Consider the following 72,089-nt stretch of genomic DNA (forward strand, 5'->3'; position numbering starts at 1 on the left):
TGATTATATATAATTTGACTTTCCAGCTATTGAGAATAAGGCCTGTCAACAACCGCAGTGTGTTATTTGTGCAAATCAAATCCTAAAACCTTCATTCTCATCTTGTGATTTAGAAAAAAAACCTGAAAATTAGACACATCGAAAAACAATACCAGTTGATTTTTTAAGTTCAAAAGAGAAATTTTAAGCTAGTTATGGAAGCAATTGTTGATTCTAGAACTTGTAGTTAGACTCCAATTTACTTTAATATAGTTTTAGTCCCAAAGTAAAAATATGACACAAAGAAATGTTAAAATGTATTTGGCCATGAATCATTCTTTTACATCTAGAATTAAGTTAATATAAATCAAATAGGCATCCTGTTTTTTTAAGAAGAAATAAAGAAAAAAGGAAATAGAAAAAAAATCAAATAGTATATATCACTTGATAAATAAAAAATTGTTGACATTTTTCCTCTATTAAAATAATTACTAGACTTTTAAAAATGAAATATTAGTGCAATATTATCTTTTCATAATGGGATATTTTGGGAATACAAAAAAGTATAGATAATAATATAATGAATGTATATGCTCTCATCACTTGGCTTAAGATTTTATAACACAGACCTAAAATACGTATATTTTTAACTTAAAATCTCTCTTTCATACATAACATGTAAAAAGGGTAAAACATATAAATTTAATTCCTAAGAGAGTTTGCAAAGATTTATCATAAAAAGCATTGACTCTAGGCGTGGTGGCTCACGCCTCTAATCCCAGCACTTTGGGAGGCAGAGGCTGGTGGATTGGCTGAGCTCAGGAGTTTGAAAAAACATTGACAAATCTGAACACTTTGAATGATACTGCCTTACAGGGTTCACAGAAGACTTAAACTTTTTAAGTTTAAGTCTTTTTGACTGCTTTTTAACTGTGTGTGGAGGGACACACGAAATGTTTTTCCAGACCATCTTATTCATTTCACTTAAGGAGCTCAAGAGAAAGCAAAGAGAGTAACTGAGGCTTGATTATTGTTATTTATTCTTAAGTGCAGAACAAACCACAAGAAAATACCTCCAGCATTCCTACACTCTGAGTCAGTTTACGTGGTAGATACAGAAAGGCCAGAGCTGGGTAAAAGTTAATAGGAAGTCTTTATTATACTGAGAGTCTTACTGGATGCTAGACCCCATGTGGGACACATTATATATCTCAGTTTATTTAATTGTTGCAACCATCACTAAAGTAGGTATTTTGGTGGTTGCCATTTTACACATGCAGAAACCAGGAGCTAAACAGGTTATGGGACTTGCTCAAGGCCAGTACTGTTGAAGCCAGCACCCAAACTTACGACTCTGATTCTAAAATTCATAAGGGATATCTTTGCTGTATCAGTGTTGATGAGGACTTCAAGGTTCAGAATGAATAGCAGCTAGATGGTAAGATATCACAAATGAAAGCACAATATATTTACCTCATCAAGATACATAGGGTTCACCTTTTCTACTCTCTGGAAGCAGAGTCAAAGTCAGACAGGAACTCCTGGGACTTTCAGAAGCCCCCTGTATCATTCTTTCCCTGGTAACTCTGGGGATACTGGGCCTCAACAGCTTCTGATCCCCACTCCTGGAGACAGGAAGAGAGACACAATTGCCAAGGCAACTAGTGGACCAAGAAACACATATTGAAAACATGCCAGGTCCTGATTGCTGGGTTACCAGGGATCCTGCATTAATTAATGGCCAAAACCCCAGAATGTGTTTCTGCAATAACTGGCCTACACGTTAATAATCTTCATTGTGAGTCCAGGTGCACTTTCAACTGCATTCCCACTTATTGTCTTTATTGTGCCCCAATGTGGAACTCTTCCAATCTTGTTTAACATTCACTCCAACCCTACGCAAAATTCAAGGTATATAGCTGTGTCATTTTGGGAATAGGAAAGAGGGAGGAGGAAGAGGAAAAGAAGAGTAAGAGAAGGAGAAGAATAAAGGAGCAGGAGGAAGAAAGGAAGCAAAAGGACATCATTTCATTGGGTTTCATTTCACTGATCTGTTAAAGGAGGGTATTAGACCAGGTATGTTATTCTTAATGTTTCTGGATGTTAGAACCTATGAGAATCTGAGAAAAGCTATGAACTATCTTTAATACACATAGCATATTTTGCACAGAGTTCCAAAAAGTTCTCGGACTTCAGGTTAAAGATCTTTAGACTAGATCTCTATGGTTTCTTCCAAATCTGTGGGAACAAACCCACCATAAGTTGAAATCGAGCCTCTTTTATTGCTATCAAATTTCTGATTCAAAGGGGGTGGTGGAAAAATAATAATATTGATAGTTTGGTTGTTTGCTTAGCAACCTGCAGGTGAGAAACCAAATGAATGTCAAGTACTATTAAGGATACAATCATTATTCCAAATATTTTAATATGCCACAGGTAAGCCTCAAGTCAAACAGTAACACTCCACAGAGCAGAAGTCTGACAACATGTTAAGCAGCTGCTGCAGTTCTTGGCCTGACTCCTCCTCCTCCCTACCCCAGGCCCCACCCTGGACAGCAAACTTTCAAATAAATTGCCAGGAGGTCCTTTGTTCTAAAGAAAAAGGCTGAATGGTGAGATGAAATGGACATTGAATTTTTATTTTTCTTTTTTCCTATTCTAATCTTTTATAGTCTGAATGATAATCACAGAGGAAGTTCCCTTGGCAATGTTGCATTTCCATGGTGATGGGAGAGGTCAAGGTTAGCAAACCAGGGTTCTGGGAACCTTCTGCTGCAGGCTGGATGTGAGGGAAGGGCTAGCAGTCAAAGTGTCAACAGGGGACCCACTTTCACAGTCTCTTCTTTAGAGTGGACCACAGAGCCTAACTTGTCCATTTCTGAATGGACAAACCAGTGATGTCTTGAATGTAATAATAGCTCCATCGCTTCCCCCTATGCAGAAACTTGCTGTGCCCTTCCTCTCAAAGGCCAGGAACGGATGCCTCTTACTAACAACAATCCGTGGATTGTTGAAATATGTATGTGCTCTTTGTATCGGCACCAGAAGCTCAGAGATGCCAAGTTTTAGAAACCAAATCTACTTTAGAAAAGCAATTTGATCTTTGAGAACAAGGGATCCGAAATAAGCTCTGACCGTGTCAGCGCAAGCAAAAAGATGAATTAATTAAAAGTGGAATAGGAAGCATACAGTTTAAATTAAATATCGAATGACCTAAATAATTCCCCTTAAAACCCAATTCAGTTATTTTGCCTGAAACTGCATGTCCTGATTTTACTCTTTTGGATTCTCTTCTTATGCTTTTATGTGGGTATATAATGTTATGAAACTTGTACAGTTTGTTCAGACCAGAACTACAGAGGAAGACATGATGGAACCAAGGTAAGCCCTAATAGACCAACGATATTTAAAGTAATTGATTGAAGATCTGTGATTTCTTTGAGAGGAGGAAAAGGTAGGAGAGACACAGAGGTTCTTAGGATCCTAGAGATGGAATGAAATAGAATTTTGTGTATTACAGAGCTGTGGTGAAGCCGATTCAGAAATGGGGCAGCTCTTCCCATTTTAAGTCATATTACTGGATGCTTCCAGTTCTGCTACCAAGAAGACTTAAGGATTCCTTACACACATTGTCTGCCTAGACCATCTATGTGCTAAAGTCTCTCAAATCTCAGTCCAGAGCTCCAGGTCCATATGTCCAATGTTTGAATGCCCATCAGACATCCTAAACTTAGTAAAAACAAAACTGAACTCCTTCTCTTCATCCCTTCATCTGCTCCTCCTCTCTACCCCAATGCTCTATCTCAGTAAACAGTTATTAAATACCAGATCAGCCACAAATACAGGACTCATTCTTGCCTTCTTTTTAACCTTCATTCTAAACAACAAAGTCTTGTCTATTGTCTCTTGTTAATACTGCTCAAATCCATTCCCTCTTTTCTGTCTCCATTTCCATTGGCCTTACTCAGGCTTCCATCATCACTCCTGAGGATTATAACACCCTCCTGTACTGAGCTTCCTGCCTGCAACTTACACACATCCACCCATTCATTCTCCAATCTACGTTCAGAGGGATCTTTCTGAGATGCAAATATCATCATGGTCATTCCTTTGCTTAAAAGCAGCCAATGCTTTGCCCCTGCTCTAAGGATAAATCCCAAATTCTGTTATGAGTATTACCAGACTTGGTAGATCTAGTCCCTGCCTGCCTCTCCAGCTTCATCTGTGCATACTCTGCCTTTCCACCTGCTCCTTCCCCATCCTCCACATACACACAGTATATATATGAATTCCTGGGATGAGATGCTTGGTTTCCTGAACTCACAGGCTTTCTCTTTACTCTGAGTTTTCGCATAGAGCTCTGCTCATACTCTCACCCACCCTCCTTCTCTGTGGTTACTCATTTTGCTGGTCTAGGTTCTGCTTATGTTTATGACATCTAAAAATGTCAGCTTATTTGTAATTTCTTTTCTTTGTTTTTATTTATTTATTATTTTTTGGAGACAGGGTCTCACTCTGTTTCCCAGGCTGGCTCACTGCAACCTCCGCCTCCTGGGTCCAAGGGACTCTCCCACCTCAGCCTCCTGAGTAGCTGGGATTACAGGCACACACCACCATGCCCTGCTAATTTTTTGGTAGAGATGGAGTTTCACCATGTTGGCCAGGCTGATCTTGAACTCCCAACCTCAAGTGATCCACCCAGCCTCCCAAAGTACTGGGATTACAGGAGTGAACCACCACATCCAGCCTTCTTTGTAATTTCTTCAAGGATGTGTTTCCTGACCTCCAAATTTAGCCTGTATGGTCACGTTACACCCTATACTTCCTGTATCAAAGCATTTCACACTAAAAATATTGTTATATTATAATTGCTTATCTATCAAAATAATGTTATATTATAATTGCTTATCTATCTTTTTGTACTTTTATTTTAGATGTAAGCCCCATGCGGGCTGAGACTGTGTTTACATTGTTCACCAGTATACCCACAGTGCCCTGCACAATGCTCAAAAATGTTTATAGAATGTTCTTGAAAAATCCCGGTCAATAATTAAGCATTTGGCTGGGCATAGTGGCTCAGGCCTGTAATCCCAGCACTTTGAGAAGTCGAGGTGGGAGGATCACTTGAGCTCAGGAGTTTGAGACCAGCCTGGGCAACACAACGAGGCTTCATTTCAACAAAATATTTAAAAATTAGCCAGTTGTGTTGGTGCAGACCTGCAGTCCCAGATACTCAGGAGGCTGAAGTAGAAGGATCACTTGAGCCCAGGAGGTTGAGGCTGCAATGAGCTATGATCACACCACTACACTTTAGCCTGGGTGACAGAGTGAGACCCTGCCTCTGATGATGATGATAATAATAATAATAATAATAATAATAATAAAGTATCTGTAGAAGACTAAAATATAGATTATGTAACCTCTGAGCTCTTCATGCTTTTTTATGAGATGTAAATTTTCACGAAGAACTAACAAAGTCTTGGATACTTTACAATACGTTTTGACTGTGGTTAATGTTTTTCTTCCTCTCTTACATTCTACAACTGTAACTTGCATTCACCTTCCATAGATTCCCACAAGAATCATATTGGAAGAATATTTTGGCAATCTGCTTTTTCTAAGAAAATTCCTGTGGATAATGATTTGGCTCACATAGGAACTAAGAAACTAGCCCTTCCAAAAAAATGGGTGGAGTGCATTTTCCCAACATTTTTAACATTTTTTTCAAGACAGGGAATAATATGGATGGAAGAGAAGATCGAAGATTATCTCATTTGGAAATAACATATAGAGAAAGAGAAGTTTGCCAACTGTCTGAATATTTTCACCATGATGTCTTGGGCCAGTTGGTAATCTCTGTAATTTCTAACAAATGTAAAATGTTTTTGTGTAATTACAGTGTTTAAGAGGGTCTTTTGCAGTTGTCTGACCCTTTCTGAGAATTCCAATCAGAACATCCATCTGCTGCCAGTTAGTTTTCTAAAATCCAGCACTGATTATAACACCTTGGCTCACAAAACCCTTTGTTGGCTACTACAGTGGCTACAGAAAGAAAACCCAACATCATTTGCTTGGCTTGCATGACCCTATATTACAGGACCCCACCTCCCTTTGGGAGTTCATCTTTCCCAGGTCCCTCCATATATTTTACATTCTAGTCACACTGTATAACTTACCATTCTCTAAACACATCTTGTCCTTTCAAGCATCTATATTTTTCCCTATCTCTGCCATGTACCTGAATTTCCTTCTTCCTTAACCATCTTTGCCTAATGCAACATTACTTATTCTTCAACACTCAGTATTCCAGTATCTTTAGTGCTGGAAAAGCTAATGGGGACTCTAAGCTAGTGCAGCCCTCTAAGTGTTAGTCCAAGGCAGTTGAACTTTATCTCAAAGCAACAGATTCTGAGTAGACAGATGGTACATGAAAAGCAGTGTTCAGTGAACAAGTTAAAATAAACTAAGAGTCCCAAGGACCAGGAAATGTTGATATTCATATACTAGCCAATTATAAGGAAAAGTCATCAGCTCCAGGTTTCCTGGAGGATACCAGATATTCCCATTTTTTCCTCCTATCTGATATTTACACTCTTAACATGGTGTTCTGCTTGCCACACTGCTGGCCAGTTGTAAACTTCTGTTGGACACAGCAATCCAGACAAACAGATAGAAGTGCTTCTTACATCATCAGGCCCTTCTTGTGTCAGCTTTGATTTCTCAGGTTGCCACATTCATGACATCTGCCAAGATTTCCTAATCAGCCATCTGCAAACCAGCTTCATGCTGAAAATGAAAATCCAAATGAAAGCAGGCTTACTCAACACCTCAGTGATTTAAGAAAATCAGGCAATCTTTCTAGTCCATCTGTGTTATCTTTACTTGTAGTTTTTGTAAATGGAAGAATAGGAGGGTTGAAAGATAAAAATAAAATCACTTGGAAAAATTAGCTTAAACTTGAAAATCACTTGTTCTTGCAGTCATTGCATTATTCTGTGATAAATAAAAGCCAGTAATTTCCAATTGACAACATAATCGAAAACTATTTAATACAATAACAAGGATGTTAAATGAGTGCATATGCATTAGATACAAAAAGATCTGATGTTCTATAAAAGAAAAATGAAAACTTTTCAATTAAGAGAACTGCTTTCAAGAGATCCAAATTGTTTTAGAGTTCAAGTAAACATCTCTGGAAAGAAAATCAGCTTAAATGGATGTATTTTACTCATGCCATGTGATTTGTAATTACTTCAGAATTTCCAGTTGCTCTTCCCGGCTTGTCTTCTCTTTTCACATATCAAAGTTATCTGTCATAACTCAACAGAGAAGGGAAACGATGCCTTGCCTTCTCATGCAAGAGCTAGGAACTTTTTCTTGTCTCTTTGCTTCAATTACCCACCTAGGGAAAAGTTATCTTACTTCTTTGTAGGCATCATTGGGCTGTTAAATACAACACTTTTTAAAAAGTTAAGAAAAAAATGCAACGCTTAAATTTAGTTTAACGGTTTACAGTTTCTGACTTCCCCACTCCCCCTCCCAGCCAAATAGTGGGTTGTTTAATAGAATCTCGTTGGAGTTTCTGTAAACAGGTTTGCACTTGTGGCTCTTGCATGGGAAGGCTTTCTGGGATTGTGATATTTAAAAATGGTTTACAAATGGTGGGGCACGGTGGAGCATAGCTGTAATCCCAGCACTTTGGGAGGCTGAGGAAGGCAGGTCACAAGGTTGAGAGATCGAGGCCATCCTGGACAACTTATGGTGAAACCCTGTCTCTACTAAAAATACAAAAATTAGCTGGGCATGGTGGCGCATGCCCGTAGTCCCAGCTACTCAGGAGGCTGAGGTAGGAAAATTGCTTGAACCCAGGAGGTGGAGGTTGCAGTGAGCAGAGATCGTGCCACTGCATTCCAGCCTGGCAACAGAGTGAGACTCCATCTCAAAAAAAGAAAAAAAAATGGTTTATAAATTAAACAGTATGTCACCACCCTTCCCTAGCCTCTCAAAGATTAGCAGATGTGCCTGCACATATATTTTTTCTTTGTGGGGTGGGGGGTGGGCGGAGTTTTTGTTTTTAAATATTAGAATTTAATATGAATTTTGTTATTGCAAACCACCTCAACTCCTTGTGGGAAATAGTAGGGTTATACATTATCAATAAGTCATATGTGCACATTGGGATGTTGGAAAATAGTAGCATCTCACTCAATGACCTCCAAGGAAGTTTCCAAATGGAGTCTGTAGCTCTCTCCCAGGAGGCTTATTTGAGAGCCGGAGTGGTTGCAGGTGGATGCCACATGATTTCCTGCTTCTTGGTTTCTGGCCCTGATAGGGCTTTGCTGGAGACCTCCATTGGTTAAAAACTAACTTCCTGTAAGCATTTAAAGGAGCTTTCAATACATTAACATCCACCAATTGAAGTGAGAAGGTGAGAGAGAAGGAGATCGGAACAGAAAGAAGGCTTCCCTTTGAGAACTTGGTTTGACAGTTGGCAGGGAGTTCTCTGCTACAGAGGGTCACAACCCTAAGCTCTGCTTTGTGTTAGGGAGTCATGGCCAAGGTTTGTTAAAACAAAGCCACACACCACATCCTAGTGCCAAACGGGCAGGAGCTCTGGCCTGTTGCAAATGAAATCATTAGGAATTCCTTTGGAGTAAGAGTTACAGCCCTAGAGCTCTCTGTTGCTAAGCAAATGCAGATGTCTAATTGTGCACGTTGTTGTCTCCCTGAGACACAGCTTGGAGCATGTCACTTCCCTTTTCAAAATCCTTTAAGGCTACCACCCTCCTTGAACAAAGTCCAACATCTTCAATATCCCTTTCAAAGCTCTCCCCATTCTTCTCTATGCACTTTTTCTATCTCAAGCCACAATATTCCAAGTGTGCCAGGTATCCTATTAGCTGCAGGCCTTTGCGCAAGCAGTGACCTCTGCCTGGAATGCACTTCCCACCCCCAGATGTCCTCCAGTTCAAGATCCACTTTTCCCTCAAGGTCTAGCTCAGTGCCAGGCTTTCCCTCTCAGAATTAGTCTTCTCTTCTCACTCTGTTTCCACTCTATTCTAGCTTGCCTAATATCATCATTTTCAGGGACAATTAAAAGTTCAGATGCTTACATCAAAGACACCTGGGTTCTTCTCCCAGCTCTGCAGCTTGCTAAGTGTGATGCTGAGCAAGATGCTAATCTTCCCTAAACCTCCACTTTCTCCTCTGATAAACAGGAATTATTCTAAAATATGGTAGTTGTGAGGATTACATCAGAAAATATCAGAAGGAAAGCATTTCCAATCACTCCTGGCACCACAGACAAGTTTGCTATTATTATTTGTTTCTCTTGATAGGTTGTGCTGATTTGGGGCCATAGCTTATTTGACAGGTATTCCCAAAAGCACTGTGATTCCCACCTGGTATGTGCTAAGTGACTTTTTCTTGAATTAAGATATTTGTTGAGTAGATTCACAGTATGAAGCCAGGAAAATCACACCAAACAATGCAAATGAGTGAGCTCTCTGTGCCAGACTCCTTCAACAGTTGATTTGGTTCGAGCCCACTGTCAAGGCCTCCAGGCAGATTTCCTGAGGGAGCCACACTCTGCTTCTAATCCTGCTGCCTGGAGAGTAGACAAACACCAGCATGCCTCCTGGAATTATCCACACCTTCCCTATCACAACTAAGAAAAATGATAGAATTAACAAATCCCAAATAGCCCCCCTAAAGATAACTGTACTATTTTTTTCTCTAAAACTAAGTAAGAAAAAAACTGCAAAGAGATGATCTAGAGCAGTGGGTCTCAAACTTTTGGTCTCACGATCCCTTTATATTTTAAAAAATTATTGAGGACCTCAAAGAGCTGTACTTATGTGGGTTCTATCTAGCTATAGTTCATCGTATTAGAAACTGAAACAATATTTTAAAATATTTATTTTAAGGAGAGCAATAAACATATGTTAACATACATATTTTATGAACAATAACTACATTTTTGAAAACAAACCAAACAGTGAGAAGATTAGCATGTGTGTGTGTGTATGTGTGTGTGTGCAAATCTCTTTAATGTCTGGTTTTATAGAAGACAGGTGGATTTGTATTTCTGGTTTTGCATCGAATTGGTTGTGATCTGTTGTTTTGGTTAATGTATACGAAGAAAATTGACTTTATACAAATAAGTCATTAGAAAAAGAAGGACTCAACAAGGACAGCTTTTAGAGGTTAGTTGCCATGTAGAATCTGAAATATATTAATGAAACTTTGCACTGTTATATTTAAATCCATTGGCCAATCTTGCATTTGTGATGGATCTTTTACCATGAATGATGTTTTTACATTATGCATTGATCTCTTGGAAAATATTGGTTCATTGAGTTATACAGACCCTTAAAATAATACATTGTATTATTCAATATATAAAGCACCATTTTTCAGTATTACCAACAACCTCCTCAGAAAAGTCTCTAAATATTGGGAAGCTCTCAAGCTCAAAGCGGAAAATACAAGTTTCTAATTTTTTTCTTGAAAGCTCAATATTTTGCCATTGGCAATGGTTATCAATTGTTTTCCCTGAAATGACTGGCTCACGTGGTTCATTTTGAGCAAACAGCAAACACCAAACACCCAAGTCTGAAAAATCATGGTTTGTCTATCAGTAATTTTTCCCAATAAAACTTATGTTTCATGAACAGAAGCCAGTTCAGCTCACTATGAAAGAACCAATCACACAGTGATTTACCTTGCAAGATCTAGTATATGCCAGTGTGCATACAATACTTTATGTATACATCCCATTTCACCATGCAGAATAGTAAAAAGATACATAATCGAGAGTTGAGATTTAATAAAATGAATAATTTTTACTGCTTCATCAAGGTCCTTTTAAGCCAAACTGGCATTTTCTTTTTACTTCAAGTACATGGCAGTGAAGAACATGTCTCTAGCACATAGCTGACAGTGTTCAGCAGAGATGACAGGCCGAAACTAAGGAAGGAAGTCAAAATTGAAAAGATATTCTAAAAGAATATAGATCAAGAGAAATTTCTTCCTCCTACACTGGGCCTAGCACAGGTCTTTTTGTCCCTTTTCTTTGAGTTTTGTCCTAAGAGAACATGTCCTGTCCTTTTAGGACAGGATAAGGACAAGAGTGATACTTTCAGCTGTGACTTACAGAGTACAGCTGCAGGGCCTATGCCATCTGATATTTCTCTTCAAATTTGGTCACTTTAGAAAGGGACAAAAGCTGGGAACCAGGAGGCAAACTTAATCCTGAAACAAGATCATTAAAACTTTTAAATAGATTCCAGAAGGCTGGGTCTGTCAGCTCTGATGCTTCTTTCCAATCAAAATATTGAAAACAACTTTATTACAATGTTTGATTTACCGATCCAATTAATAAAATCTCTTCTTGCCTCCTTATGAATTTGTTATTTGCAACATGTGTTTTATGAAGTAACACTGGACTTCTTCAAGCCACTGATAAATCCAATGATCTTGTAAAAGGACTGAGCACAGCATGAAATCAAAGGTCACTCTCTGTTCAAAAAGAGCAACGATCCCCAGATAATGGCTTTTTCGAGCAAATTTTTTTTAGCCTTTGCCTTTGGAACTCACCATTGAAGTCATGGGACTCTGGTTCATGGTCTCACCATTGCACTGGAAAAGTCGATGAACCATATTATCTAAAGTATTGCAGAAAGGTAACTTGCTCCTAGTGGGTTAGGATTGGGCAGACTCCAAAGTTGTGCTCTTGAAACGTTGAAAAGACTCTTGGAGAAATCATATACAAATGAAATGATGAATGGGAAATCTAAATGAATCTGTCCTAACCCAAATTTCATCCTGAACATACAGAATGTATCTATTCTAGAGAAGCTTAGGTCATCAGATGTAATCATGTTATTCCAAGTTAAAAAGAGATGAGTAAATGACTAGTAGGCAGAGTACATTTTCTTCTCTTCATTCAGGTCAAATAATAGTTCCAGTATCTTTACCCTTGAGCAACAAAAGAAGTCCTGAGTCTATCCTTTTATACTGGAAATATCGTTGAATAAGGAGACAGAGGGCATGAGTTATTTTCTTGGCTTTTAACATTACTAGGTGTGACCTAGGCCAAGTTGCTCTGTCCTTCAGAGTGAAATGATCATCAGATTGTTCAGTTCCCCTAATTAACACATATAGCCCTCCAGTCTCATTCTCATACCTCAGAGAATCAGAGTTCACCCAAGTAAAATGGATTGTCCTTAAGATCTAGGTAAAAAAACAAACAAACAAAAAATGCCTTTAACAGGCGGCACACCTACCCTGCTTCCAATTTCCAAGCCTGTGGAAATCCAGAGTCTTTGTGAATTCTTGAGGGACTCAGGTTCTCCTGGTACCCTTACCTTCCAGGCACTTTGTTCTCTCACATGCTAGTACTGCCCCTCACCTTACCAGCTGATGGGAATTTCATCCCCACCTTTGCTTTACACACACACACACACACACACACACACACACACACCCCACACATATTTGTAATTTTCATAAAGTTTAGTGAAGATAATGAAAGTGCCAGGGCCAGGTCAGGGCCCAGAGATTGCAGACATTTTTTGGGCTCCTCTCTTAAAGAGACCTGGGTTAGAATTCTGGTCTATCATTTAGTTGCTTGATCTTAGGCAATTTGCTTAATCTCAAAGAGTACTCATGTCTAACTCAAAAGACATTACCTCTATTGTAGGATTGCTGTGAGAATAAATGAAATAATGCAACTCAAGTTTCTAAAAAATTTCCAGCCTTCCAAGGTCACCCTCTAAAAATAGATATAAATAAAAATAATATTGGAAGGTTCACATCTGAGAATATGAAGTACATTAAATATTCCTCCTACTAAGTACAACTAAAACCCCTGGGCATTATGCATAAAACAAACATAATAAGACTTTTAAAGATTGAGTGGGGAGCCTAGACTTCCACCCTTGCAAGGCTGTAATGAGCCACACCATTACCCTTTCCAGGATGATAATCAGAAAAGGCCGGGAAAAGAACCAAGACTTTCACCATTACTCAACAAGGAGGCCACTCAAATTGCAGTGGTGGTGAAGACCACCTGGGAGCTGGAACTCCCAACCCCCACCAGCAGTAATGAAATGATATCTCCCCTCCTCTGCTAGAGCAGTACCAGAAAATATCAGCTAAAACATGTTTAAATAACATCCAGAGTCTCATGTCATAATATGAAAATGTCTAGGTTTCAACAAAAAAATCATTCATCATGCCAAGAATCAAGAATATCTCAAACTAATGAGGAAAATGAATCAATAAATGCCAACAGATTGGCAGGGATGTCAGAATTACCTTACAAAGATATTAAAGAAGATATTATAAAATGGTTCTAAAAGCAATTATAAACGCGCTTGGAATAGAGGAAGAAAAAAAGTAGAAAGCCTCAGCAAGTACATAGAAAGTCTTATCAAAGAAATAGAATATGTAAAGAGGACCCAGGTGAAAATTTTAAAATTGAAACAAACTGCAATGGAAGCAAAAAGCTCAGTGGATGGGCTCAACACTATAATAAATGAGACATAGGAAAGAATTCATGAACTGTATGATAGAACAATAAAAATTATCTAATCTGAACAATAGGAAGAAAACAGTCTGAAAAAAGTGAATGAAGCCTCAGAGACCCATGGGACTATAACAAAAGCTCTGACACTCATGTCAGTGGAGTTCCAGAGAGGGAGGAGAAAGAGAGTGTGTCTAAAAAGGACTCCAAGAAATAACTGCAGAAATTTCTCAAATTTGGCAAGACACATAAATGTACAGATTTGAGAAGCTGAGCAAACTCCAAACAGGGTAAACCTAAATAAATCAATGCCTAGACACATCATAATTAAACTTTTGAAAACTAAAAAAGAAGTCTCAAAAACAGCCAATGAAAAAACAAAAACCTTACCTACACAGGAAAAATAATTCAAATGTCAGTGGATTTCTCATTAGAAACCATGGAGACCAGAAGTAAATGGCACCATATTTTTCAAGTGGTGAAGGAAAAAAAAAGCAATTGTGAAACCTCTACTGAGTCTCACACTTTACAAAAAACATTACTCAAAATGGATCCCAAACTTAAATTCAAAATGTAAAACTATAAAGCTTTTAGAAAAGGCAGGATAAAATCTTGAAGGTTTAAGGCTAGGCAAAGATTTCCTAGATTTGACTCCAAAAGCATGACCCATAAAGGAAAAATACATAAGTTAGAGTTCATCAAAAGTAAAATATTTGCTCCGCAAAAGAACCTGTTAAGAGTATGTAAAGACAATATAGAATGGGAGAAAACATTTGCAAACCGCATATCTAACAAAGGACTTGTATCTAGGATATATAAATAATTCTCAAAACTAAACAATGAAAAAATCCAGTTGGATAATGGGCAAACGATATTTCAGTGAAGAATATTTGCCAATGAAAATGGCAAATAAGCACGTGAAAAGATTTTCAACGTCATTAGCCATCAGGAAAATGCAAATTAAAACCACAATCACTGCACACAACCACACAATCTCTGCACACCAGAAGAATGGCTGAAATATATATATACATATATGGCCATTCTTCAGCCATATATATATATATATATATATATATATATATATATATATATATATATTTCAGCCATTCTTCTGTGTGTGTGTGTGTGTGTGTGTGTATATATATATATATATATATATATATATATATATATATATATACACACACAACACCAAATCTGGAGGAAATACAAATAAACTAGATTACTCATAGGTTGCTACTGGGAATTTAAATGGTATAGACATTCTGGAAAACAGTCTCATGATTTCTTTAAAAACTAAACATGCAACTACTACACAACCCAGTAATTTGCACTCCTGGGAATTTATCCCAGAGATATAAAGATTTATGTGCACAAAACCTTGTGAATAAATGTTTGAAGCAGGTTTATTTGTAACACCCCAAAACTGGAAACAACCCAGATGTCCTTCAATGAGTGAACAGTTGAACAAATTGTGGTACGTCCATGCCATGGAACACTATTCCGCAACAAAAATGAATTATTGATACAACACAATGACCTGGATGAATCTCTAGAGAATTACGTTGAGTGAAAAAAGCCAATTTCAAAGACTATATATAGTATGATCCTATGTATATACCATTCTTGAAATGACAAAATTACAGTAGTGGTGAACAAATTAGTGATTACCAGGGGTTAAGGAGAGGACGGAGGCAGCAGGAGGGAAGTGAATGTGACTATAAAGGAACAGATAGCTTGATGGTTTATGTATGCTGGCAGGGAGGAGTTTTCCTGGGAGATAAAAATGCATTTGCTTTTACCTTAGGTAAATCCATGCAGTCTTTTATGATTTCTGCCTTTAGAGTTCTTAGAAAAATATATAGCACACACTGAGATTATATAGTAAAAGCCACCTTCTATTTTCTTCTATCACTTTTATGGTTTTGTTTTTCACTTTTAACTCAATCTCTTCATACACTGGGGATGGTAGATATGATGGGAGGTAGGATTCTGTTTGATTTTTTTTTTTCAAATGTAGACTTAGCTCTTCTAATACTCTTGAATAGAATGGGAGAAAATATTTGCAAACCACCTATCTAACAAAAGACTAGTATCTGGAATATATAAAGAATTCTTAAAACTAAACAGTGAAAAAAATAATTCAGTTGGATGATATGTAAAAGACATTTCAATGAAGAATATACACAAATGGCAAATAAGTACATGAAAAGATGTTCATGTGCTTTTATCACTAATTTGAGATAGCATCTGATCATTCAAAAAATTCTTACATTTACTTATACTGTGCATATTTTGTCTTTTATATCTGTCTCCTTTACATTTTTATTTATCCCTGTGTGTAAGAATCACTATCATAAGGCATTTAGGGCCAAGAAAATGTTCCCAGTGAGAATTACTAGTCACCTACCTTGCTATCCATGAACTCACTAGCTGGGTAAACTTTGACAAGTAGAGGTCTCTGAATCTCAGTTTATATACCTATAAAATAGAGCTAAAATACAATTCTACTTATTACATGTAGCATACTGAGATCCTCTTTCTTCAAAAGCTTACTAAGGCAAAATTTTGTAAGAAGTGATGATTACCTTGTTTAGCCCTTCCAAGCACCACCATGTTGTTTATAACAATCTTTACAAAAAAAAACTTTTGAATTTTGAGATAGTTTTGGATTTACAGAAGAAGTATAAAAATGGTACAGATAGTTCCAATATATCTTTCACTCAGCTTCTTCTTATGGTAATGTCCTATGTAACCATAGGACAATTATCAGAACTAAGTAACCCCAGTACAATACTAATGTCTAAACTATAGACTTTATTAAGATTTCACCATATTTTTCTACTAAGGTCCATTTACAATTCCATGATCCAATTCAGGATCCCATACTGCATTTACTTGTCATGCCTCCTTAGTGTTCTCCAATCCATGACAGTTTCTAAGTCTTTCCTTGTTTTTTATGACCTTGACACTTTTGAAGAGTACTGCTCAGTTATTTTGATAATAGCCCTTTTCTCTCAAAATAGTTATTTTTTAAATCAATAGCATATCATTGAGTTCCATTTTGTTTTTTCCAACAGCTTTATTAAAATATAATTGACAAATTGAAATTTTATATATTCATCACCTCACCTGGTTACCATTTGTGCATGTGAAAACATTTAAATCTATTCTCTCCACAAATTTCAAGTATATGACATATTTATTACTATGCTCCCCATGCTGTACATTAGGTCTCTAGAACTTATTCCTTCCTACATATGGGTGTGGCTGGTAGACACATAGAACTAAAAGCACCACTTTTTTTTTTTTTTTTTTTTTTTTTTTTTTTTTTTTTTTTTTTGAGACAGAGTCTCACTCTGTCATCCAGGCTGCAGTGCAGTGTTGCGATCTCGGCTCACTGCAACCTCCGCCCCCTGAGTTCAAGCGATTCTCCCACCTCAGCCTCCTGAGTAGTTAGGAGTACAGGCATGCACCACCACACCCAGCTAATTTTTGTAGTTTTAGTAGGGACAGGCTTTCACCGTGTTGGCCAGGCTGGTCTCAAACTCCTGGCACCAAGTGATCTGCCCATCTTGGCCTCCTAAAGTGATGGGATTACAGGTGTGAGCCACTGCACCCGACCTAAAAGCGCCACTTGATACTGATCTTTCCTACTGGCAGAGATGGGATTCCAGGGTCTTAATTATTATTTGTGCATTTTGGTTTCCACAGGCAAAATGAAAGGTAGGCTAAAAGCTTCAAGTTGTTTCCTAAAAGAAGAAGAAAAACGATGTAACTCTCTGCTCCTCTCCCCCCACACAACTGCAAAGGGTTAGCTTAGGACCATGAGTGAAACTTCCACACTTCCTTAATTTCACACATTATGCATAGTTACTATTAGCACATGTGCTTCCAATCACCCCCATCTTACAAACAGTGCAAATGTGGGTGCTAAGAGAATTGAACCTGCCAAACATATTTGACATCACAATGCCCTTGGAAAAGCTATCCGCTAAACCCGGATATATATGTACATCTCAGCAGTTCTATTTTATTAAACTCACAACATTTCCACCCAATTTAAACTCACTGTGATAGCACACGTCGTGACGGATTTGGGTGGTGGTTTCCTTTCCAGTTGGCTCTAAGAATAATGTATTAAGCCAGACCACAATCAGATGCCAAGCCCATGATTAGCTTTCTCTCTCCACTTGGGTCGCTTTTGTTTTTTGAGCAGATATGCAGTGCTGGATACAGCCATTTGTGGGTGGGCTGAGGATGGGCTCTGTTAAAAGAGATGTGATAATGGCTGTGAAAATCCATTTTAAGTGCTGCAACCCTTGTTGCTTTAAATGTTATCTGTGAATTTCCTGCTAAGGGTTGCATTTCTGTAATAGTGATTGCAAACTGGTGGCCCCTGGGCCAAATATGGCTCACAGATGTGTTTTATTTGGCCAGCTCAGTGTTATAAAAGCATCTGAATTTGTGGCCAATATTTACATATTAAGAGATGCTACACAAAAATCTAGATTTCGGTCTTCTCATGAGAAACTCGATGTGACCACATTGGGCCCACTTTTCCATGTGGCAACAATTGGCTGGGGCTGAGTTGCAGCTGGCTCTTTGAGACAGAGTATGTACCATCTGGTTAGCATAATATCTATCCAGCTCACTTCTCCCATTTAGGTAACTTGCTGCATCTCTGTGAGTGTTTAGATTTTCAACACTGGTTTATCAAGATCAAGAGATCAAAGATCAAGAGATCTTAATTATCTAAGCTTCTGGTTAGACCAAGTAAGAAAATGCATGATGAGAAAAGAAAAAGTATGATAAGTCTTAGTCTAGGTTTCTTCAAAAGTAGACCTTGAAAGAAGGATTCAAGTGCAAGTAGTTTATTTGGGAAGTGAACCCAGGAAACACTGGCAGGGAAACCCAGTAGAGCTGGAGAAGAGAAGGCAACCATAAAGAATGTAATGTGAAGCAAGTAACTGCCGTAGTCACCTGAAGCTTCATCCTCCTAGAGGATTGTAGGAGATACTGTAAAGTAGGAGCCTCAGAGTCACCCCAGCAAGGGGCAAGAAAGTAGGAAAATTCATTTGCCATTTCCATCAGGTATTGGTTGATGGCTCTCCGAAGTAGCAAATCAGCATTTCTAGTCTTCCATGGCTGTGCACAGATTGTCTCTAGAAGTCAGAGAAAGCTCTCAGGCAAACGTGCCCCAAATTGTAAATTAGTGCTATAAGCACTGAAATGTAAGACCCAGGGGGATATGTGAAGGGTACCAGCAGTACCAGCCACAACATGCTTCCAAGGAAGGGTGCAATGATGATTTTGTCCCAGAGAATAGAAAGGAAGCACTTGGTATTTGCTGACCAGCAACACAAACTTTCTCTCCCTCATGATAACTGCTCATCCTCTGGAGCAAGTCCTAAAGTCCCCCAAATAGGCCTTCACTTCCTGCTGCTCACTTCTAGTTCCTGAGTAAAAGGATGTATCATCCAAACTGTCCAAAGCAAAAGAATCGTAAGGATACTAAGAGTGTCTTTTGAAGTTGACAATGGGCCTTCGTCCCCTTATTCTTGGCTTGTATTTCTTTATTCCAAAGCAAGGACATTTCAGCACTTTCCATAGTGAGCCAATGATCAGAATCCAGATGTGAGTAGGCTGCCTTCATTTTCTGATTGCTAACAATGGTGAGTCATATGAGGATTGGATGTGACTCAAACATGAGCCCAGTGCATGTGAATGCTTCAGTCATGCCAATGTTTCCTTTGGTGAGAATCCCTCCTAATGTCCAAGCATAGCGATATGTTTATAGTAATTGTTTTTCACTAGAATAGCAGAAAATTATGTTATGTAACTATTTACATTGATTTTCAATTACTAATTGATCCAATCCTGCTGCTATGACAACTGGCGGCACTCAGTTACCCGATGAAAACTGACTATAATCTCGTAAAGAATAAGGGCAATATTGCCAGCACTTACAATCTGCATGTAGACAGTAGGTTCTTGATGAGTCCCATTACTCATTCTTTGCTGTTTGGCACATCATAAGTGCTTAAGAATTGTATATTTGCTCCACATTTCTCTTCCTCCCTTTCTCTCCTCCCTTTTTGCCTCAGTTTATCATTAGAGGTGGAATCGGGGGTTCATAAAAGAACATTCTAGATCATGATATGTAGAAACAAGTTAAATGGGGTGGGAAACTACTAATTCCTTGAACATTAGGTGTCTAAGAAGGGATTTTTTTTTTTTTTTTTTTTTAGGTCCAGTATGTTTTCCTGATCAGGGAAAGACTCTAAATGGCAACAAGCTGGGCTAGACATAATGCCACTTCAAGCCCTGGGTAGCCATAATATTCGATATTGACCCTTGGCTTATGGAATTTTTTGTCAAGTTGATTTTCTCTTTGGGGAAACCTTCTTAATGTGATTTTATTAGGGTTAAACTGTAATAGCACAGAAAATTATTAAATACATAGCAATTATATTCAGATTCAGGTACTCAAGAGAAACTGTACAAAGTCAATCCACATTGATGACATTGTTGATTATTATTTTGTACAATTGTTCAAGAAGAGTGTGCCCATTCAGAATTGAGCCAAATAAAACAGTTGACCCTTGAACAACATACGGGTTATGGGCACTGGCCCACCAGACAGCTGAAAATCCACATATAACTTTTGACTTAACTACTACTAATTTAACTACTACTTAAATACTGCTAGCCTTCTTTTGACCAAGAGCCTTGTTGACAACATAAACAGTAGGTTAACCCATATTTAGTAGGTAGCATATCATATGTACCTACTGTCTCAAGGTGTCTTGAGACACCCTTGCTGTCTCAAGGGTGGCAGAGATGGAGGAAAATCCATGTATTGGACCTGTGTGTTCAGTCCATGTAGTTCACGGGTCAACTACAGAACATTGATTCTCAAGTGGCATGGAAGATGTGAGTGTCAGTAAAGCTGTGGGCAGGGGAACTATAGTGAGAAAACATGCCAGAATCACCTGCATAACTTTTTCAAACTACAAGTCTGCTCACAGCCTGGTGCCTGATTCAGGGAGTTCTGGTCTGGTATGTCACTGAGCAACAACCTCTGGAATAAGGATGCTGTGCATGCCTAAAGAAAGCATAGGTTCTTCTCTCTGCTTATCCCAGGGTGGAGGGGCCTCCTGTTGGCAAGAAGTGCCCTGGACATAACAGGACTGCCTTCCCAATGGGGGTATCATGTATTGCTCAGGAAGGCACAGAGCCAGTAGCCTCAATGAAGGGCAAGCCCCTCTTTGTGCAGACCCCACTGGTTATGACTCTGAGGCTCACAGAAAGTTCCACTCACTGAAACCCCACCAGAAACAATCAGTCCCAATATAGTGTGAAAGAAGAGCTTCACTTAAAAACCATCATTAAAACTTTCACTCCCACTATCACTATGTTGTTAGCACCCTCAATTAAAGCAGAGATTTCCCTCCTGGAAATCACTATGAGTCTGTTACAATCACTAGGTCCCTGATACAATGAAAATATTTTCCTTGAAAGAGGCAACATTCATCCAGAATTACCATTGGACCTATATTTCATATGAGGGATATTGCTTATAACCTCTCATTGAGTACTATGCATCCGTTATAATAATTCTTGAAAACCACTATAGGATGTTGATATTCTTATTCCTTTCTGCAGATAAGGAAACCTAGGTTCCATTAAGGTTCAGAAACTTGCCTCCAAGATGTCATAGAGCTATTAGGTGTAAGACCCATCACTCCTGTACACCAGTGTGGATTATCTCAGGCAAGCCATCATTACCTACTAGGGAGGAAGGAATGGTCATAAGAGAGATGGGGACAGCTCCAGCATTCTGTATATGGGGGTCTTCGGGATGACAATCTGGTTGGGGCAACATGGAGGTGGTTTTTTTTTTTCTTTCCAGAAAATTCTCTTGGAAGCTATGGTTACATTGCAAACTCATATTTTAAAAAAACTCAGTTGGAGTGACTTGAAGAGGAGATTGATGGAACTTGTAGGGGAGTCTAAGATCACCAACCACCCCTGAGTAATGACCTTAAGCCACCATTAGGTTTATCCAATAGCATTTGTTTAAGCAGTTTCCATGTGCCAGGCTCTATGCTGGAAACACACAGTTGGCCCTTTGCTTAAGTCACTCAAGAAAACCAGGGGGAAAGAAGTAGCACTGACAAAATTATGTCATCATTTGAAAGGTGGCAATTCAGAAATATCCAAGATTCACAGTAAGAGTAAATCCTATGGCTTTCCTTTTTATGGTTCTAATCTAAATGATCATTATCATCTCTCAGGACTAGAGATTTTATTTTTCTCACAGAGTATGTGGTCTCCAGGCACACAGCTTGCATAAATCCTGAACACATTCCTCAAGGCTTTATGATGTGTGTGTGTGTGTGTGTGTGTGTGTGTGTGTGTGTGTGTGTGTGTGTGAAAGAGAACAGAGAGAGAGAATGTTACAGGGAGGATGCATGACTCCCTGCTGTGATCTGACAACATTCAGGAAATTTAGAGTTAACATTCTTACAGTCAGCAGTCGCATAGGAGACTGGGCCTCAATCTCTGCATTCCTGGGCTGTCGTCGGCTTCACGATTTCAATGTGCCTCAGTGTCTGTTTTGTATTTAACTCTGCCCCACATATAACACCACAAGACCTGTCCGTGGTTTTGCTGTTAGAGAATGGTTAATATCTAAAGAGGGTGGGTGCCCTCACCAAGCACCCCCAGGGGAGATCTCAAGCTAGAAAGATAATGATCACTTTCATGGAGAAAACCACACAGGCACAAACACCAGAAACTGATATTTAAACCCCGAACTCATAAGGGACCCCACGTTTTCCCATTAGCTGGCTTTGTCTGTTTCTCCTCATCAGCAAACATATGCTCTCCATGGAACCAGCCCAGCCCATCTGAACCAGTTACTATTTCTGTAAGAAGTAGGAGGGGGAGGAGAAAGGGAGAAGAAATTTTACATTACCATTCTCATGCGGTGCTATAAATATTTGCCACAGAAAGCCATGAGGTCTCATTTGCATGAATGATACCACAAAAGCCAACTGTGCCTCTGTGAACTAAGGCCTCTCTCACTCTGTCCTGAGTGCACTGCTTAAATATTGGGGTGGGCTCTTTGATTAGAGAGATCTTAGTTTGACTCCCAGCTCTGCAACATAACATTGTATGACCTTGAGAAACGTAATTGACTTCCATTTCCCAATTTCAACTATCCCATTCTCTCACTACCGTCTTCTACCTGCCAATTCCCTGCCACCACCAGTAGTTCAACAACACTTTGACTCCTACCAAGATCTTGTTTTATTGATCTATACAAGTGTTTCACCATCCCTTACCTCTTGCATGGCCTCCTTTTATTCATTATTCATTTAAAAACGCCACGGCCATTCAGTAATTCTTGAGTGTATTTTTAATTTCCTTGTCCCTCTCCTTTGGCATATTTGCTTGGCTAAATGAGAAACCTAGTTACATCCACCTCTTTGCCTCTTCCTCACCTGAGCCTGTAGCGTTGGACATGTTTGGAGAAAAACACATAATCTTACTGACTAGTCTCATTAAGTTTATGACTACCATCTTCAGCTGTGCCTTCTGCTGCCTGGCAACCACTCTGCCTCCCTAGCCAGTTCACTGTCTCATTTTCCTAGCTGAGGATCTCATACGTCCTCTGTTCTCTTAAACCCCCTACCCCCACTCTCCCTCTCAATTACTGGCTTTGCTTCCTGCTTTCCCGAGAAAAATGAAGAGAGAATTTCCACAAACTCCCACTTCCGCCTCTACCCATCTCCCTATATCTCATTTCTGTTAATGTGGATGAACACACTCTGCTCTCAGCTGAGCAAACCTTGCCACTTCTTTCTCTCGTGCATCATAGGATTTTTTTTTTCTGTATTCAAACTGTTCCCATACTAGCATGCTGTTATTCCGTTTTACTAAAAATCTTTCTTTTGACTCCACTTTCCTCTGTAGCTATAGCCCCCATTTCTCCCTTTCCCTTTATAGCAAAACTCTTTGAAAGAGCAATCTATACAATAGTTACTGTCTCTAGATTCTCCCAACTCTTTCTTGAACACATTCAAATCAGGGTTTTGCTCCAGTGAAAGCATTCTTATTAAGACCACCAATAACTTCCATGTTTCTAAATGTAATGCTATGCACTCGGTAGATATTCTTGAATGATGAATGAATCACTCTAAACCTCATTTTCTTCATATGTAAAATGACATAATAATATCTACTTTTGATATTTGTTGTGGTGACTGATGTACTATAGGCAAAGAATTTCAGAGTAAGTGCTAAATTATATATTAAGCAAAAGACGTTTGCTACATTTTGAGAGGAAATATTTACCTGCAAAGACTCTGCAGCTTCTTTCAATGCTGAACCTTCAGTGAAAGGTGTTGCCCACACCAGTAACCACCCCTTGCTCTTATGAAAAGATTTCCTCCCATTCCTCTAAAGATGGCAACTTTCATTTTCCTAAATTGGATATTAAACTTTGATATGTTGGAAGATGTGAATGTATGTTGTTTGCTGATGAAATTGTGGGGCTTCCTTCCAGTGAGGGGAAGGGCGAGACATCTGGGTTGAAGAGACATCAGCACACTGAGTTTGTTCATTAAGTAGGACCTCCAATATATATGCAACCATTTGAAAATAATTGAAATCTGTTGGGGAAGAGAGAAAGAGAGAGGCATGCAAGGATAGATGGCTGATAACTGAGCACTGCACCTATTTGGTTGAAGACAGTAAAAGGACGGAATGGTCCAGCCAAACTCATTGGCAAGTAGGTGAGCCAGGGGAAGGACTCTAGATTAAACATTTCTCTCCAAGACTCCCATCATACCCTGCTGGAGGGAATATGCATTCCTAAAACTTTTGGGGCCAATTTGACAACATGTTTTTAAAAAGTTTGAAACACGCATGTTCTTTGATCTAGTCATTCAATTTCTAGGAATTTATTCTAAGGAAATAATTATAGATAAGCACAGAGGTTTAGTTACAAGACAGTTTGCTACAACATGGCCCATACTATGGTTTAAAAAAAAAACTAGAAAAATATAAATGTTTACCAATAAGGAATTGGTTAAATACATCATTTATTCAGTTTAATGATATTCAATGAAGTCATTAAAAATATGCTGGAGATTATATTACATGATGTTGAAATATGTTCACAATACATTGTTAAGTGAAAAAATCAAGTTGCAAAACATTATGTAGAGAATGATTTACATTTTTATAAGTTTTTAAGAAAAAAGTTTGAGAGACTTTGTAACCAAATAGTAATAGTTGTGGGATTACAAGTGATTTTCATTTTCTTCTTTTTACTTATTTATATTTTAAAATTTTTCTACAAGTGTGCATTACTTGTGTAGTAAAAGTTAAATCCATAGAGAAAAGTTCTCTCTCTAGTCAGTATAGGACCTTTTGTTCTTTCTCCTGGCCCCTAATGATCATATGCAAATGGACCGAGACTGAAGATACACACAAGTTAATAGGCATACAGCAAGAGGGGAGTGACTTGATATTTTTAAAGAATGTCCATCCATCATTCATTTGCCAAACATTGATGTGTGAACCATGTTTGGCACTATACAAGTATCTAGCCAGCAATGAGATTAACGTGGCCTCCCATCCTCATGTAGTTTTTCATTTACTAGAGAAAACAGATAGTAAGCAAATAATTATGCAAATATGGGAATTGTTACAGAAGAAAAATTTAGTTGTAACAGAGCACATAGAAGAATTTAACCCAGTCTTCAGGGTGAAACTCTTCGGGTTTTAGATACATGGGAAGGAGCACTCCGGACTGATTTCTGCCTTTCTGATTTCTCCCATGATGTGTCTAAGGGAAACTGCCAGTGTGATCGGACTGGACAATGTCCTATTGCTGGTCTCTAGAGTTATTATAGAATCACAGTTCCCAGCCATTCCACTTGTCAGGAGCCAGGAGACCTGCCTGGTTCAAGTCCCAGCTCTGCCGCTTCTAGCTGTGTGACCTCATACAAGTCACTTCATGTCTGGTTTTACTCTCAATATTTACAGAATGAGCTGATTGGTTTAGACAACTCAACAACAACAAAAAGTCTGGGACTGTATGACTTCAGAGGGCCAGAAAGACTCACAAGAGAGGGAAGAGACCCTGGCTTGGGAACGGGTCCAAGGGTAACTAACCCGCCTTGGTTAAGGTGGGGTGGGAAAAATTAGAGAAGATTCCCAGAAGGGGACTCAGGTCTTGAAAGATGAACAGGAATTTGCCAACACGGGATCCTGAGGCTGGGGCCAAGGCCTGAGTGTTCATGCGGCAGGAGCTCAACTGAGGTACAGGAAGAGGGGCCACTGAAAGTGAGTGTGGAGAGAGGATTGTGCTCTAAGGCAAAGCAGAACCATCAACGTTTGAAGTAAAAAGAACTAATAGAAACAGATCTGCCTATGGTGTTGAGGACATTTGAGAGGGCCAGGCTGGAAGCAGGGATACCAGTGAGAAGACTGTCGGAATAGTGCCCAGTCAGAGTGAGACACAAGAGGAGGAGATGGGAGAGAACATGAAACTGGACACTGCAGGTGGAGACGGGGCTTGGCAGCCAGCTGACCAAATTCAGGGAGGCAGGCGCGTGGCCTGGTCAACTGGACAGACTTATGGCAACCAGGAGGAGGGATCGGCTTGGGGTGGGAGAAATTATGGATTCCACATTGGTCACATTCAGTTTGAGATGCTGTTCAGAAGCTGAAGTGGAGATTTCCAACAGGGAGTTAGATGTTCAAAAGCCCCAGAGGTAGGTCTGTGTGGAAGACATATTTGAAAGCCTCAGCTTAGTACCCATTCATTGAAATCATGAGCATAGGCAAGACCACCAGTGAGGAAATGGGACCAGCAATGAACTTCAGGAAACTAATATTTAAGGAATACATGGAAGAAAGGGAGCTAACAACAGCGAAGCTCGAAACAATGGCCAGAGAGAGACAGAGACAGAGAGAGAGAGAAGAGAGAGAAATAAAATAACTGAGTTGTTTTACTCTTTAATTCCTTTCTTTCTTGTTAGAGGACCAAATGCAATATCACATTTAGTTATCTGGGGAGAAGAAGGGTCCTTTTGAGTTTGTCCAGGTAGGGACAAGGGAGAGGTGGAATATGGGGAGTTTGTGGGGGCAAGGGGAGATGAGGTAACTGGGCATTATCCCTCTAGCCCAGGGTGGATTGAGGGATGGGGGAAGAAGGCTGTGCCACACCATACACTCCTAGAAAAAGAGAGATGGGACATTTCACCTGGAGAAAGATATTTGTTGTTTAGTTTATGACACAGGTGGAATCATCATTAATTCCTGGGACAGAGAACCATCTCCTTCTAGCAAGTTCTCCTTGAGGCAATTTCAGATTCAAGTCTGGAAGGGATTGATTCAAGTTATCTAGATATGCTTTGGCTCTGAATAGAGCCAGAATCAACATATTTTTAGGGATGAGCCTGAGATCCACGTTCATCAGCGAGAAGCCAGCACTGCAGGCAGGCCCTGATTCTGTAACACTCAGCCCACCCTGCATATAAGCCATGGCACCCAGGGCCACGAGAGGGAGGCTGGGTGGGATTCTCTGAACTTCTCCCTGGACAGGTGGTCACATGTCATATAGGGTTATCTCCCCTCACAAGAGTGTAGTGATGTCTAATTTCATGATCTGTGCAATTTGACCTTCAGGAAAGAAACTTAAGCAGAAGTGGGCTGTGGATTTAGAGGAGAAGGATGGTAGTGTGGGTATCAAAACCAACCCTTTGTCTGTGCTGTGCAATCCAAAGAATGAGGATAACTGCCCAAGTATGAGCTGATGAGCATGCCTTTTGTCAACAACTGTTTAGTGGCTCTGCTAAGGAGGCAGCTCCCATGGTTAATGACCCACAGAGTAATAACACTGCATACACTTAAGTGCTAATTGTGCACTGGGGAAAATTCAACAGCATTTTCGGGAAGAACAAAGTGATTTTCAGGCCTTCAGGATTTGCTACTGACACTCAGATAACGTGGCTTCTCTAACTGGGGAACAAAACACGTGGATGTTCTGACTGGGGAACATCCAACACGTGGCCCTTCCTGCTGCCTGAGATAGGAGCCAGGCACGAGGCTGCACTCTCCCCTCCAGGCTGTTTCTCTGGAAATAGAGACCCCTCTCTTCCCCACAATATGGTTTGTACTCCCTCTTCTGCCCTCTGAGCCCCACCCCTCAGGACCTTTGTACTTGCAGTTCTCTTTGCTTGTACTCTCTTCCCTCAGATACCCCTCAGGCTCACCTACCATCTTTGAGTGTCTGTCCAGTTGCCACATTACTTTTAAGTGACTTAGAATGGCAAATCCAGTTCTAAAATGGCGGCCTGCCAAACTGGCTTGGTTTCTAGTTTATCTCACTGTCATGCATATGGGGACCCTAAAACACATCACAATGACTCAGAGACTGAAACTCTGTCCCTTTCTCTTTTTTTAGCTCATAAAGCCAGTCACACAAGGCATTTTTTTGTATAAGAAAGTTCACTTAAGTTTCAAGGAAGATGGATGTCATCATGGTTTGCATCACAACAGGGCAAACAAGTTTTATATTCAGGACAGTGTATAATGAACTCATACATTGAACATCAGACATCCCTATTTGTAAGTGCTTTTGGCCACTCACCTCTGGGGAGATTTTATGAGCCAATTTAATCCCATTGAACAACTCTGCCTTCTTTTCATGCTTCTGTCTTCTCTCTCCCTTCCCTCAGTCTCTATGATCCCTTTCTCTTCCCATCCCCATTTTTACCCCCCTTTGGAACTCAAATTTCTTTCTCATTCTACTATGAAGAGCAATTCAATTCTCTCCAGCTCCTACTCACAACGTCCAGGCCCATTTTTGTAGATCTAAGCCCATTAACATGCACATCAGAATGAAAGGGACCTTCATTGAACAAAACCCCATCTTCCTCTGACTGCAACTGCACCTGTTATAGTAATAGCTTATTTCTGTTCTCATGGAAAAAAAAAAGGTTCAGTTTTAACCTATAAAGCAGGACAGCTGGTGGTAGGCCCATTCTGCTATTAAAAACAAGAAGTCCTTTGTATGAGTTTATTACACATTGTCCTGAATATAAATGTGGTGTCTCCACAGGGAAAGGTTCTAGGAGACAGATAATTTGGCAAATGTTACAGTCATCTAGGTAATAATGTCATCAGTGCCCCCAGGTGAAGGAGATGATAGCACAAGACACCAAGACAAGTCAGCCTCAGAGAAGGAAGAGATTTACTTGAGAGTCTGTTTATGTGCTTTACAGACCAAAGGTACCAGGAGCACATTCCTGCATCCCCTTGGCAGAGGTTCTGAGTAGCCTGTGATGCTCAGCACATAGTAGGTGCTCAATAAATATCATAGATTGAGGGCCAGGCACGGTGGCTCAGGCCAGTAATCCCAGCACTTTGGGAGGCCAAGGCAGGTGGATCACTTGAGGTCAGGACTTCAAGACCAGCCTGGCCAACATAGTGAAACTCTGTCTCCATTAAAAGTATAAAAATTAGCCGGGTGTGGTGGGCATCTATAATCTCATCTACTCAGGAGGCCAAGGCAGGAGGATTGCTTGCACCCGGGAGGCAGAGGTTGCAGTGAGCTGAGATTGCACCACTGCACTCTAGCCTGGGCGATAGAGTGAATGAGACTCCATCTCAAAAATAAAATAAAATAATAAAATAAAATAAAATCACGGAGTGAACGGAGGACTGAAGGAATGGATGGCCCCATTCACTGAGTAAGTTCCACCACAGCAGGTGTTTTAATAATGCACCAGTTGGAAAGTATAGCAGAAATGATTCCATATGGATGTGGACAGTCTGCATTTTCTACAGCACAGGCAGAGACAGGACCGTGCAGGACAGCGCCAGGATAGCTGGGACATTAGACACATTTGGCTTTAACACTTCCTAAGAAAGAAATGGATCTGGACAGGCTCAGGCATGAGTAAGTGCATTCTCAATTCTCCCTCCAATCATTGCAAACCAAAGGCATGATTGTATTTGTCTGGGATTCATTTTCAAAAAGCATAACAAAAATCATATATGGACCTGAACCAGGGCAGACTAATGAATATTGATTTTTTTTTCCTTCTGTGTGAAATCTGAATATCTCTCTTTGGTAACATTGCTCATTTTATTCTTCTCAGATGCTGGCTGAAGCATGGGCTTTGGAATCAGACAGAATCTGGATTCACCACTTATTGATCAGGTAATCTTGAACAAGGTACTTAATCCCTCTGAGCCCCTGTGTCATGAGTTGAAAACTAGAGAGAACTGTGCAGCTGAGAGAATTATTGTGGAAATAAATAAGACATCTGTGAAAGTACCTAAGCAGAGTTCTGACCATATTGGGTGTTCTCCATAAGTCATAGATCCTCTGAATGAACAATTAATAAAGAAGTTAGCATTGCTTCTCAATGTTCCAAAATATTGCTGTGATAAAGATACGTGCGAAGTACTGCAGACACAAGAGAGTACCTCTAAGTCTGTCTCAGGGCACAGGAAAGCCTTTGGGCAGGAGGTGGCCAGTGAGCGTGCATGTGCGTGTGTGTGTGTGTGTGTGTGTGATACTGGGTAGGGAGTGATCATTTCTGAAGCTGGAATTCAAACCCAGGCGTATGTCTAACTCTACAGATAAGGGAGCAGAAGTGGATCCCATGGAAAAAAACAAAGGGCATTTAGGCAGAAGGCACATCATATAGAAGAGCCAGGTGAGTTGAAAGTATTTTACAGACTCTAGAAATAAAGGAAGTTTCATGTGAAAGAGAATAAAAGGTGGGTGGTAGGTGGTGAGGCTGGAAAGGGAGGCAGGGACATCTCGAGATGTGGGGACAGTTGTGCGGTAGCAACTGACACGGCCAGGTCTGTGTGTAGCAGGAACACTGGCAGATCGTAGAGGCTGGCTTGGAGTGGGGAGAGGCTGGAGACCAGGAGATTTATCATCATCACTCAATTGAGTCATTAATACTAAAAACAACTATCTTTTATTGAGCTCCTGTAACCTGCCAGACAGGGCACTTAGACAGTTTTCATGTTTCATCTCTGGCCCCACAACAACTCTGTGAGGCAAACACAATTATCCCCAATTTACAGTTAAGGAAACCAAAATGTTGAGCAGTTAAGGAATTTGTCCAAAGTCATATAATAAATAATTTCTGAAGCTGAAATTGAAACCCAGATGTGTTTCTAACACTCAAGCCTCTGCTGTCCTGCGTCTCCTGGTCAGCAAACATTTGGAAAAGTGAGCCCCATCCTCAAACCACAGGCTGCTGGAGCAAGACTCTGCTCTGATGGCAGCCGCCTTCCTGCCTGTTTTTGACCCCCATTTATGGCTGTGGAGTGACATTGCCCCCTCAATCCCTACCTACCCGATGCATACAGATATGCACACACAAACACACACACACACACACACGTATACCATATTTTGACCCCGATTGCTGCTCTTGCTTAAACTACATCCTAATTCTGTCTCACTTCTTGGACACCATGCTTTTGCTGAGTCTTCCCTGAGCATCTGCAGTTCTAACTATCCCCTCTTGCCTGCTCCACCCTAGGGGGGGGCCCAGATTCTTCATCCTCTGTCCTCCCAGTCTGGCCATTCTGAAATAATGTTTAGTCCTTTCCACATTGCAGGATGGCAGAAGGAACAGAGAAGGAGGCACTGCATGGGTAACTGGAAGTGTGGCAGGAAGAGGAGAGCAAACAAGTGACAACAGATTTGCAGCTCTTGATCAAAGGCAGCTCAAATAAGATAAATCACTACATAGAGCATTTTTAATGAAAAGGGCTTTGCTGTACATCATTCTTTTCTTATTTTTACCCTAAAGGGACCATACCAAAAGTTGCTAGAGGTATTCCCAGGCAAAGGAGGCAGCATATTGAGTGGGAAGACATTGTGAGGCCGAGCACCTGAATGGAAGCTGCCAACCAGCCCGCCTCCCTGCCTCCCACCCTTCCTAAAGTTATTCTCTAGTAAATAGCCCTCCCACCTGGATTGGCACCTATTGAAGGGTGACTGATTATCAGAAACAACCCAGCATGGGACCTCTACTTACATAACTACAGAAAAGGAGAAAAGAAACTGATCAAACACAAATATAAACAACAACTTTCCAAAAATGTCTATCTCACCAAACAAGCAAATTTCACTTTGCAATGGACATCATCAACTAAGTAGAAGGAAATGTATGCTTTTGAAGAAAGATTTCAAAAAAGGAAGTTTAAAAAGAAAGAATAAGGAAGAGAAAGTAGGGCAAGATAGCGGATAGTGAGCAAGAAAAGTTCAGGAGAAAAGTTGAAGAAAGAAATAAACCCATCAAATGTTCAAAATAGCAAAATATTAGAATAGACACTAATTGAAAAACAAAGACATGGAGGACTGGCTTGAAACAAAAACATACGAATAAAAAATATTATCAAATTATGAGATAAAAGTCATTAGACAGTAAATTACTGGTACGCCAGTAGAAGACAGACTAAAGACATCAAATTTTGAATCAGAGTTAGGAAAAAGTAAGAACAGGACAATTAGAACAAAAAAATTCAAAAATACCTGAAAAGAAAATTACCATGAAATAAATAACAGAAATCTAGAATTTATACAGATTAAAATGGCATATTATAGCTCAGAAAAAATAGTGATACAGAAAAACCAGCTCTAAGATACAGCCTAATGAAGTTTTCAGACTTCAAGAATAATAAAAGAATTCAGTGAAATTCAGCATTCCTCATCTCCCACACACAAATATTCACCTATGGGGAAAACTGATGATTCCTCCATATTTAGTACTAGAAAATAAGGAGTGACTCAGATTTGCTTTCAAGTGTAAAGAGAGCAGATAGAATTTTTCAAGTATGCAAGAGATCAGGAACAAAACGCCTACGTGTCCTTCTGTATAAACTAGGTATAACTAAATGGTGGTTCAAAGTTGATATAAAATAATCAATATATAAAATAAGCAGAAAAATACAGAAAAGATTTCATTTTTATTTATATTAAGAAATATATCTAGAAATAAACTTAAAAAGAAAATGTGGAAGACATATGAAAAAAACCTACAGGAAGAAATCTTTGCTGAAAACCAATAAAAGCTTTATATAAAGAAAAAGTTATATTTTTACAGATACATTCCCTATTTTAAGGATCATAATGCTTCCTAAATTAATGTATAACTACAATTTTATTACAATCAAAATACTAACAGGCATTTTTTTAGAACTTGCAAGCTGATCTTAACATACAAAAGAAAAATTTAACATGGAGATATAGCCAGAAAATTTGGTTAAAAAAAGAAGCACAAAAAAGGGGGGAATGGCTCTAAATTACTAAAATGTCTCCAGTAATTTATAAAATTTGATGCTGTCACAAGTGTAGATAAGCAGTTCAGTGGAATGGAATAAAGAGTCTAGAAGCAGACACAAACACACTTGTAAAGGAAGCCCATTAATGGAGTTTAGATGACTGACTGGCTATGTAGAAAACGTAGCGCCGAATTCCTCTTCCTACCTCCTTTCTTCCACCGAAAATAAATTCCTGATTGGTCAAAGATTTAAGTTTCAAAAATGAAACTATGAAGTAACTAGGGGAGAAGATGAAATATTTAAAATATAATCTGGCAGCAGTGACATTCTAAGTATGACATGAAAACCCAAATCTATGAATTTCACTTAATAAAAAATTTAAACTTTCACATGGCAAAATCCACTATAAATAGACTCAGAAGACAAATGACGAATCAGGAGGAATATTTACAGCACAGATCACTGGCAAAAGGTGAATTTCCTTAATATCTAGAGTTTTACATATTAATATATTAATTTACATGTTAGCAAGACCAACAACTCAATTGAAAAATGAGGAAGGATATGAACAAGCAATTCATACAGAAAAAGTAAAAGAATACCCCCTTAAAGTATGAAAGGATGATTATATTGCTCATAGTTGAATGAAATTTTCATTATGATGAGATATCATTTTCACCTATCAGATTGGGAAAGATTAAAGCATCAGATAATACCTACCATTAGCAAGGTTGCAAATGGGTGCTGCAACACTGTATGCTAGCGGGGAACGTGACAGGGGAATTTGGTAATATTAACAGGATAAAATTACAAACATAAAAATGCTGTGTTCAGCACTCTTTTTAATAGCAACATTTTGCAGGCAACCTAAATGTGCAATAAAAGAAGAATGGTTACATTATGATAAAGTCAGACAAAAGAGTTTCATATGGCAGTTAAAAAAATGAAGTGCTGATGTGTAAATATCTCTTAGATTGATTGTTAGTTTTAAAAAAGGAGTTGCAGAACAGCAAGTATAAAATGAACTCATTCGAGTACAATGATAAAGAATATATACTATATCCTTTACTTACATGCTTGCATATGCATAGAAGTTTCTGGAGAATTACACATGAAACCATTTCTAATGTTCACCTTTGGTGAGTGGGCTGAGGAAGTGGGAGAGCAGAAAGACCCACACTTTGCACATAAAGAAAAGTGCCATGTGTGTCAATTTTATAATTTAAACAACTTCTATAATTAAAAAATGGAGTAAAAAGAAATTAATTTTATGGGGGAGAACAATGTTTCTTTATACATTCCAGCTAGTACAGCACTCTATCACCCTTCCTATTCGCTAGAGGGACATTGACACCACACATTTTCATCTTACTTGGCTCATTTGACAGCAACAAGAATTTTGCTGGACACAAACTGAAGAAGTTTGGGAGACGGGCCCATAGACAGAGGGCAGGAGTGAAGAAGGCACTTTACATTTTACCAAGTTATAAAAATTAGCAGCTTGATTTTTTTACTCAAAAAATACTTAGGGAAATAAATTTATATATCGCATTAGGATTAAATACTCAAGGTCGCCATTAAAAAATCCCAAGACCAATTTGAATGTACTTCCATCCTCAGCCAAATTGTGCTGGGTTCTGGGGCTATGACAACAGTAAAACACATCCTCTCTCCACAAGCAATTCTAAGGCTGGTAGGAAAGGACAAGAAACAACTTAAAAATGATTCAGTAAGTGTTACTATAGCTGACACTTACAGGAGAACTTCTCAAAGCGAGAAATGGTATACAAAGTAGAATCAGAGCTCCTTAGCTCACCATGTGGGACTGGGATGAACTATTCTCTCTCACTCACCAACGCTTCTCATCAGAAGCTGAAATAAGGGGAGAGAGAGGCCCAGTCTTTATTTTACTAACATAACCCATGATCCCTCTCCATAGAATTTCTTTCCAAGCACAGTGTGTTTCATAAAAAAAAACAAACAAAAACAAAAAAAGAAAAGAAAATCTTGCATAGCTTTTTTTCCTTTTTCTTTTTCTTTTTTCAGAAGGGGAATTTCCTCTATACCCTTCATGAAAATTTTTAGGATTAGATTCTTCCTGCACTAGAACTCTCGGATCAAGGCATCCTGCACCCAACATATAGGAATCAAGGTTACTTACCAAAGAGGACTTAGGAGCTGATATGTTATTGTTTGAAAAATCTATCATTGATTGACAGGCCAAGAGATTGCATTTCTGCCTGAATAATAAGAGTTTAAGTTCACAGAACACTCTCAGAAATGATATCTTATTTGATCGACACAATGCCTATAAACTAGGTATTAATAGTATTCTCCATCTGATAGATATTTCCAAATAAAGGATTAAGGAACTTACCTTATTTCATTTAAACCACATAAAACTGTGTAAAGCAGTTGTTATTTTCTTTCATACATCAGGATTTTTGCTAATAGTGTTGGTTAGGAGAAAGACGAGCCAAAATGCCTAGGTTCCATTCCCAGTTTTGCCACTTAATGACTGTGTGATCTTGAGCAAGTTGCTTAACTTCTCTGTGCCTGAGTTTCTGTACATGTAAAAATGAGATGATGATACTTTATGGGGTTACTGTGAGGACTAAATGAGTTAATAGATGAGAAGTACTTGGAACAGTGCCTAGTACATAGGAAGTATTATGAAATTGTGAGGTCTTACTCTGAACCTAGAGGTTTAGATTATTTCTGTTTTGTTTTGTTTTTTGAGACAGAGTCTCACCCACTCTGCTGCCCAGACTGGAGTGCAGTGGCACAATCTTGGCTCACTGCAACCTCTACCTCCCAGGTTCCAGCGATTCTCCCGCCTCAGCCCCCCAAGTAGCTGGGATTACAGGCATGTGCCACCACAGTCGGCTAATTTTGTATTTTTAGTAGAAATGGGGTTTCACCTTGTTGGCCAGGTTGGTCTTGAACTCCTGGCTTCAAGTGATCTGCCTGCCTCGGCCTCCCAAAGTGCTGGGATTACAGGCATGAGCCACCACACCCAGCCAAGATTTATTCTTGATTTGCATTTCACTGTACTGTGGTTTCCCAGAGTGTGTTTGTGGAATGTTACTAGCCTTTATGGGGAGAAAATTAAAGAGGATCATATTGTCAGACATATTTGGGAAGTGTTACATTAGATGAAATTGAATAGCTCTCTTCTTTATAATACCACCCAGAGCATTTAATAAATTTATGGTGAATGTGAATCTCTTTGGAGGGTTTCCCACCTAAACACTGGCACTGAGGCCTTTCCTTCCTCACTGTCTTTGACCTGCTGGCTACAAAACTCTCTTTCTGGAGACGGAGGACTTACAGGCATCCTTGGTCTTTGAATGGTGAAGGGCATTCACAAGGGGACGTTTCACTGGGGCCTGGCCATGTCATAGGGTCCCGGCTGGCTTTCTGCTGTGAGTGATCCACAGGCCAAATACAGACAGCATAGATAGAAGGCCTGTACCTCTCAGAGACAAGATCGAAAGCCAATATCCTCTTTTCCTGGTGAGTGTGGTGCTCCCTACAATTGTAACGAAGAACTGCATGTCACAGGGTGACCATGCGCTCTGTGGCTTCCCTGAATAGACATCAATGATACTTGCTGCCCTCTCCTCCACCGAGATGTCTCCTGTGGGGAGACAGAAGGGGCACTAGCTAAAGATCTTCTCTTTCTCCAGCCTCTCTCCAGTTCAAGTGGCCTGAGGAATTGTAAACTTTTATAAAGATGGAGTACAGAGAAAAAAATTGAGTTTTATATGACATTAGGCCTCGAAAGACGGGTGGGGAACTTGAGAGAATCGAAAGTTTGTAAAACTGTAACCAAAGTTTGTGAAATTCTTATAGTTAGCAAAGCACTTTGATTACATCATCTCCTTTGAGTCGCTGGACATTGCTGGAAGTTGTGTGCTTAGCCTGCCCATCTTATAACGAGGTAATGAAAGCCTAGTGGGATAGGAGACCTCTCTAAAGCCACATAGCTAGAGGTTGGCAGGGCTAGGACCAATAACCAGATCCTGACAGTCCAGAGTTATTGCTCTTTGACCCACGCTGTGGTGCCAGGCATGAGAGTGCAGGGTTATTGGAGGAGAAGAGTAGAGACAGCTGGGAGTAGAAGAGGAAATAAAAAATAAAAATGGGAAGGCAGCTTCACCACAGCATTGCCTTAGGACAGGCTCTGAGTAGAGCTGCCAGCCCTACATGTTTGATAAGACAAAACCTGCCAAAAGTGAAAATCCATCCTGCTGAGGAGTTTAAAAAATAATTTCAAGCCGGAAATTGCATTTTATCTTTTCATTCCCTGAAGTCCAAAATTCGCCTCCCTGCAATTGCCTTGATTTAAAAAAAAAAAAAAAAGATTCCAGCATCACAGTTCAACACACAGAGTCAAAAGTCCCTGTGCATCCATGCTGAAAATGGCCAATTGAATTGGCACGTCTTGCAATGAGACAGGAGACTGCACATCTATCAGGCATCGGAGCCCATTTTCATCATTCATTATTATTGGAGAAGAAAGAGATTTTTGCTCATGCACAGACAGAGGATAATACTGATTGCTGTGGTAAGATATCCAGGGACTGGGAGCTGACTATCACTTGTTTCTTGGGAAACAGTCTTCTCTAAATTTAAGGGCCAGGAAGACAAAGATAATAGCTACAAAGAAATTTTCTAAGCACTGTTTCTTCCCAGAGACCCATAGACATAATCGGAAAGAGGACTATATTATGGTAAAAGAGAGCATGGGCTTTGCAGTCAGGCCAGGTTTAAACCCTACCTTCCCGTTGACAAGCTGTATGACCCTTGGCAAGTTATTTCTACTGTCTGAGCTTTGATTTCCATACTCCATAGGTTTTATTGTGAGACTCAAACAAAATAGCCTATGTTATCAATAATGGCTTAAACCTGCACACTCAATCAATTATATGTCTTTTAATCAAAGTCATCATAATTCAGTAGGAAATGAGAAACCTTGGTTAGGGCAAATATTAATAAACCCAGCTGTCTGATGAAGAGCCACTGCGATCAGCAATAGACTAAAGCAGAAGTTGGTGAAAGTCAGAAGTGAGCAGACGTTAGACTGGCACCTTGGTTCATTCGCGTTCTCCATTCTATCAGCCCCAGAACCTAAGGCCTAGGAAGCCAGGGCAAGGGTGGAGCCTCCGATTCACAGCTGACCATGTGCCAGCTCCAGCTGAGAATGTAGACAGAGTAAACTATTCAAAGAGGCAGGCCAGGGGACACCATGCCTCTCATGTTACCTTCCAGAAACATGTCCTGGAATCCTGGCAGGCTGAGGGTTCACAATGCCTAGCAGGAGCCTGTTGCCAAGGGGGTGAAAACTAGAACCAAAACAAAGAGGCAGGCAGGGGATTGGCCGCTATGGAGTCAAGAAAATGCTTTTTTTCAGCTCATACAGAAGCAGATCAAGCAGAGGAGGTTGCTGAGGGCTGTTTCTGTTAGAAAAGCACCTCTCATGCCATCATAATCAGGCCCATTAAGCTATCATGAATATTACAAAGCACCTTATGTGACCAGCCAGGGTTAGGTGCATGTGAATAGTTGGAGGGGCTCATCCTCTATTTACGTTAAGTTAGTTCTTTGCGAAGCTGGACTTTATAGCCTGGCCCCTTACAGAACCAATTTTCCTGAGTTATGGTTCAATGCGAATCTCAAGGCTCTTACTGACAGCCTAAGAAATACCCCAGAAAGTCTGCTTCCTACACTGGTCATTATGTCATTTAATATTCTTTTAAAAAAGTAAAACAACTCTCATTTGGCAAATGCCTTTTAGAGTTAACAGATACAGTAGAAAGGCCATAGGTTTTGTGACTAGGGACCTGGATTGGAATCCTGGCTCTCCATACACTAGTGACACTCTGTCAAGTGGAGGAATCTTATTTCTTAATGGAGATAGTAACACCTTCTTGGAAGGGTGTTATAGGAATTGCAGAATTCACTGGATGTTTACAATGTGCAATGCACCCTGCTAGAGCTTTATAAGCACCTCACTAAATTCTTACAACAAACTTATGAGCCAGGGATTATTAGCCCCACCCCATCTGCTTTCCAAGTGCACAGATAAGGGATCACCTGTATTGCATTAGGTAAATTACCTGGAATCTCCCTGCTAGTTAGAGAGGGAGGGGCAAAGGTAGTGTAGGTGAAAGCTCCTAGGAGTTACTGAATGGGCGCCAAAGGATCATCAGCTACCTTTTCCTGCTTCTCTTAAATACCTGAAATCTTCCCTTTTGAATGACAGAAAGACTGAGCGTTGGCCTCTCATGGTTTTTTTGGGGTTTTGTTTTTGTTTTTGTTTTTTGTTTTTTTCCTTTTTGCCTCTTGGGCAGTTTCAACTTAACATTCATTAACAGTAACTCTGTTTTATGAATATTTTATTCCCCCCATTTTTTCATGGTTTTGAATTTCCTATTTTAGAACCTCTATTACAGCAACATTTGTTGGAATCAATTTAATAACCCTTTGAAAGCAGATAAACTACAAATCCAGGGTCTGTAAATGGGCTACTAGCTGTTGGATGGACACAGCCCTAATTTAAAAATAGGTCACTTTTTTAAAAAGTCAAACATACTAGAATGCTTGAATTCAAATGATGACTTAAACCTCCAGAGCCTAAACATGCATTTCAATGATAAATATTCCAAAAATCTTGAATGGCTCCTTCTCAGGAATTGCCACTAATATCTGTGGTATTATTTTCCCATCCTTAAAATGATGGTAAATTCACATTTGGGATGAGGGGTTTAATTTTTGGAAACAGATAAAAGTCATTCAGAAATAAAGTTGTTGACCAAGATGAATGATTAAACTGGGAAATGTGGGCTTTGGTCTGATGCCAGATCACTATTTGAAATATGAGACTGATGATCCTTCTCACGGGGTTTCAGAATTGGCTAGAAAGACATCATCAAATCCTAAATATCAGGCATTGGAAAAATATGCCTAGAAAGCCATTGAAAAGAGGAGATCACTTTTGAAGAAAGAGACACTGTCCTTCTGAGGGGAAGGATAACTTGGAGGTAGGAGGACCACAGCAAGGGGGAGCTGTGATAGCCATGGGAAGACAAGCTTAGGTGTGGTCATGGGAAGATGAGCTTAGGTGTATCCAAGGAGAACTTGAATTAAGCTTCTGAAAAGCAAAGGGGAGGCTGGGCGTGGTGGCTCATGCCTGTAATCCCACCACTTTGGGAGGCTGAGGTGGGTGGATCACTTGAGGTCAGGAGTTCAAGACCAGCCTGGCCAACATGGTGAAACCCCGTCACTACTAAAAATACAAAACTTAGCCAGACATGGTGGTGGCGATCTGTAATCCCAGATAGTCAGGAGGCTGAGGCAGGAGAATCGTTTGAACTTGGGAGGCAGAGGTTGCAGTGAGCTGAGATTGCGCCACTGCACTCCAGCCTGGGCAATAGAGGAAGGGTCCACAAAAAAAAAAAAAAAAGAAGCAAAGGGGAATAGGTGCTAAAAGCCAGAGAACTCCTCCTTCCTTGTTTAGTACAGATCAGATTGCTATGGAAAGAAACATCAGGAACTCTCATTTCAAGGGCCAAGTTTAAGTGAAAGAGGTGAGAGAGGAAGAAAGGTGGACATAGTCAGCACATGCAAAGAAAAGCAGAACAAATCTCAGGCTACCACATGATAGTCATTGGTACCTGGGCTAAGTATCTCACATGTATTCTGAGAGTATTCTTATGTATTCTCATGTATTCTGAGACACTCAGTTCATTATGCTCAAATCTAATTTAGCACTAATTTCCATTATTCAAAGGACTTTTATATCCTTGTTTCAATGAATGCCCACAACACCCTTGTGATGTGAGTGGGGTAGGTAATGTTATGAAACCTATTTGATAGTACGAAGGCCAAGATTCAGATAAATTTGTTGACTAATGAATCACCCAAGGTCACTCAACTTATTAGTGGCTAAACCATCTCTGCTAGAACTTTGATCTGTTGGCTTCAACTTTTGAATTTAACTATCTACTACTTTTCTATCCTCTTTATCAACAAAGACATTTACATTCTGAGATATTTTCTACAAAGAAATTATCATAGCAATTTTAGCAGTCTTTATTAGTATATTGGATATAACATAAAGAATAGCTTCAAAAATTAGAGAAGACTCTTCTGATAACTTGTGTTTCAAAACCTAAGAATACCTACATAGTTGTTCCATCACCCTCTTCCTTTGAATGAAGCAAAAGGAGTACAAATAACATTTCTTGTGATATAAGCTATGCTTTCTTTTCACAGATACTTAAGGTCTTCGATGAACAACCAATTATTCTTCCTAAAACCTACACCATGGCACAGACTCCTTCAGTCCTATTTGTCTGCCCAACCTAGCCAATACCGAGACAGATGGAGAACAGGTCCCTCTCAAGCTCTCATGACTCACTTTACTGCTCACCTCTTAGTAATCCAAATAGGAACCCAGCAATATTTAAGCTTCAGCAGCCTTGAAACCCAAACCAAGTTTTACTCCTACACCTGAGTTTGATCGAAATCTTCAAAGAATGCAAGGAAAGGCTAAGATGTAGACTGTTCAAAGATGGGATCTCTCATTAACTTCTGTCTCTTCAGTATCAGTATGATACCTGTAACATACTTAAAGTAGATGAAGAAAAAAGTGGGAAAGTTGGAAGGAAGGAGGGAAGAAAGAAAAGAAGGAAGGAGAGAGGGACAGAGTCCGGAGAAGGACCTGTATCTTTAATCCTGGCCAAGGATTAAAGCCTGGTCCTGTCTCTGTTCCTGGACCTTCTGGCAAGGCAAAGAAGTGAGATCCCTCAGCAGCCTGCTCTCCTGCTTGCAACCCTTGATGACTTTAATGAAGAAGCGTTATAAAAATACTTGGTTTGTGTTCATAAAAGCCACCAAGAAATAGGGAAAAATAAAGACTGGGAATTGACTGTAACCAGAGGCATTTTCACTAGGAATTCTTGGCTTGCTTTCTCTCTATGAGCTATGCCCACCTCAGGAGCTTTCATGTGGATAACACAGAGATTTTCTTTTGAAAAGACTCTTACTATGCCTTATGGGGTCTGTGAGTTGCACTCTATCCTCTGGGGCATAAATTTACTAAGGAGATGGTGGGGGTCATCATTCTTCCATGGACAAGCACATCTTCTCTATGACTCCTGCCAATCTTCCCCAAGACTATGCTGGCATGGTAGTCTACAGCGAGCTAGCAACCATGCTATGACTTATGCAGGTTTTTGCTTCACACATTCATTTTGCAATTATTTCTTGATTGTTTACCAGGTATCTGGCACTGTGCATTATTTCCCCTCCCCTCCCGCACAACAGTACCAGGGAAGACAGCAGAAGTTTGTGGTGGAGGGTTATGTTTCCCAGTGGCCCTTCGCTCATTTAGAAAATTCTGAACTTCTTCCCAGCATCTGTGGAGGCAGAACCCTTCAGTGCACTGGGAGCAGGATCTACAATGGCTTCTAATTTACTAACACAAAAAATTAAGATTTTTTTGCCCGATTGTCAAGACATTTACCATTCAGTGATACCATCCTCCCTTGCCCCACAAATATGCAAAGTGACAGACTCTCTCCTAATTCTAGTCGGGCTCCCCTAGGCCCTCAAGACCCCAAACTTGTGTTCTCTCCTTGGCCCATTTAGTCCAGTTTCAGCAAAAATCCTGCCGAATCAGTTTCATGAAAATCTCCCACCCTTGATATCTGATCAAATTCCTCATCCCCCATGCTCAATATCTTGTCATCCTGCCCTACCTTCAGCAAGAATCCTATCAAAAGTCTGTTTAGCCTGACCCTCCCTCCTATCTTTGTTATTTTATTTTCCCTTAACAATTTTCGATCCAGTGACCTCCCACCCTGTTCCTTGGCTCTAAGTCTCCATTTGTCCTTGTATTTGGAATGGAATTAGTTCTGTGTTGAGGTGTCTTTCTCCCTATTGCAATAGTTCCTGAATAAAATTTGCAAATACCATTTTAACTTCTGTCAGGTTCTGGTTTTCTTTAACACAAACTCCTCCCAGTCTTCTGTATTTCCTTTCATGTCAGGGTCACTGCTAGTCCATATGGTACCTTGGTACAAATTAGAAACAAGTGTTTCTTCCTGAAATTTTTTTTTCATCAACAATGAAGAAGATTGTTCAGAATATACTAATTTTGTTAGAACTAAACATTTTATTCTCATCTTCCAGAAAATTATCATAATAACCTACAAATGATGTTATCTGCAGTGTGACTATGCTCTTTAAATCTGGCACCTCTGGGCATGCATGACAGGAGTGCTATATGTTATGTCTTTCACTTGAGTGCTTCTGCTTCTCACTTCCTTCCATATAATTTGCCATCTTTCAAGCCTCAAATTACACCTCAGGCTCTCCATGACTATTTCCCTGATGACTTATTCATACACTCCTCAAACATTATTTGAGCACTTATCATGTGCCAGACTCTCATCTATGCACCAGGAATACACAGCAGGGAATAATGGGCAAAGATAGGCAAGGTTGCTGTTCTCATAGAAAGATGATACACAGATAAACAAATTGTTATATAATAGAAATGGTAGGGGTTCTACCTCAACAGTCAATCAGCTCTGGTGCTCATGAAGGGTCTCAGAGAAGCTGATTTCTTCTCCCTCTCTCCCTCAACAGGTGTACCCACACTGATCTCCCATGAGAGAAACCCCAGCTTTCTGGAACACTTCAGGGTGACTGCATCCCCACAGAAGGAGTGCCCTCTTAGTTCAGGTTTGCACAAGAAATAGATCCCAACCTCTCTGTACATGGAACATCAGCATTTCTGCAGATGAAGAGAGGTGCCTGTCTGATCTGAATAGCCAGAACACTGGATTAGGAGTGTGACTGGGAGTCAGACCACTTTCCTACTAGCCTGGAAGGAGAGCTGTGATGGCTCCCTCACTTCCTCCTGAAAAGACCTCAGTGAATTTCACTGAGAGCTTCCCCAGCCACCCTTTTGGCGGCTGGGACCTCTGCCCACCACCTCTGCCCACCACTGGGGTATTGCATTTACCCATGGCTTTAGCCACAGCTGATTTTTACTCATGGGTACCTCCTACTAGTCTGAAGCTGGAACTGTTCAATCCAGTGAGTGAAATACCAGAGAAACAAAGTTTTAAAAGTGCACATCACTGGGGAATGAGATAAGTTCCATGAGACCTCTGCCATTCTAGCTCCACAGGAGACAGTGAACCTGCTCACACACCCAGCACATTGCTACTACCACCAGTATCTGAGAAACCTATCCCACAAAGATTGTCTATAACCCAGGAACTCATACAGAGTCTTTGCCACTGAAATTATCCAGAGCTGAAGCAAGGTGACAATAAACTAGAAACACTAAACTCACATACTCAAAGGAAAAAAAATTTTAAACCCAGTTGAATCAAAATTAACTCAAAAATAATTAGAAGAAGTAGTGTACTCATATGAAAAGGAACCAGAAAACCAATTCTGGCAATATGGAAAAAACAGGATTCCATAATACCACCAAATGTCAACTAGCTTTCCAGCAGTGGATACAAACCAAGATGAAACCTTTGAAATCTCAAAGAATTAGTAAAGTTTATTATCAATTTACTGAAGGACACATAAAAGAAAGAAAACCAACATAAAAAATTTAAAAAACAATTTAAGATGTGAATGAAAAATTTTCTGAAGAGATAGATATTTTTTTAAAATGCCAATCAGAACTTCTGGAAAGAACAGACACATTTAGGGAATTACAAAATGCAGTGGAAAGTTTTAACAATAGACTAGACCAAGTAGAAGAATTAACTTCAGAACCCAAAGACAAGGTTTTTGAGTTAACCTAATCAAACAAAATAAATAAAAAAGAACTAAAGGAAATTAAGTCTCCAGGAAATACGGGACTGTGTGAAATGACCAAACCTAAGAATTACAGGTGTTCCTAAGGGAGAAGAAAAAGCAAAAAGTTTGGAAAACATATTTGAGGGAATAATTGAGGAAAACTTTCTGGGCCTTGCTAGAGATTTAGACATCCAAATTTAAGAAGCTCAAAGAACTTCTAGGAGACTCATTGCAAAATGGACATCACCAAGGCATACAGTCATCAGGGTATCTAAAGCCAATGTAAAGAAAATAATTCTGAGAGTAGTGAGACAAAAATATGAGCTAACTTATACAGGAAAACCTATTAAGCTAACAGCTGACTTCTCAGCAGAAACCTTACAAGCCAGAAGAGACTGGAGTCCTATCTTTAGTCTCTTTAAGCAGAGAAACTGTCAGCCAAGAATTTTGTATCCAGCAAAACTGTTTCATAAGTGAAGGAGAAGTAAAGTATCTCTCAGACAAGCAAATGCTGAGGGAATTTGTCAATACTAGATCAGTTCTATAAGAAATGCTAAAAGGAGTTCTAAATCTTGAAAGAGAAGGTCAATATGCACCAGAATAGAAACTCCTGAAAGCATAATATTCACAAGGCCTATAAACAATAACACAATGAAGAAAATAAAGTCAGTAGGTAAAAATCTCATAATGACTGGAACAATATCTCACATCTAAATATTAATGTTGAATGTAAGTGTCCTAAATGGTGTATTTAAAAATACAGAAGGAGATCGAGACCATCCTGGCTAACAAGGTGAAACCCCGTCTCTACTAAAAATACAAAAAATTAGCCAGGCGCGGTGGCGGGTGCCTGTAGTCCCAGCTACTCAGGAGGCTGAGGCAGGAGAATGGCGTGAACCCGGGAAGCGGAGCTTGCAGTGAGCCGAGATTGCGCCACTGCAGTCCGCAGTCCGGCCTGGGCGACAGAGCGAGACTCCGTCTCAAAAAAAAAAAAAAAATACAGATTGGCAGAATGGATAAAAAATTCACAACCCAATTAGTTGCTGTCTTTGGGAGATCACACCTAACATGTAAGGATTCTTATAAACTCAAGGTAAAGGGGTAGAAAACATATTTCAAGCAAATGGGAACCCAAAGCAAGCAGGAGTAGCTATTCTTATATCAGATAAGATAGACTTTAAAGCCAAACAGCCAAAAAAAAAAGACAAAAAAGGTCATTATACAATGATAAAAGGATCAATTCAAAAAGAAGATATAATAACCCTAAATATATATGCACCTAACACCATAGCTCCCAGATTCATAAAGCAATTACTATTAGAACTAAGAAAAGAGATAGACACCAATACAATAATAGTGGAGGACTTCAACCTTCCACTGACAGCACTGGACAGACTATCAAGACAGAGAGTCAACAAAGAAATACTGAACTTAAACTGCACTCTAGAACAAATGGACCTAACAGATATTTACAAAACAATCTACCCAAGAGCTGCAGAATATACATTCTTCTTATCAATGCATGTAACATTCTCCAAGATAGACCACATGATAGCCCACAAAATAAGTCTCAATACATTTTCAAAAATTAAAATCATGTCAAGTACTTTCTCAGACCACAGCAGAATAAAACTAGAAATCAATTCCAAAAGGAACCCTCAAACCTACACAAATACATAGGAATTAAACAATCTGCTCCTGAATGATTTTTGGGTTAACAATGAAATCAAGATAAAAATTAAACATTATTTTGAATGAATGATAACAATGACACAAGTTACCAAAACCTCTGGGATATAGCAAAAGCAATGCTAAAAGGTAAGTTTATAGTGCTAAATGCCTATATCAAAAAGTATGAAAGATCACAAATTGACAACCTAACCATCACACTTCAAGGAACTAGGGAAATAAGAACACACCAAACCCAAAGCTGGCAAAAATAAATAAATACATAAAATAAAATAAAGATCAGAGCAGAAGTAAATGAAATTAAATCTAAAGATCAATGAAGCAAAATGCTGGTTCTTTGAAAACATAAATAAATTTGATAGACCACTAGCTAGATTAACTAAGAAAGAAGATCCAAATAAGCTGAAATGAAAATGGAGAATTACGACTTAAACCACAGAAATACAAAATATCATGTAAGACTACTATAAACACCTCTCTGCACAAAAACTAGAAAATATAGAGGAAATGGATAAATTCCTGGAAACATATAACACCCCTAGTTTGAATCAGGAAGAAATAGAAATCCTGAACAGACCAATAGCAAGCACTGTGGTTGAATAAGTAATTCTTTAAAAAACTCAAAAAAAGAAAAAAGAAAAGCCTAGTGCCAGACTACTTCACAGAAAAATTCTATCAGACATTCAAAGAAGAATTGCTACCAATTTTACTGAAAATATTTCAAAAGATTGAGAAGGAGGGACTCCTACCTAACTCATCCTATGAAGCCAGAATCACCCTGATAGCTAAGCCAGGAAAGGACGTAACAAAAAAAGAAAACTACGCACCAATATCCCTTATGAATATACATGCAAAAATCCTCAACAAAGTACTAGCAAGCCGAATCCAATAGCACATAAAAAAAAATCACCATGATCAAGTGGGTATCATTCCAGGGATGCATGGATGGTTCAACATACACAAGTCAATAAATGTGATTCATCACACAAACATAATTAAAAACAAAAACCACATTACCATCTCAATAAATGCAGGACAAACATCCACTAAAATTCAGCATCCTTAATGACTAAAACCCTCAACAAACTAGGCATAGCATAGAAGGAATACACTTTATTAAAAAGTCAAAAATAACAGATACTGGTAAGATTGTGGGAAAAAAGGACCACTTATACACCATTGATGGGAGTGTAAATTAGTTCAAAAACAGTGGAAGACAGTGTGGTGATTCATCAGAGACCTAAAAACATAAACACCATTCAACCCAGAATTCCCATTACTAGCTATATATCCAAGGGAATATAAATCATTCCATTATAATGACACATGCACACATATGTTCATTGCAGCACTATTCACAATAGCAAAGACATGGAATGAACCTAAATGCCCATCAATGGTAGACTGGATAAAGAAAATGTGGTACATATACACCATGAAATATTATGCAGCCATTAAAAAGAATAAGATAATGTCCTTTGCAGGAACACGATGCAGCTGGAGGCTATATTCCTTAGCAAACTAGCACACAAACAGAAAACCAAACACTGTATGTTCTCACTTATAAGTGGGAGCTCAATGATGAGAACACATGGACACAAAGCAGAGAACAATAGACCTGGAGGCCTACTGGAGGGTGAAGGGTGGAAGGAGGGAGAGAATCAGGAAAAATAACTACTTGGTGCTATGCCTAATACCTACCTGAGTGATGAAATAATCTGTACAACAAACCCCCACGACATGAGTTTACCTATATAACTGATATGGTTTGGCTGTGTCCCCACCCATATATCATCTTGAAATATAATCCCTATAATCCCCATGTGTCCAGGGAGAGACCTGGTGGGAGGTGATTGGATCTTGGGAGCATTTCCCCCATGCTGTTTTCATGATAGTGAGGGAGCTCTCATGAGATCTGATGGTTTTATAAGGGGCTCTTCCTCCTTCATTCCTCACTCTTTTCTCTCTTGCCTACTGCCATATAACACATGCCTCTTCCCCTTCCACCATGATTGTAAGTTTCCTGAGGCCTCCCTAGACATGTGGAACTGTGAGTCAAATAAACTTCTTTCCTTTATAAATTACCGAGTCTCAGGTGTTTCTTTAGAGCAGTGTGAAAATGGACGAATACAATGACAAACCTGCACTTGTACCCCTGAATTAAAAAGTTAAATAATAGTAATAATAATAATAAAATCCATATATGACAAACCCACAGCTAATATAATATTGAACAGTGAAAAGTCAAAAGTTTTCCCCCTAAGAACTGAAACCAGACAATGTGGATGCATGCTTTCACCACTTCTATTCAACATAGTACTGGAAGTCCTAACCAGAGCAATCAGGTAAGAGAAAGAAATAAAGAACACCCAAATTGGAAAAGAGGAAGTCAAACTATTTCTATTTGCTGATAATATGATCTTATACCTATAAAACCCTGAAGACTCTTCCAAAAGACTCCTAGATCTGATAAATGAATTCAGTAAGGTCTCAGGTTACAAAATCAATATACACAAATCACTAGCACTGCTATATACCATCATTGACCAAGTCGAGAATCAAATCAAGAACTCAATCCCTTTTACAATAGCTACAAAAAAAAATCCAGAAATATACTTACCCAAAGAGGTGAAAGATCTCTAAGAGGAGAACTACAAAACACTGATGAAAGAAATCACAGATGACAGAAACAAATGGAAATATATTCCATGCTATGGATTTGAAGAACTGATATTATAAAAATGGCCATACTTTTCAAAGTAACCTACAAATTGAAAGATACTTCTATCAAAATACCAACATCATTTTTCACATAATTAGAAAAAACAATTCTAAAATTCATATGGAACCCAAAAAGACCAAGTAGCAAAGCAATCTCAAGCAAAAAGAATAAATTTGGAGGCATCACATTACCCAACTTCAAATTATACTACAAGGCTACATTAACCAGAACAGCATGGTACTGGTATAAAAGTAGATGCATAGACCAAATGGAACAGAATAGAGAATCCAGAAATAAACCCAAATATTTACAAGCAATTGATCTTTGACAAGGCATACAAAAACTTAATTTGGAGAAAGGACCCTCTCTTCAATAAATTGTGATGGGAAAATTGGATAGCCACGTGTGGAAGAATGAAACTGCATTTGTTTCTCTCACCATATGCAAAAATCAACTTAAGATAAGTTAAAGACCTAAATCTAAAAGCTAAATCATAAAAATTATAGAAGAAAATTTAGTAAAACTATTGTGGATTTTGGCCTAGGTGAAGAATTTATAACTAAGACCTGGAAAGCAAATGCAACAACAACAAAAATAAATAAATTGGACCCAGTTAAACTAAGAAGTTTCAGCACCCCAAAAGAAATAACAGAATAAAAAGGCAACCTACAGAATGAGAGAAAATATTTGCAAATTATTTTTCCGACAAAGGACTAATATTCAGAATCTACAAGAAATGCAAACAAATTAGCAAGAAAAAAAAACAAATAATCCCATTAAAAAGTGGCCAAAGGACATGGATAAACATTTCTCAAAAGAAGATATACAAGTGGCCAACAAACATGTGAAAAAATGTTCAACATCACCAATCATCAGGGAAATGAAAATCAAAACCACAATGACATACCACCTTATCCCAGACCAAATGACCATTATTAAAAAGTCAAAAACAATGGATATTGCCATGATTGCAATACAAAGGGAACACTTATACACTGCTGGTGGGAAAGCAAATTAGTACAACTTCTATGGAAAGCAGTATGGAGATTTCTCAAAGAATTAAAAGTAGATCTACCATTCAACTTAGCAACCCCACTACTGAGGATCTACACAAAGAAAAAGAAGTCACTTTATAAAAAAGACACCTGTACACATATGTTTATTACAACACAATTCACAATTGCAAAGATACAGAATCAAACTAAGTGCCCATCAACCAATGAGTGGATAAAGAAAATGTGACCATATATATATACACACATACACACCATGGAATATTACTCAGCCATAAAAAGAATAAAATAATGTATTTTGCAGTAACTTTGATGGAACTGGAGGCCATTATTCTAAGTGAAGTAACTCAGGAATCAAAAACCAGGTCCTGCATTTTCTCACTTACAAGTGAGAGCTAAGCTATGGGTACACAGAGACATATAGCATGGTGTAATGGACTTTGGAGACGCAAAATGGGGAGGGTAGGAGAGGAATAAGGGATTTAAAAACTGCCTGTTGTGTACAGTATATACTACTCGGGTGAGGGGTACACTATAATCCTAGACTTCACCACTATACAATTTATTCATGTAACCAAAAGCCACTTGTACCCCTAAAGTTATTGAAATGAAAAATATTTTTAAAAAGAAATGGAAGGGCAATAAAGAATGTAAAATGGTAACAGGCTAGTGAATGAGGGGATTACTTAGGAAAAGATGGTCAGGGAAGGCCATTCTGAAGAGCTGATATTTGAATGAGATATTAGCCATGCAAGGACCTTAGGAAGAGCATTCCAGTTATAAAGAATATAAAAGTCAAAGACTGAGGCAGGACTGTGTTTGGCATGTCCACGTGCCAGGAAGGAAGACTGCTATGGCAGGAGAGAAGTGACAGTGGTAGGGAACACAGGCAAAGACGTCAGCAGGGCTAGATTATATGAGGTTTTGTAGCCATGTTAAAGACTTTTGATTTTATTCTAGGATTTTAAACAGTATTTACAAGTTATATGATCTGATTTAAAGTTTTAAGATATCTCTCTGTCTGTGCTGCAGAAAATGAATGGGAAGAGCTAAAATGGACCAGGAAAGCTACTTGAGTGAAGAGCAGTTAGTCTATCTAACGTATAAGAGTACATTCCAATTCAGACACTTCCTGATTTCAAAATATATTATAAAACTACAGTAATCGAAACAGAATGATATTGGCATAAAGACAGCTGTATAAACCGATGGAACAGACTTGCAAGCCCAGAAACAAAATCATCAATATTCAGCAAACTGATCTTCAACATGGGTTTCAAGAATACTCAATGGAGAAAGAACAGTCTCTTCAAAAAATGGTCTGGGGGACACTGTATATGCACATGCAAAAGATAAAATTGTAGCCTTATCTTACACTATACACAAAAATAAACTCAAAATCAATTAAAGACATAAAGGTAAGACCTGAAACTGGAATGGTGATTCCCAGGGGCTAGTGGAAGGGAAATGGGGATTTACCAATTAATGGGCATAAAATTTCAGTTAAATAAGGTGAGTAAGTTCTAGAGATCTGTACCTATATATATCTGTACCTGTACTTTGTGCCTATAGTCATTAATACTTTATTGTACACTTAAAAATTCGTTAAGAGGATCGATTTCATATTAAATGTTCTCACTATAATAAAATACTTTTTTAAAAAAAGGAATTAATGAAAAATCTTCAGCAATGCACAGACTTTAGGAGGAGGCTTTAGAAACAGCTTTGAGACCAAGCTTCCAGGAGGACTTTCCTGTGGCAGGACCAGCTGGATAGGAACACAGCTAGTCCACAGCTTGACTCAGCCTGACAGAGAGGTCCCTTCTGCGTCAGGATAACCACCGGAGCATTTCTGCCACACGCTTCCACTCCACCAGCAGGAGCTCAGTGGCTTGAGGTGGGAACAGAGCTCTACCAGGACCTAGGATGAATCAGGCAGTAGCTTCCCAAGATTAGAAAAGATTCTGGGGCCATGGATAGGAGGTCTAATCAGAGCCTGTATGTGAATGCAGGAGTCCAATTACCGTATACCATGAAGATCAACACTGGATGCCAAGACCAAAGGAATCAGAGATAGAAAACAAGTCTGAAATATTTGTCCTAAGTGATTGGGCTGAGATGAGATCAAAATGGCAGAAGGCCAGGAAGCTGAGGGAGAAGAAGCAATTTTGTAGTCATTTGCATAATAACTTGATTAATATTTTTCTCCCCCATTAGATAAAAGCTCTGTAAAGGCAGGGACTGTGCTATATTTGTTTGCTCACCATAAAATAGCTTCATAATGGAGTACTACATTCTTGGCATTTATTCAGTCAATGTAAAAAGAGCCATATAGAGAGATTTTCTATTATTGTTCTAACACTTCCACTGAGAACATTGTTGCCTAGTTTCCTCATGTAAGACACTCCCTGACTGATGATGTTTTATTTCTTGATATTGGTGCTTGTTTCATGGCTGTGTTTGCTTGTGAAAATTCATGGAGTTGTAAACTTATGATTTGGGACCATGAGCCAGCAGATCTGACAATGCTAAAGATACTGTGGTGCATACGACTCTGGTTTTAGACTCTGTCACAACTAGAAGAATCCCAGAACCCTCAGTGTGTAGAACCAGGCCATCCTTCTCTGTCAGAGAAGTAGCAGAGTCTGCCAGGCTACAGGGCCCTAGTGTATTTGGAATTACACATCATTATGTGGGCATTATCAGATCCACCATGTCAGAAGGGTGAGTGCAGACAGTAGTAATATATCATACCCAATGGAAATGATCAACTCAGGATGGGGCCTGGGCAGTTGTATTAGTCTGTTCTCATGCTGCTAATAAAAACATACCTGAGACTGGGTAATTTATAAAGCAAAGAGATTTAATGAACTCAGTTCAGCATGGCTGGGGAGGCCTCAGGAAACTTACAATCATGGTGGAATGGGAAACAAACACGTCCTTCTTCACCTGGCAGCAGGAGAGAGAAGTACAGAGCAAAAGGTGGGGAAATCTCCTTATAAAACCATCAGATCTTGTGAGAACTCACTCACTATCATGAAAACAACATGGAGATAACTGCCCCCATTATTCAATTACCCCCTCCCACTGGGCCTCTCCCACAACACATGGGGATTATAGGAACTACAATTCAAGATGAGATTTGGGTGGGGACACAGCCAAAGCATAACAGCAGTCCAAGAAGCACAAATTAAGAATTTCGAGCAATTAGACCTGGTACAGTTTAGATATTTGTCCCTCCTCAAATCTCAGGTTGAAAGGTAATCCCCAGTGTTGGAGGTGGGGCCTGGTGGGAGGTGTTTGGGTCATGGGGTAGATTCCTTCCAGTTTGGTGCTGTCCTTGCAATACTGAGTGAGTTCTCATGAGATCTGGTGGTTTGAAAGCATATGGCATCTCCCCAACACCAACCTCCTTGCTCCCTCTCTCACCATGTGCCATGTGTACTCTTGCTTCACCTTCCTCCATGAGTAAAAGTTCCCTGAAGCCATCCCAGAAACTGAGCAGATGCCGGTGCCATGTTTCCTTTATAGCCTGCAGAGCCATGAGCTAATTAAACCTCTTTTCTATATAAGTTACCCCTGGTAATCACCAATCTAGTTTCAGGTCTTACCTTTAAGTTTTCAATCGATTTTGAGTTGACATTTGTGTATAGTGTAAAATAAGGCCACAATTTTATTCTTTTGCATGTGTATATACAGTGTCCCTCAGATCATTTGTTGAAGAAACTGTTCTTTCCTCACTGTGTATTCTTGAAACCCGTGTTGAAGATCTGTTTACTGAATATTGATGATTTTATTTCTGGGCTCACAAGTCTGTTCCATTGGTTTATATGTCTGTCCTTATGCCCATACCATTCTGTTTTAATGGTGATGTGGTTCATGGTAAAGAAGTATCCTATGATCACACACCCATTGCTGCACCCTCTTTGCCAAAAATTTGGTCCATTGGTCCTGAAGCAATGTTATGCAAGATCCCATGCTGGTAAGTTAGGCATCCTGCAAGTCCTTAGGTGTAGTGCTGGGAGAGGTATGGAGGGCAGGCAGTGTGAACCCATATCCAGAGTAGGTATTATCAGTTCCATAAGGAGTAATTACTCCCCCTCTGTAGGGTAAAAGGGCTATGATGTAATCAACCTGCTCCCAGTGGCTGACTGGTTTCCTCATGTGATGATGCCACGTTAAGGGTTTAGTAGAGTGTCTCCTGCTAACAGTTTGGGCACTCAGCTGTGGCAGTGGCTAGACCAGCCTTGGTAAGAGGGAGTCTATGCTGTTGGGCATAGCCTCCATCCATAAATGGCTCATTTTTCAAGCACTAGGGTGGCTGAGGAGAGAGCCTGGCTGACATCCATGTGACAAGTTGACCTCTTTGCCTGGTTGTTGAGTGCCTCTTCTCTGGTGGGCATTAATGTGAGGCAACAGAGACATGCCTGATTTGTTCTCCCTCCCATTGCCCATCCACATGTCTCACCCCCAGAATTCCATGTCTTTTATGTTTTAGTCTTGCTTCTTACAGACTCTAATCACCCAAAAACGTCATTTTCTGTGTTCATCCCAACCTCAGGCCACTTGTCTCTCAACACAAAGTAAATGATCAAATTCACTGCTTGCAACTATGCCCATTGACAGGATTTCCCTCTGGTACTGCCTATGTGGGTCACCTCTGAGTCCAGCTAAATGGCAGTAGCAGTTCACTTTGGGCTAGCACCTATATAGTAAGCCCCAATATTTTTGGGGGAGTTGGTCATAGAGAACCCCCTGTGAGGACATAGGTGTGAGGTGAACAGAGGTAGGTGACATAGAAATATGGGTCTTGTGTTAGGCCATTCTTGCATTGCTATAAAGAAATACCTGAGACTAGGAATGCAACCAGTCCACAACTAGTCCACAGCTAGCCTAGAAAAGTGAAATAGCCTATTAAAGACTTAGCTAAGACATTGGCTGTAGGATGGCTACTGGCAGTGTTTGAGTGCTCTTCTTCAAGATGACGTATATGCATACTAGTTTGTGTATGGTGCTGAGTACCCAGTAGCTGCAATGCACATGTCACAAAATCAAGAGATGAATATAAGATTAGTCCTTCTTATCATCACTGCCACAGACCTACTTATGGGATTTTTGCTTCCTATATCCACACACTTGGATTCTGCTAGACTAGATGTCCTGGTTGTTGGGATGGGGGGTGAGATGGGAAGGGACCTTTCCACTAAGAGATGTTTAAAGATCCCAAGTTATGGCCCCTACCTGTTCTCTTTGGGATCCTCATACTGGTGGACCAATATGCAAAGTAAAGAGTATTGAGGTGAGCATATGCAACTCTGGTTACCTTGAGAAGCTAGGGTTCTACAACACAATGGAGGCAGAGAGCTCAAGAGACTCTTTATGGTGAATCCATGCCCAGTATTCCATGCCCAGCAATAACGGTAAACAGACAATTACAGCATCCAAAGCCCCAAAATGCCAAGGCAACCTAAGGACTCAGACATCTTGGAGACAGAGGTCTGGGTTGTCCCACCTGGCAAGCAAACTCCACCAGATGAACTACTGGTTGAGGGTGAAGATTGACATTGGAGGAGACCCTGTAATACAGCCTTGGAACTTGTTGGAATGAAGCTGGTTCCATTAACTCACCTACACTAAGTTACTTGTAGAGATTGTGGCCTGGCCACCAATGAATTGGGCTTAATGGAAGGCTAAGAAATCTGTATGGTGAATAGTGTAAGGTGTAGACTATTATCAATTTCCTTTTGTTCATGGTCTTAACCTGCTCTTGTTCTTACCTTTGATTCTAGGCACAGGTATAACAATCAGCTCCAGATAAGCTTTGACCCACTTTTCAATGACAATGCCTTCCCTCAAATATGCCCCACAGGCTTCTTTGAAGGATACCTCAGGAAATACTATTGGCTCCATTCATGCACAATCCAGAAATGAAGAGGAGTTAATACTCCAAGAGGCAACCACTTGACAAATAGAGTTGTATCTTTTGGATTAATTCTCCCTTTTGTTCTTCAGCTGGACCTATTTTGAGACACAGGGTACATGCTCCTCAGAAGATCCCAGAAGGTTCAAGCACCACGGTAATAACTAATTTACTAAAATACTCTTGTACTTATTTCCCACCTCTCCTGTTCACTCTCCCCAGGCTCTCACTCCATTTCCCTAGGATCACATCCCCAAATAAACCATCTAAACACAAGCCCTTGTTTCAGGCACTGATTTCTAGGACCAGCACGGGTTAGAATACTCCCACAGTCACATTATTGAAGAATTGCCTCTCCTTTATAATTTTACATCCAACAGCCACACCATCCTTACTCTTTTAATTCCAATACGAACATTCTTCAGCATCACAGGAACCTCCCATCTTGACATCACCTCACCTTCTCTCACTTTGTTTCCCATTCAACACAGACCCATAACCCAACACATTAATCATCTAATTATCCTTTTCTTGGAAACCCTAACCCCTGGGTCTTTCCTTAAAGCACCCTCACACTGAAAAGTCTCAGAGAGAGGCATCTGTGGTTTTTGCTGTGTAGTGCCTATTTACCTTTCTCTTAATGACAGTTCTTCAATTTCCCCTGGGGGCCACTCTTTCCACTACCTGGTCCATGATGCCGCAGATATAACATGTGATGGGGCTCAAGACTACCAATATGTTGCCACAGAGATAGGTACAGGAATAATTCAGGCCATCAGGCCCAGTCAGAGGAAATGCCAGGACTTTTGCTTGAGTGACCAGGAAGAGTGAGGTGTCTTATTTTTCCTCCCATCCAAGTACTAACCAGGACCCACCCTGCTTAGCTTCTGAGATCAGACAAGATCTGGTGCGTTCAGGGTGGTATGGCCGTAGACATTATTGCCTGTTTCAAAACGGAACTAATCCAGAAGAGGCAGAGTTAAGCAACATCAGGCCTAATGACATCATTTGAACACCTGTACCAAATTTTATTTTAGGCATCTGGAACACTTGGATGTTTCAGTTCTTTAGCTAATGTGTCCCCTTATTTAAGCTAAGTTGGGTTGGCTTTTTTTAATTTGCAACCAGAGTCCTAATTAATTCTCCTCTACCAGTCTTATCATTTAACTTCTCTGCTTCTAATATGGTTAACTAAAATCCTGCTCTAAATTCATAGTCTTCTAAATTAATTGCTGTCCTCAACACCACCTCACAATCACTCTTTATAACACACACACACACACGGAATATATGTATCGCATATACACACATACATATAAACATATATGTTTATTTCTTTTCATTCCTCTTCTATAAATGGCTGTTTACAACTTTCTCTACCCTCTTCAAGCCTCTTTCTCATTCTGTCTTCTTTATATTCAGCAGAAGACTTGCAGGATAACTCACTAACCAAATCAAAGTCATCTTTCTTTTTTCAATTCTTCTATTTATAAAGGTTACTAGCAACTAGTTAACAACTACAGTATAATTATTATACTATAAATATTATTGAAGATTTTTTCTCTTTTGTATTTTAGAAGCTCTTTGAACTTTATAACCCAAGACCAAGCACAGCATCTGCTATGTTGTTGATGCTCAGGATATATTTTTTAATGAATAAATGATTCTCTCTTTTATCTAAATATAATCCACCTGGTAGATATATATGTGGCATATATATATATATATATATCATATATATATTTATATATGAACACACACATATAAACCTGTATGTGTATACTGTCAGTGGTATTATTAATTAGTACAGCCATTTTGGAAAACAGTATGGAGATTTCTCAGAAAACTAAAAATTTATTTATTATATATGATCCAGCAATCCCACTACTGAGTGTATATACCCCACCCCAAATTGAAATAGAAGAGATGTCCGTACACCTATGTTCATTGCAGAATTATTCGCTTCTGTTGGAAACAACCTGTCTATCAACAAACAAATGGGTTTTTAAAATGGGGTATATATACCCAATGCAATACTATTCAGCCTTTAAAAATCAGAAAATCCTGTCATCTGCCATAACACAGATGAACCTAGAGGTCATTATGTTAAGTGAAATGAGCCAGACATAGACAAACACTATATGATCTCACTTATATGTGGAATCTTAAAAAGTTGAACATATAGAAGTCGAGAGTAGACTGGTGGTTACTAGACACTGGGGGAGGGGAGAGGACCGGGAAAGAAGACATGTTAGTCAATGGTTACAAAGTTTCAGTAGGACAGGAAGAATAAGTTCTGTGATCTATTGCACAGCAAGGTGACTATATATAGTTAATAATAATGTATTGTATATTTCAAAATAGCTAAAAGAGAGTATTTTAAACATTCTCACCACAAATAAATAATAAATAATTGGATGGATATGCCAATTAGCCTGATTTGATCATTCCACAATGTATACATACATCAAAACCTCATCTTATACCCCATAAATACCATTATTTTCCATTAAAAATAAAATAAAACAAAAATACATGCGTGTATGCTTTTTTGTTAAATTAGTTTAAATCCTTTATATATAGACAAGTAAAAAAATACAAATGAAAGCATTTATCTTTTCTCCCATTCCCATACTACACAGAATACTGATCGTCGAGGGGGTCCTTCTTAGTAGAGAGCCTCTCTCTTCATCTTTAGCCTCTTCCTGATGCTTCCTAACCTCTGACTGAGAGTACTTGCTAGAGTCAACCCACATTTTAGAATAAAGCTAAATGCAACAATAAGTAGCCAACAATAAAAATGCACTATATCTTCTAAATTCGGAGAGCAACAAGAAATGTGGTAGCTGCTTAGAGTGGAACAGAATCTCAGGATTCATCTATTTCAACTGCATTGACAGAGGAGGAAACTGATACCTAGGGAAGTTAGGTGACATTTTCAGGTCACCCGGCATTGTTGGAACTAGAACTCAACTTCCACCCCAGAGGTTTCCTCACGATAGCACTACTCTCTTCATGATGCCTACTATCCCATCCAGTTATTTTAGGTATAGACAGTTTTCCAAAAGCTCTCCTTATGCATTTGCCCATGCAGGCCCCAGGTCAGGACATGCAGAACTCAGGAAAACGATGTTTGTTGTGATCCTATCTATAAAAGTCTCTCATTGTGCTTAACTCAGCTCAGCCTTTCCATCTACAGTAATGAAGTGATTTAAGTTTGAAGTCAGTACCACGATCAGAAGGGCCAGTGATGAGGAACTTTGGTGATTAACAAAATTCATTTTTTCTACCCCATCAGCCCATTCCATTGACACCCCAACTCCCAACTCTAAACAATATATGAAAAAGGAAACTTTACTCTGCCAATAGCCCAGTCTCTACAATGAGGTCCAGATATTTTGGAATACATATTTAACCAGGAAGCTGAAGTGCTTCAGCATGTATTTTTTTAAAAATAGAGAATTGTGAAGAATCAAAATGTTTATCTGTTCATGACACAATGAGAAACATACACCTTGGAACTAAAAAATAAGTTTTTAAAAAAGGTATTTAGAAAAAGGAGGAAGAGGCTGGGTGTGGTGGCTCATGCCTGTAATCCCAGCACTTTGGGAGGCCGAGGCGGGCAGATCACGAGGTCAGGAGATCAAGAACATCCCAGCCAATGTGGTGAAACCCTGTCTCTGCTAAACTACACACACAAAAAATTAGCCAAGCGTGGTGACGCATGCCTGTAGTCCCAGCTACTTGGGAGGCTGAGGTAGGGGAATCGCTTGAACCCGGGAGGCAGAGGTTGCAGTGAGCTGAGATCATGCCACTGCACTCTAGCCTGGCAACAGAGTGAGACTCTGTCAAAAAAAAAAAGAAAGAAAAAGGAGGAAGAATAAGCAAGTAACATGCAAACACCATTTGGCGATACTATTTCCAAGTGTGTAACCTTATGAAAGCTTTCAGTTGAACAATATTTATTAAGCACCTACTATGTGATCAAGGGAATGTGCTAAGTCCTAAGATGAGAAAGATCACTGAGATGGGAACTCTGCCCTCAATGAGCTCCTGCAATGATTACACACAGTTCTCCCGACTGCTAGTTCTCATTAAAGCCAACAGCCACTTCTTCCCCTATTCCCCAAATTCAACTCTTCCTCCTCCCATATTCTGTCATGTTCCCATTTAAGCCTCAACCATTTCTTTTATTTATTATTCATATTTTTTGAGACACAGTCTCTCTCTGTCACCCAAGCTGGAGTGCAGTGGCGTGATCTGTCATCTCTGCTCACTGCAACCTCCACCTCCTGGGTTTAAACAACTCTCGTGCCTCAGCCTCCCGAGTAGCTGGGATTAGAGGCACATGCCACCATGCCTGGCTAATTTTTTTTTCTTTTTTTTTTTTTTGAGAGACAGGTTTTTACCATGTTGGCCAGGCTGGTCTCAAACTCCTGGCTCAAGTGATCTACCCACCTTGGCCTCTCAAAGTGCCGGGATTACAAGTGTGAACCACTACGCCCAGCCAATCATTTCTTATTTGGGTAATTACAGTTAGTTTGTATTACCAGGTTGAGGAGCTCTTCACGCTTGATTCAAATTTAGAAAGGTCATGTGTTCTTGCGCCTAGTATATTACCTGTGGCATTCTATTTACTCTTCAGACCTTCTTCTGGTCCTCACCTGACTTCCTTCTTCAGGTCCTTCACCCGACTTCCCTCTCTTCATGACTGCCTTCTTCTCTCTAATTCACTACCCTTCCCCATCAGACTTCCTCCTTCTCTTGTCCTTCCTGCTGACTCCATGAACCTAAAGCTAATGTGCTCCTAGGTGACCTGGATTTCCATTTCCATTCCCAACTCCAAATCTTTCCTTTTTTTTCCTACCAAACTTTGGAATTACTGCACATTTCATATCTTCCAGACTTTTTTCTTTAAATTTTTTTTTATTTGTATAAATGTAAGGGTTACAAGTGTAATTTTGCTACATGGATAGACTACATAGTGGTGAAGTCAGGTCTTTTAGTGTATCCATCATTCGAATAACTAATATACCCTTTAAGTAATGTCTTATCATCCCCCCACCCTTCTGAGTCTCCTTTGTCTATTATTGCCTATCTATGTCCATGTGTACATATTATTTAGCTCCCACTTATAATAAAAAGATGTGGTGTTTTTCTGTTTCTGAGTTGTTTCACTTAAAATAGTGGCCTCCAGTTTCATCCATGTTGCTACAAAGACAGGATTTCATTTCTTATTGCACATTTCTTATGTATGGCTTAAGATTACTTCTTTTTATATATATGAATTTAAGATATATATATGATATTTAAGATATATATATATATGCCACATTTTCTTTATCGAATCATCCATTGATGGGCACTTAAGTTGATTTCATATCTCTGCTACTGCGAATAGCGCCGTAATAAACATTTGAGTTCGTGTATCTTTTTGGTATAATGATTATACTAGACTTCTTTTCTCTTGTTTCCTTCCTACAGTCAGCAGAAGGGAGAAATTGCTCACCTCCTGAACCTGAGAAATTCACCAGGCCCTTCCCTTTGAAGAACCAATTGGTCAATCCTACTCCTAAAATTAGGCTTATAACTCAGAGAACACAGGCTCTCCTTTTCATTGTATCATCTGTGGTCCCCCAGCACACATCTCCCTGTGGCTAAAGTAGGATTGCAGCCACAAAACAGAATTTCTTAGACTCTACTCACTCACGGTCTTCAAGAAAGCTGAGGCCCTTGAAATTCTTCCCATATAATTCTGGGAAGGCGCAAGCTCATGCTTTGGCTGGCACATGCCTGTCTCCACATCCCCCCAACTTTTCTCTTCTGCCCTGGATCACAGTAATAATGACTTCCGTTGCTGCGGATGACAAGGAAGTAGCTGTGCTGTGGTTCCCGCCAGCACTGCCAGTGCCTCTGCCAAGGCTGCCAACTGAGCAGGGCTCATCTGGATCCCTCATGCTCTGTCCTTAACCATGGAAGATGCTGCTGCTGATGCCAGCAGAAAGAGCTGATTCCATCAATGTCCCCACTGCCTCTGCTGTCAGTCTCCATGCCACACCACACACACACCACTACAGAGACACTGATGTCAGTGACAAGGGCGCTCTCTCCTATTTCCACTGGCACCAATTCTGCTGACATCTTCAGCTCTCAGTACCCCATGGAGATTTTAGCAAACCACTCTTTTATTGGTTTTTACCTATTTTTTTACTGGAGCTGCCTAAACCCAGGACTCAGATATGAATCCAGAGTTGCTGAATCATTGGACAGCTGAGTGATAAACCCTTGGGCTGCATTTAGCATCACTCTTCCCCTCCTGTACTCACCCAGAATGTCCTTGAGCCAAGCCCTTGCTTTTCAGCTCTCCCTTCCTTAGAATGAGTTCTGTTCTCATGTAAACAGACCTCTGGCAGGCTTATCCTGCCAGTTCTCCCATTATGCCAAAAAATCCACTAAAGAGTACAGGAGAAAACCTAGGTAAAAATGAGTGACCAAAAATGGGGACATCTGCCCAGAAAAGAAACCTCTTGACAATACCCTTTAGATATATATGGCCTAACACAGTGGTTCTCAAATGATAAGCTGCCATAAAGAAAATACATTAGAAAATTTACTAAAGAGAATCCTGTTTATTTGTCCAGCCATTTGTTTCTTGTGAATGAGAACTTTTTCTCTTAATTATAGCTTTTAGTGACTGTCAGTAACAGATATTTATTGCACAATTTCTTAGAATTCAATTCTCTCATGACCATAAAGAGCTAATATTTCCACAGAATCAAGTTCTCAATGTTTCTTAGGGCCTTATTTAGAGTTAATGCCTGGATATCACAACAGTACCACAAGCTTAAGTCTACAAACTACTGCCTCATGCCCATTCCCTCAAGTAGACATTTGCGGGAGGGACAAACCCCAGTGTAATTGCACAAACTGTTAAGAGTGCTATGATTCTTCCAAGGTGCCTACCCACAGGGCTCATTCAGATACTACAGTCTCTTTTTCCTAGGAAAATTGAATTTTCCCTGAACATTTTCTCATAAGCTAGATTTCTTTCTTTTGAGGATCCCTGTAGCTTATATAAACCATCTCCACTTTTCTCTGGTCAAGCTGTGGTAAAGCAGAAGACGTCTGTTTCTAATTGTTTTCTTACTCTTGGCTTTGAACTTCACACGCTTTTAGCTGATGCACTTCCTGAAATCACTTCTTTCCCTGGGAGTCTAGCATTGCTAATGCAAACCATGGTCATCCCCTTGGGCAGGTTTTATCTGCACAGGAATGTCTTGATCAGAGATTGCTATTCATATATCCTGCTTGTGTGACTGTGGGTATTATTTGATTTGATTCTATTAGATCAAGTTCATGGTAGACTGTCTTTTCTTTCTATGCTACACTGATTTTATTATGCTTTTTACATGCCAGTGGTTCTCAATACCGCCACACTTAACCTTTTCTCTGAGAACATCCTTTCAGTAATTTATCATAAAATTGCACACTGACTTGAGCTTGGGTGTCTTCAGTCAGCTTTGTCTTGATCACAATTGTTGCTCCAGTCCGTGGGCTTTCAGATCAGGAGAACAAAGAGGAATGGAAAAAAGCACACAACGAGGAATTCGGAGTCTTGTGTAAATATTATTTACAAGGAAGCATGTACAATAAATGCCATTTTCTTTAAAAAAAGTATTTGAATGTAATATGTGACAGAACTCATGGAGTTTTACATTTCAAACACTTAACTACTTCTGTGTCTTTGAGCAGGCTCTTAATTTCTCTGTGTTTCAGCTCTCTTCTGCATAAAGTCAGAACAATCCTGTCTGCCCTGTCACCTCCTAGAAGTCAGGATCATGTGAGATAATCCCATGAGTTGATTTAAAAATATATAAGGCACTACTCACCTGTAATTTGTTAATATTGTCACTAGAAGAGTAGAAGTAACGTGTCTGGAGAAAGAAGTCATTTTCTTATTAAATGAGTTCCCTTAACTCTCAGCGTTGGCCTTCTGATAAGCAGTGTGTCAGTCTGTTTTGTGTTGCTATAAAGGAATACCTGAAATTGGGTACTTTATAAAGAAAAGAGGTTGATTTGGCTCGCAGTTCTGCAGGCTGAACAAACAAGGCACCAGCATCTGCTCGGCTTCTGGTGAGGGACTCAGGAAGCTTTTACTCACGGCAGAAGGTGAAGTGGGAGCAAGTGTGTCACACGGTGAAAAGGGGACAAAGAGAGAGGATGAAGTGCCAGCTCCCTTTAAGCAACCAGCTCTCGCATGAACTAACAGAGTAAGAATCCCTCATTACCACAAAGATGACACCAAGCCATTCATGAGGGGTCCGCCCCCATGACCCAAGCACTGCCCACTAGGCCCCGCCTCCAACACTGGGATCACATTGCAACATGAGGATTGAAGGGGACAAATATCCAAACTATATCCAACAGAATAGACAGTTTCTGTGTGGTGAAATTCCAAGAGACTTGGAAAACATCCTTGACCCAAAAGATGCCTTTGCCGCCTGCTCACTGATATTTAAAATACAATCAATCACCAAGGACACATTTAATGGTTAGTGACTAAAAACTCATGAAGGAAAAACACGCTGACATAGATTTATTAAAATGTATGGTAAAAATTAAGAACTGGTTCTAGAACCCATCCTAGGAGCAGGTTTGGATGTTATGGAGTCAGGCAATGCTTGCTTGGTATTCCTGTCTCATAAAGCTTGTAGAGTTTGACTTCCTCCAGATAGTTTCTCACTCTTGGTTCATCAGTTCATTTCCAAATGGCATTAAAAGATGGTCAAACAGCAATCGCCTCCCAGAATCACAGTTGATGATTGACCACAATGGGTATCCCCACCCCCATATTGGGGACTGCTGGTCCAGTCTGTAGGTCCACAGGCTGGGCTGGGATATTCAAAACCCTCTTACCAAAGCCAGGCTGAACCACAGTATGTCAAAAATGAAAGGACATTTTAGAGACTAATCAAGGAATCAGTAACTTAAATAGCCACAGAGGACTGGTGGGTAACATGAATGTGTGAATGAGGACGGTATGAGACAATAGAGAGTGGTAGGGTCTGTGGTAAACTAAAGAAGGAACACATGTGCACCACAGATATTTAAATTCAAATCTAATTGAAAGTTGTGTTGATCAAATCAAATATGTCCACAGAATGACCACATTTGGCCACTAGGCTGCCAGCGTGTGACTCCTGATCCAGCCCCACTTCATTATAAAGGCAACCTGTGGGTACTACTGCAGTCACAGGAGCCCGTAAGGCCCAAGCTACAATGTCTCAGCTTGACGGTTAAACTTCAAACTCCCTGCGTCCAGATGAACCTCAGTTGTTCCTGAATGCATCACAACTTTGTGATTCAGTCACCATGTGCTTCTGTTCTGCTCTTTCTCATCCTCTCCTGCTCTATCTCCTCTTGGGCTGCTAATTTTTTTTTTTTTTTTTTTTGAGATGAAGTCTCGTTCTTTCGCCCAGGCTGGAGTGCAGTGGCGTGATCTCGGCTCACTGCAAGCTCTGACTCCCGGGTTCACGTCATTCTCCTGCCTCAGCCTCCCGAGTAGCTGCGACTACAGGTGCCCGCCACCACGCCCAGCTAATTTTGTATTTTTATTAGAGACAGGGTTTCACCATGTTAGCCAGGACGGTCTCAATCTCCTGACCTCGTGATCCACCCGCCTCGGCCTCCCAAAGTGCTGGGATTACAGGCGTGAGCCACCACGCCCAGCCTTGGGCTGCTAATCTTAAAGCTGTGGGAAGAACCTCAGTGTATGGAATACCAATGGTGCCTTTTCAGAAACATCTATGTCTATTCCAAGGGTGCTACCCCAGTGTCCTCAACACACCACTTTCAGGCTGCAAAGAGGGGAGAATCACTCTCTGTTTGATTCAGTGCTGCACTTTGCCACCTGGGCCCCAAAGCCACACTGGGTGAGCCCAGAATAGCAGAAGGCCTCTTTGGAAAGCAGTCCCTATGGCTTCTTTTCTCTGTGCTCATCTCTCCTGCATAACTGTAAGATAAACACACAAACATCATCCATCTCTGTCAGAATGAGCCACAGGGCAGGCACGATGCACAGACCGCCAAGAAACGTTTTCTCCCCACCCATCCCACCACCAAATAAACAAAAGCAAATCTGCAAAATTGTTGCTTTCACTAAAATATTCCCAGGAGTTTACACTAACCAAAAGAATGCACCTTCTCTGTTTAAAGCCTCATCATGAAGAAAACTGTGATCGGTGCAGTAAGTTGGGACTTGGCTTATATTTGTGCAGCTAAAGGGCCTATTCAGTTGATTCTGCAAGAGCAAGGGTGTCCCCAAGAAGTACTGAATCTCACTTATAGCAAGACAGACAACTTCTGGCAATTTCTTTTTTTTTCTTTTTTTCTTTTTTTGAGACAGAGTCTCGCTGTGTCGCCCAGGCTGGAGTGCACTGGCACACTCTTGGCTCACTGCAACATCCACCTCCCAGGTTCATGCCATTCTTCTGCCTCAGCCCCCCGAGTAGCTGGGACTACATGTGCCCGCCACCACTCCCAGCTAATTTTCTGTATTTTTAGTAGAGACGGGGTTTCACCATGTTAACCAGGATGGTCTCAATCTCCTGACCTCGTGATCTGCCTGCCTTGGCCTCCCAAAGTGCTGGGATTACAGGCGTGAGCCACCACGCCTGCCGGGCAACTTTTAACTACAATGTTTTAGCTTCTACACATAGTACCTTAAAAAAAATTGTGGGATTGACTTTTATTCAGCGTATCGTGACACATGGTCATGCATCATGTAAGGTTGAGACTACATTCTGACAAATGCATCCAGAGGCGATTTTCGTCATTGTGTGAACCACATAGAATGTACTTACTTACCCAAATCTAGGTGGCATAGCCTGCTACACACTCTAGGTTCTACGGTATAGCCTATTGCTTGTAGGCTGCAAACCTGTAGAGTGTTACTGCTGAATACTGTAGGTGATTGTAACACAATGGTGAGTGTTTGTGTATCTAAACATACCTAAACATGGAAAAGGTACAGTAAAATGTATGACGTAGCAAACTTACGATACCACTGTCATCTATGCAGTCTGTCATCAACTGACATTTTGCAGTACATGACTGCATATTCATAAAGATTTTGAGATTTTAAGAGGAGATGTGTCTACAAATGATGCCACCAAGAGAGTGAAAACACAATCTACAAAACTGGAGAAAATATTTGCAAATTATATATCCGATAAGTAACTTGTATCTAGAATATATAAAGAACTCTTACAACTCAATGATAAAAAGATAAATTAAAAATGGGCAAAGATTCTAAATTTCTCCAAAGAACATGTGCAAATGGCCAATAAGCACATGAAAAGATGTTCAATGTCATTATTTATCAGGGAAATGCAAATAAGAACCATAGTGAGATACCGCTTGACACCCACAAGAGAGCTATAATCAAAAGGAGAGATAATAACAAGTGTTGTCGAGGATATGGAGAAATTGGTCCCTCAAACACTACTGGTAGGAATGTCAAATGGTGCAGCTGCTTTTGAAAACAGTTTTGCACTTCCTTAAAATGTTAAACACAGAGTTACCATATGATCCAGATATGTACCCAAGAGAGTTGGAAACATGAACACACAAAACTTGCACATGAGTGTTCATAGAACATTATTCATATTAGTCTCAAAGTGGAAACAACCCAAATGTCTATCAATTCATGAATGGATAAATAAATGCTATTTATTTATTTATTTACTTGTGAGATGGAGTCTCACTCTGTCGCCCAGGCTGGAGCGCGGTGGCACGATCTCGGCTCACTGCAACCTCCACCTCCCAGATTCAAGCAATTCTCCTGCCTCGGCCTCCCGAGTAGCTGGGACTACAGGTGCCTGACACCACACCCGGTTAAAGAGGGATAATATCCAGAATCTACAAAGAACTCAAACAAATTTACAAGAAAAAAAACAAAACAACCCCATCAACAAGTGGGCAAAGGATATGAACAGACACTTCTCAAAAGAAGACATTTATGCAGCCAAAAGTCACATGAAGAAATGCTCATCATCACTGGCCATCAGAGAAATGCAAATCAAAACCACAATGAGATACCATCTCACACCAGTTAGAATGGTGATCATTAAAAAGTCAGGAAACAACAGGTGCTGGAGAGGATGTGGAGAAATAGGAACACTTTTACACATTGGTGGGACTGTAAACTAGTTCAACCATTGTGGAAGTCGGTGTGGCGATTCCTCAGGGATGTAGAACTAGAAATACCATTTGACCCAGCCATCCCATTACTGGGTATATACCCAAAGGATTATAAATCATGCTGCTATAAAGACACATGCACGTGTATGTTTATTGGGGCACTATTCACAATAGCAAAGACTTGGAACCAACCCAAATGTCCAACAATGATAGACTGGATAAAGAAAATGTGGCACATATACACCATGGAATACTACTATGCAGCCATAAAAAATGATGAGTTCATGTCCTTTGTAGGGACATGGATGAAGCTGGAAACCATCATTCTCAGCAAACTATTGCAAGGACAAAAAACCAAACACTGCATGTTCTCACTCATAGGTGGGAATCGAACAATGAAAACACATGGACACAGGAAGGGGAACATCACACACCGGGGCCTGTGGTGGGGTCGGGGGAGGGCAGAGGGTTAGCATTAGGAGATATACCTAATGTTAAATGACGAGTTAATGGGTGCAGCACACCAACATGGCACATGTATGCATATGTAACAAACCTGCACATTGTGCACATGTACCCTAAAACTTAAAGTATAATAATAATTAAAAAAAAAAAAAAAAACTAGCCCAGTTCATGGCCCCTTTAGCAGCAGCCCTGAGACGTTTTACAGCCCTAGACCCTTAAAGGTCAGAAGGCCGTCTTATTCTCAATATGCATTTTATTTTATAACCCAATCTGCCCCCGACATGAAATAAAGCTCCAAAAATTAAATTCTGGCCCTCAAACCCCACAACAGGACTTAATTAACCTCGCCTTCAAGGTGTACAATAATAGAGCAGAGGCAGCCAAGTAGCAATGTATTTCTGAGTTGCAATTCCATGCCTCCACTGTGAAACAAACCCCAGCCACATCTCCAGCACACAAGAACTCCAAACGCCTGACCGCAGCTGCCAAGGGTTCCTCCAGAACCTCCTCCCCGAGGAGCTTGCTACAAGTACTGGAAATCTGGCCACTGGGCCAAGGAATGCCCACAGCCCAGGATTCCTCCCAAGCCATGTCCCATCTGTGCAGGACCCCACTGAAAATCAGACTGTTCAACTCACCTGGCAGCCACTCCCAGAGCCCCTGGAACTCTGGCCTAAGGCTCTCTGACTCCTTCCCAGATCTTCTCGGCTTAGCAGCTGAAGACTGACACTGCTCGATCACCTCGGAAGCCTACGAGACCATCACAGATGCTATGGGTAACTCTCACAGTGGAGGGTAAGTCCTTCCCCTTCTTAGTCAATACAGAGGCTACCCACTCCACATTACCTTCTTTTCAAGGGCCTGTTTCCCTTGCCTCCATAACTGTTGTAGGTATTGACAGCCAGGCTTCTAAACCTCTTAAAACTCCCCAACTCTAGTGCCAACTTAGACAATACTTTTTTAAGCACTCCTTTTTAGTTATCCCCACCTGCCCAGTTCCCTTATCAGGCTGAGACACTTTAACTAAATTATCTGCTTCCCTGACTATTCCTGGACTACAGCTGCATCTCATTGCCGCCCTTCTCCCCAACCCAAAGCCTCCTTTGCATCTTCTTCTCCTATCCCCCAACCTTAACCCACAAGTATAGGACATCTCTACTCCTTCCCTGGCAACTGATCACATGCCCATTACTATCCCATTAAAACCTAATCACCCTTTCCCCGCTCAACGCCAATATCCCATCCCACAGCACACTTTAAAAGGATTAATGCCTGTTATCACTCGCCTGCTACAGCATGGCCTTTTAAAGCCTATAAACTCCCCTTGCAATTCCCCCTTTTCACTGGTCCTAAAACCAGACAAGGCTTACACGTTAGTTCAAGATCTGCACCTTATCAACCAAATTGTTTTGTCTATCCACCCCATGGTGCCAAACCTATATACTCTCCTATCCTCAATACCTCCCTCCACAATCCATTATTCTGTTCTAGATCTCAAACATGCTTTCTTTACTATTCCTTTTCACCCTTCAACCCAGCCTCTCTTCGCTTTCACTTGGACTAGACCCTGACACCCATCAGGCTCAGCAAATTACCTGGGCTGTACTGCCACAAAGCTTCACAGACAGCCCCCATTACTTCAGTTAAGCCCAAATTTCTTCCCCATCTGTTACCTATCTCAGCGTAATTTTCATAAAAACACACGTGCTCTCCCCGCAGATCATGTCCAGCTGATCTCTCAAACCCCAACACCTTCTACAAAACAACAACTCCTTTCCTTCCTAGGCATGGTTAGATACTTTCAACTTTAGATACCTGGTTTTGCCATCCTAACAAAACCATTATATAAACTCACAAAAAGAAACCTAGCTGACCCCATAGATCCTAAATCCTTTCCCCACTCCTCTTTCTGTTCCTTGAAGACAGCTTTAGAGACTGCCCCCACCCTAGCTCTCCCTGACTCATCCCAACCCTTTTCATTACACACAGCCAAATTGCAGGGCTGTGCAGTCAGAATTCTTACACAAGGACCAGGATCGTGTCCTGTAGCCTTTTTGTCCAAACAACTTGACCTTACTGTTTTAGACTGGCCATCATGTCTCCGTGCAGTGGCTGCTGCCACCCTAAAACTTTTAGAGGCCCTCAAAATCACAAACTATGCTCAACTCACTCTCTACAGCTCTCATAATTTCCAAAATCTATTTTCTTCCTCACACCTGACGCATATACTGTCTGCTCCCCGGCTCCTTCAGCTGTACTCACTCTTTGTTGAGTCTCCCACAATTACCATTGTTCCTGGCCCGGACTTCAATCCTGCCTCTCACATTATTCTGGATACCACACCTGACCCTCATGACTGCATCTCTCTGATCCACCTGACGTTCACCCCATTTCCCCATATTTCCTTCTTTCCTGTTCCTCACCCTGATCACACTTAGTTTATTGATGGCAGTTCCACCAGGCCTAATCGCCACACACCAGCAAAGGCAGGCTATGCTATAGTACAAGCCACTAGCCCGCCCCTTAAAACCTCTCATTTCCTTTCCATCGTGGAAATCTATCCTCAAGGAAATAACTTCTCAGTGTTCCATCTGCTATTCTACTACTTCTCAAGGATTATTCAAGCCCCCTCCCTTCCCTACACATCAAGCTCGAGGATTTGCCCCCACCCAGGACTGGCAAATTAGCTTTACTCAACATGCCCCAAGTCAGATAACTAAAATACCTCTTAGTCTAAGTAGACACTTTCACTGGATAGGTAGAGGCCTTTCCTACAAGGTCTGAGAACGCCACCACAGTCATTTCTTCCCTTCTGTCAGACATAATTCCTCAGTTTAGCCTTCCCACCTCTATACAGTCTGATAACAGACCAGCCTTTATTAGTCAAATCAGCCAAGCAGTTTTTCAGGCTCTTAGTATTCAGTGAAACCTTTATATCCCTTATGGTCCTCAGTCTTCAGGAAAGGTAGAACCTACTAATGGTCTTTTAAAACACACCTCACCAAGCTCAGCCACCAACTGAAAAAGGACTGGACAACATGTTTACCACTTTCCCTTCTCAGAATTCAGGCCTGTCCTTGGAATGCTACAGAGTACAGCCCATTTGAGCTCCTGTATAGACGCTCCTTTTTATTAAGCCCCAGTCTCATTCCAGACACCAGACCAACTTGGACTGTGCCCCAAAAAACTTGTCACCCCTATTATCTTCTGTCTAGTCATACTCCTATTCTCCGTTCTCAACTACTCATACAAGCCCTGCTCTTGTTTACACTGCCAGTTTACACTGTTTCTCCAAGCCGTCATAGCTGATATCTCCTGGTGCTATCCCTAAAATGCCACTCTTAACTCTTGAAGTAAATAAATAATCTTTGCTGGCAGGACTATGCTGAA

At 40.1% G+C, this 72,089-nt stretch overlaps 1 long non-coding RNA gene and 1 pseudogene across 1 annotated transcript; both read right to left on the reverse strand.

Annotated features, from left to right (window-relative positions):
* Positions 1-17,587: 17,587 nt before the first annotated feature.
* LOC105369489 (uncharacterized) lies at positions 17,588-39,224 on the reverse strand. Its single transcript, XR_948009.2, has 3 exons — positions 37,948-39,224; positions 35,232-35,418; positions 17,588-17,777 (listed from the first exon to the last, which is right to left on the reverse strand). It is a non-coding gene; the product is annotated as an uncharacterized LOC105369489 (long non-coding RNA).
* RNA5SP350 (RNA, 5S ribosomal pseudogene 350) lies at positions 56,858-56,968 on the reverse strand (annotated as a pseudogene).

The sequence above is a fragment of the Homo sapiens genome, chromosome 11 (assembly GCF_000001405.40).
Source record: "Homo sapiens chromosome 11, GRCh38.p14 Primary Assembly".
NCBI classification, from domain to species: Eukaryota; Metazoa; Chordata; class Mammalia; order Primates; family Hominidae; genus Homo; species Homo sapiens.